Consider the following 70,506-nt stretch of genomic DNA (forward strand, 5'->3'; position numbering starts at 1 on the left):
ACATGCATCCATGCGCTTGATAGCAAATCTCCCATGTGGATCTCTAATTTAATAGAGCCTATGGACCTCTGTTCACCTTGATTAAATCCTTGTATCAACAGACGAAAGGTTGACTCCAGATCCTTCATATATTAAGATTCTATTTATCTTCTTCTCTAGCACATGACCCACCATATACAAAGGACGATTGTGTAGTACTTCACCAAATAGAAGATCGTTATCTGTAAATGTGATTTTAGTACCACAGACATGTGCTTCTTGGGAAGAAAGTTCAATAGATTTTTCAGAAGATGAAAGAGACATCATTTCTGAGATTTCCCTTGTTTCTTTTTCTTCTTCCCCAGGAGACACTTTTGGTGAGGATTCACTCGTTGTTCCTTCTTTTACAGTAGGAGGCACCTCATTGTTTGTTCTTTATCCACATTGAAACATGATACCTCGACATTGCCTTGAGTAGACTTTGTGTCGAATGAGCTTGGCAAGAATTCCTCTAGAGTCACAAGACGTCGAGGTTTTTGGTAATGATGCACTTCAACCTTTGCCCTTTTGGGGCGCTTGATTGATTTTTGCTTCTCTGATTTCTTCACCATTTTTCATCTAACTGGTTGCTCGGACAATTCTTTTTGTAAGCTTGACTTGTTGCGTTTTCACCTAGTTACAAGAATCTAACTCTCATCACCATCTATGTCAACGTCCTGATCTACTGGCTCTTCTTCATGCTTTTCAGAGATATATATTTGGATCGGATCCAGTGACCCAAACGTGATAGAGGTCTGGTTAGAACTAGCCTTCTCATCATCAAGGATAATTTTATTTTCGTTAGCCAATCGCATCACTCTATCCTTAAAGACAAAACATTTTTCAAGAGGATGGCTCACAAGTCTGTGATACTTGCAATAATTTGGGTCATCATTTTTTCCAGCTTCATCGGGTCGCTTCATCTCTGGCAAGTCAATGAGCTTTAACTCAAGCAATTCATCAAAAATTTCAGAAACGTCAGAATCCAAGAAGGGATACTTTTTTCCTTGCATCTCCCTTAGCGTTGAATCTTGATTAGAACGTGCTTGGAAAGTCGTTCTCACATTTTGTTTTACGCCCTCATTCGTGGTGAACTTTGCGGGTGACACATTTACACTCATGGATTCTTTGTTGTCATTTCTGGGTTGAAACTTGCTCCATCTCTTGGGTTCCTGCTTGTCCCTTCCTTTGCGAGGATCATGGACAATAGTCATATCTTTTCCGGCAGATGACATGCTCAACTCTATATCATGAGCGCGAGTAGCTAAATCCTCGAAACATTTTGGTTTTATTCCTTGCAAGATGTAAAGAAGCTCCCAGTGCATTCCTTGAATATACATTTCGATTCCAGAAGCTTCAGTAAGCCTGTCCTTGCAATTTAGGCTCGTGTTCCTCCATTGATTTATAAAATCTATGACCGGTTCATCCTTCCTTTGGAGAGTATTCGTGATTTCTACCATGCTCACCGTGCGCCTTGTGCTATAGAAGCGATTGAGAAACTCATGTTCTAGTTGCTCCCAACTATCAGTAGAGTTAGGTTCGAGATCCGTGTACCAATCAAATGCATTTCCTTTTAGAGAGAGGACAAACTGTTTGACAAGATAGTCTCCATATGTTCCAGCATTATTATATGTCTCCACAAAGTGTGCGACATGTTGTTTCGAATTTTCTTTTCCCTCAAATTGTTGAAATTTAGGAGGTCGATAACCAGCGGGCATTTTAAAGTTATCAATCCTAGCAGTGTATAGTTTAGCATACATATGGGAAGACTTGGTGGAGACTTCATACTTATCTTTGATAGTGACTTCAATAAACTCCTTCAAACAATCGAGTGGGATCATTCCTTCAGAAGAAACTGGCATCTCTTTAACAAACGGGCTTTCTTAGCAGGATCTTCGATTTCTTGAACTTCAATGCCCTTTCCATGTGCATGGCTCGCATTTCCATCTAAAAGTCCTTCTATCCTGTCCATCAACTTGTCAATTCAGGATTTTTGGTGTTGTACATGCTTTGTCAATCCTTCAACCAATTGTGTCAAATTTGCGAGTTGTTCCTCAGGAGAGGAAGGAACAGTCACCATCATTTTCATGATCATCGGAGATGCAGGATAGTAACATGGATTGTCATGTAAGTTAATTTTTCAGTGGAGTTGTGTTACACGATATACATGGAGATGATTCATAAGTTGAATCACAGTTCTCCCTTGTGGTAGAGTTCTTGGAACCAGATTGCTCAAGTAGAGCCAATGTCTTCTTGATCTTTTCAGCAGCACTACTTCCTCCTTCTAGAGTATTTGTGGAGGAACTTGCTCCTTTTGGAGTCGAAGACCCAAAAATAGGAGTTGACGCAGACGACACTTGAAGCGTTTGTTGTCCTAGTGTAGCAGCCTTGCTTCTCGTAACAGCTCCAAAACTTCCAAATGTAACACCAAGGATGTCTTCAACTTCAGTAGAGAACTTAGAGCTAGTGACCTTAAAGGCGGTTAATGGAGAGTTGTTTTTCATGGAAGTCATCTTGATATTCTTTGACGTTTGAAAAGTTGAGATGAGAGGTAGAGATTGTCCCACTGGGCGTGCCAAAATTTGTAGACAATAAAATTCGCGTCGTGAAAACAATAATCAAGAACGGAAAATTATAACAACAATCGTTTTATTATTTCAAGTGCGAGTGTTACAATCTCTATAATTTCTCTGAATTCGCCTTTTCAAATATAAATTCAAGGGCTTTAAAGCTTGTTCTTGAATCTATGATGAACTTGAACTTGAACTTTATCTTGATCTTGAATTTTATTTGAATTCAAGGGCTTCGAGCTTGTTCTTGAATTCGGTGGTCTTGATCTTGATCGTTCTTGAACTTGAATTCTTAAACTTGTAGCTTTGTAGAGAATTAAATGGCGTTTGTACCACGAAGTTTCTCTAGCTTCTTGTTTAGAATTTTCTGTCCCTTTTCTGAATTATGAGGACCCCTATTTATAGTTTTAGAATAGAGGAATTGCGATTGGAATAGGATTGCGTTCAGCCAATCAGATTTAAGTGACATGACATATGTGTTTTATGGAGCGGACTTGTCATCTTTGACACATGTCATGATTCTATTGGTTTTCTTATTTGACTTGGCATGTCACATCATCTGCACACGTGGCGCCAAGATGGGCTCGAGAATGAGATGGGATTGGGTTTAACAAATTGGGTTCATCCAATGTAGCCCAAATCAATTAATTTAGACTTCAATTAAATCTGTATTTATTGGACTTAAATATTTAAGTCAATTATATCAATCCACAATATTTTTTTGGATTAATATATTTATGAATTCAATATAATCCGAATTATTTTATAAATTTATATTTAATAAATTTTAAATGATTACAGTGATATCCCACATCTCTCACGGCTATAACTACAAGGAGTCACGGCATGTGCTGCATAAGCCAAAGGTTATATGAATATTTTTTTTAAAAATGAGTTCAGTAGAATAATCGAATCTTAATTTTGTTAAGATGTACTTATGAAATTTTACTCACAGTCGAAAAATACTTGTGTTTTATCCGTGTTAATATCTAATAATATTATTTGTTTTATTAAAAAGTGAATTAATTTATGTTACCTTTGATTTACCTTTATTTGTCGACATCATCTAGTTACCCAGCTTTATGAGTGAAAATTTTAGTTTTTGAATTGATTGTCTCAATTTTAGAGTGATTTTTATTTTTTCTCAATTATCACGACTCTTAAAAAAAATTTCTCGTTAATTATTTAATGAAAATTGTGGGTCAGATATTTTTAACTAAACTTGTTCCTTATTCAATTTGTATGAAAATTAAGTTACCGGATATAAATTGTTTAGTATCAACTATCTAGTTCATTTAGCATAAGAAAAAATTGGTTCCATAGGAATAAATTATGTCTAATACGACATAACTTGTGAATTCTAAAACTAAATTTTTGTCTCACTCGACACAAATTCTAGAAGCTAAGTTATGTTTATTATGACATAAAACTCGTAGATTTTGAACTTTTGCATTGATTAGCACAACATTTTAGGGAAAATTACGTGAGATGACAAACTACAATAAGTAATTAATTAATAAGGGTATAGTTTAATTTATTTACTCTCAATGGTTATAGTTTCATTTTTTTGCCATAATTAATAGGATCCACCAATTTGTATACCAATAAAAGACTTATTTATGATTTTCTATATATAATTTTATACAAAATTAATTTTATCTCTCCTATCCGCATTACATCTCTTTCTCCTAAAATCACTCCTCCGCTTTATTTAAATTTCAAATTTAGGAAGATTTCACGTTTTCCTTTCTGTGTTGCTCTCAATTTTCGCAGGTAATCGTCAAAATCAACCCATGATATTATTCTTTTTTTAAAAAAAATTCCTTCATCAATAGCTGTATATGTATTATACTTCTTAGTTTTCATAAAAAAAATTTTAAAAAAATCTTTTTTTTCTTATCAAATTACAAGTTCTTCAAAATTAGAATGGAAGATTCGTCTCCATCCGTAAGAATTACTTGCTTGAATATTGTGTATATACAAGTACTGTATTTATATTTTTATTTATACATACACCATTACTTGTATATGTATATAATAATTACTTTACAATTTGTTACAAATCAAACAATTTATATTCATTTTATTTATATTTGTAGATAATTTTGTTTATACATATACAATTTTTTGTATATTTTTATATTCATTTTATTTAGATTCGTACATAAACTTTTTTTATACATATGCATTTTTTGTATATTCAACTACTTATATATGTATATAAGTAATTACTTTATAAAATTTAGTACAATTATTTGTGCAATAATTTGTTCTAAATCTCATTTTTTTTGTATTTTACGTTATTATATACAAAACTGCTTGAGGAATTTGTGTATATACAAGTACTATATTCATATTTTTATTTTATACATATACAATTACTTGTATGTGTATATAATAATTACTTTATAATTTGGTATAAATTAAACAATTTATATTCAATTTATTTACATTCTTACATAAATTTTATATACATTAAAGAGTTTAGTTTCTCGAAAACAAGTTTGTATAGTCTTTCTGTCGCCATAGAATCCTCTTTTGAAAAAATATTTGATTTTGAATGTTTAGCTTAAATTATGATTTATGTAAATGTTCGTTATCATATTTAGGGATACTGTTATTATTTAATGAAAAAGTAAAATATGCTACAAAATTTTTAAGAAAACATTTTATACAAATTAAAAGCTAAATAACAAACTAAACTATACCGTATTTGATAAATTCATTTTGCCATATATAAATTTTTTCCTAAATTCTATATGAAATAGCCCAACAGTGAAGCACACCTGTAATTGGCGGTTAATAATATTTGAACGGTATCAGTAACTTCTCTGAAAATCCTATATAACCATTTGGAAACCACCGAAACCGTCTGTAAGAGATTTGAGATTTAGAGCCAATTGAACTTCTCTTAGTTAATTCAATTCTTCTGATAAGACTAGTATCAATTAATGGCGTCTCTTGCTTCCCGCTTGCAACACTCTGTCACTCCCAATGCCCTCAGATCCTATCTCGCTGAGTTTCTCTCAACTTTCTTTTTCGTCTTTGCCGCTGCCGGTGCTTCCATGTCCACCAGTATGTTCTTCTTATTTTAGTTAATAAGTTAATTCTACAATTTTCTCTTACTCTACTTTTTAAGTGTGTTGTGTAATGTGATCACAGGGAAAATGGTGCCTGATGCGACATCAGATCCATCTAGCCTGGTGGCAATTGCAGTTGCAAATGCATTTGCTTTGTCCGTTGCAGTGTATATATCAGCCAATATCTCTGGAGGGCACGTGAATCCCGCTGTCACGTTTGGAATGGCCGTAGGAGGCCATATAAGTATTCCCATGTCTATATTCTACTGGATTTCTCAAATGATTGGTTCTGTCACCGCTTGCCTTCTTCTCAAATTCACTAATCAGGTTACTTAATTTGTATACTCGAGTAGTCTTTTTATCATTTTTTTCCTGTCACATTGATTGAGATCTGGCGCAATTCTCAATGATGAGTTGAACTTTTGAAATTGAGTCGGGTCGAATTTTCAATTACTTGTTTGTGTATGCTGGATTAGTGGAAGAACAAAACATTCTGTAATTTACTGAGAATTCCATGATCAGATCAATTTCCTTTTAATTTGCTGATATATAATTAAAGGTACGCTGATTTTCTCTCATTGCAGCAAGTCCCAACACATGGAATTCCCCAAGAGATGACTGGTTTTGGAGCAGCAGTACTCGAAGGCGTGATGACATTTGGTCTAGTGTACACAGTTTATGCAGCTGCTGATCCTAGGAGGTGCGTCCATGCAGCGATTGGGCCGTTGGCAATTGGCCTGATGTTGGGAGCAAACGTCATGGCTTCGGGGCCATTTACTGGGGGATCGATGAACCCTGCTTACTCATTTGGCTCTGCTGTTGTCAAAGGGAGCTTCGGGAATCAAGCAGTGTACTGGATTGGACCTTTCATTGGTGCAGCTATAGCAGGACTTGTGTATGATAATGTGGTCTTCCCTTTACAAGTGACTGAGTCTTTGAGGGGAATAGGTGGTGGAATTGTTGCTGTTTAAGTACTGCATTTTTATTTTTATTTTGCTATTGTTGTGTGTGTATGTATGTATTACTTCTTGTTAGTCTATAAAATAGGATGTTGTTGCCTTCTCTTTATTAGAGCTTAATCATACACTAGTTAGTTGTTTTTGTGAATTAAGGTTCTTCAAATATCCTTCTTTGTTATTTTTTTTTTATTGTCAATTTAAAGATTTGTGTAAATTCCGCCTTCGACCACAACTATCATCCAACATAGGACTCCTCAGAAGGGGACCATAAAACTAATAGGATGAAAGAAGATAAAAGACGGTCCGATGCATTAAAGCTCCCGCTATGCGCTGAATCCTAAAGGTCCCAACTATGTGACCACAATTCCAGTTTATGGGAGGGGAAGCAGTAAATGGGATGGACACAACTAGAAAAAATGGTATGAACATTTGATGTTATTTACACACTATGTGACCACATTTGCAGTCTGATTGCAGTTTTGAATTTAACTCACAATTCAGATAATTAATCAAAGTGTTCAAACTTTTCTCTACCGTTTATAATTCTAAATTCTAAAGATATGAAATAGAATTATTTTTACTCGTGCTAAAAAAACTAATCAAATTCTTGTTTTATTTTTAACAACCAATAACCTTGATATATTAATGCGTAAAAAAATTTAAAGAGTGAACTTTATGCGACTAACAAATAAAACTTATTTAGACCATATCTATCACATTTATCGGATAAAATGAACCAACTTTATGTACTACCAAACTGATTGTAATTGCTTTAACGGTAATGACTTTTGTGACATATTGAGATGCTAAAAGCTTGAAGCAAGTTGCCACAACAATCCATAGCGGCTACATCAATGCTTGCTTCTTCTCGTGTAAATTAGCATATGCAAACAAAATAATGCCATTTTGTGCCATGATTATATTTATGTTATGAGTTTAATATTTAATACAAACAAGTATCATATGCATGAAAATAAAAAAAAAACCATTTATAATTTCTTCAGGTTCAGAAATTTCCAATTAAAACTTTTTGAATTTTTAGCCTTCCTAATTAACCAAATGATTAAAAAAATACGTTATTTTATAAGCTCTATAGAATTAGAATATTGCTTAGCATTAGTTAAAATATCATATCACAATTTTCTAAAAAACATTTATTTCGATTTCACAATTCTTATATATTTCACAAATATTTTTCATTTTATTAGAATAATGTGATGGACAGATAACAAATTCAGAACATATTTTTGAATAAAATGCTTATAATTATTCATAATATTCACATATTATAAAAAAAATTCAAAAAATTAATTAAGAAAAACTGACAACTTAATTGGATCTCTTTTAAGTTTAAAATATTATCAGTATCAATTTTGAAGTACACCTACAATGTGCTCATGCCAAGCAAAGACTTAAATAGTATAATTGTTCATACAATTATTTAAGAAGAAAATAATTTTTGTATATATATCATAATTGTGTGATGATAAAATTTACTCGACAGAAGTAATACATAAATTTAGATAAAATTATTATTAAGTTGTAAATAGACAGATATCTTTTTCATTAGACGAAAAAAAAGAAATTAGGGTCAACATTAGTCAAAGAAGTGACCGTACATAAAATAATATCTCTTCAATATCCTTCTCGTTCGAGCTTTCTTTCACAATTAACAATGGCGCCTAAACTCCTAGCTCTATCCTCCTTATCTTCCATTTGCCCATTTTCTATACCCAATTCCTCCTCTAGTAACCTCAACCTCTACAGATATCACACTACTAAACCCACCCTTATCTTCTGCAAATCCACTGAACCCCAAACTATCTCAGAATCCGAACCCGAGGGCTATGGAGCTGCCGCCCCAACCCGAGGTGACATATATCTACAACGCCAACAGGTCGTCGCTGCATCTTCATCGGTGCTAGCCACAACTAAGAAGAAAAAGAAGAAGGATAATATCTTTAAAATTTCCAAATTGGCTCCTTGCTGTTACGGCTGTGGAGCTCCGTTACACACATCGGAAGTGGATGCTCCAGGTTATGTTGACCAGGAGACATACGAGTTGGTATTAAAATTTTCTAATGAATGCGTTCTATGTATTTGTGATAAGGTCTCTTTAATTTTGGGAGTTTTATCCGGAAAATTTTAAGTTAGTTAAGTATCATATTCACTAAACTTGGTTGCTACTGTTGTTTTCTAGATATGAAATGTATAAGTTTACTGTTGATGCCTTAGCTCATTTAATTTTTTGGTTGGATGACAGAAAAAGAAACATCATCAATTACGTAAAATTCTTTGTGGACGGTGTCGTCTATTGTCTCATGGGCACATGATAACTGCAGTAGGTGGAAATGGAGGTTATTCTGGAGGAAAGCAATTTGTTACAGCAGAAGAGCTTCGAGAAAAGTTGTCTCATGTGCGCCATGAGAAAGCTTTGATTGTTAAATTGGTAAGCAAAAACGAAAAACGACTCCAATTTGTTTGTAATTTCTTAATGATGTTGTAATCTGAGGTGCTGCCGGAGTTTTGCCATTTTGAGTTTTTAAACTGAAGATTGTATAAATGTAGTTTAAAATAATATATTGATTGAATATCTAAGTCAGTTTTCTATATTCTATTTAGACTAATTCATCCCGTACATCAGAGTGAACTAACTCAAATGGTTCACTACGATGACTCTCACTATAGGAATATTACTTGATAATATGCTTTATTTATATGTTCACTGTCCTATTTGAATGGTTATATTTGTCCTGCATTGAATTTGTAGGCCTCCGGCTCATCTTGGGGCTTAGTATCTGCACATTAGGAATCTTAGACAAAGCTGAACAGCCTTGCAACCAAGAGTAATTAATGGATGATAACAATTTAAAGTATCATTTTTCCTGTTAAAAATGAAGTGTTGTTGCCATGAAAAAAATATATTCTTTATGCTAAGTAATACATGTGTGCATTTTGCAATGAAGTCACTCATGAGCAAAGGTTTCATCAATCAACAATATTGGATAAATTAACCTCTTATCTAATGGATTGAAGAAGTGCCATCCAACCTTGTGAAAGCTTGTATTTCAGTCTTAAGGTTGATAGCACTGGTGTTGATTACTATGTTAAAGAAATATGATTGTTGGTTCTCATTTTTCAGTTCATGTCATTGACTACTAAACCTTGTTTATTTGTGTTTCCTGCACTCTTTATACCTTCATGGATCACCGTCTGTAGGTTGATATTGTAGACTTCAATGGAAGTTTTTTGGCTCGTGTCCGAGATCTTGCTGGTGCAAATCCCATAATTTTGGTTATAACTAAGGTAATAATAGCAACTAAGTGATATGCAGTTAAGGCAAAATATGTATATTTCCAAGTAACATATTTTGTACTCTCTATTTCACTTTCTTAAGGTGGATCTTCTTCCAAAAGATACTGATCTTAATTGTGTTGGTGACTGGGTTGTGGAGGCCACAATGAAGAAGAAGCTTAAGTAAGTTTGAGGTGTATTATGTATCCTTTATATTATTGACTCATTTGGTGCAATGGAAGTTATAGCTTCAGCTTTAATTAGTTGGTGTGCTTCTTTTGAGATCCTCATTGTCAATTAGCCATCTCCTACCAGTATTGCCTAAGTGTGATCTTTTTGTAGGTCATGTTCACTTTGTAGTAATTTGATTATTTCTCTCCTGTTTAGTAATATCAGTTAGTGATTGTAGTTAATGTAAATATCATATCCGACTTCTAATCTCGAGAACAAAAGATGACATAAAAAATTGAAATAGTATGCTCCACTTTGCAGTGTTCTGAGTGTTCATTTAACAAGTTCAAAATCATTGGTTGGAATCTCTGGGGTGGTGGCAGAAATCCAAAAGGAGAAAAAGGTCGGTTTCTTCTCTATAAAGATGTAAGATTACAATTGTCCATTTTGGGTAAAACTGCCTTGGTATTATACTCTGGTTGAAAATATGCATTTTGATATATACATATTCATGAGAAAAAGGTTGGTTTCTTGTCTATGAAGATGTAAGATTACACCTGTCCATTTTGGGTAATACTGCCTTGGTGTTGTACGTCTATTGTTTGAAAATATGAATTTTGATATATACATATTCATGCAGTTTCTTCTTAAAGTTATCTTGACACTTACCAACTTTCACTTGAAGTAAAAGGCAATAAATTACCATCACGAGCTCCTTATATGTGAATAGGACGTTCACAGTGCATCTTTTTTTGGATGCTGATCAGTCCATTCTCACAGAATCTCATTAAGCATCTCCAAAGGAAAAATCTCATTTTTGCTAAAACTACATTTCATGGCTTATGCTACTTCATCCATTACTAAATCAGCTGATAATAAATGGATGTGTCTCATGATTCTGTGTGATGGATCTTTTTAGACAGAGACTGGATGAACTTAAGTATCAATGAGATTGTGTCTGGATATGTAGTGATAAAGACAATAAAATCAAATCGATCTCTTCAAGTAAAAGTTAGTCCATCTTGCTAGTAATTTGTATTGAAGGCTTGTTAGTTCTCTCATAAAATTAGATGTCGCGTGATCATTACTCAATTCTTGGATCTAGTCTGTCCAGTATTAGTGAGATCAAAACCTAATTGTTTGTTCTTTCAGCTATTATGTGAACGTTATTGTTTCTATTTGGAAGGATCTTTATTTCTTTGTCAAGGAACTTTGTTCCTGCTGTTACAAACATATTGCAGGCTTTACTCTTGAATTCCATTTGTTCACACTATTTTACAGCTTACTAATCTACTGTTAGTATTTTCCTGCAGGGAAGGGATGTATACATTCTGGTTAGTACTGAAATTTCAATTTGATGATTAGTCACATTTTCTTGTGTTGTGCTGTGTCTTTGTTAATTCTTCAATTTAATACATAGTTGTTTGGAATCAATTTATGCAAATGTCAAGTGCTATTAACTTTTCAGGGCTCAGCAAACGTGGGAAAATCTGCATTCATCAATGCACTGTTAAGTAAGTCATTTATGAGCCTCTGTATTCATCACACTGTTGGTGGATTATTTTGTCCATAGGGTCTAGTTCCTTTAAGTGTTTTTTCTTTGGAGGGTCAAATGCAGTACCCGAGTTGCAATTCATAAACCCATAGATTTGTCTACAATTTCTGTAATTTTGTGCTCTTTTTTTCCCTATGTCACTTCAGACAAGAGTAGGTCTTAGTATCTCTGGTCATAGAGTTTGTCTCAAATTGGAATTTTGTTCTGTGGAATCACTAGAAATATCCTATCAACAACTCTGCCTAACCAACATAACCTAATATGTAGATGTACTTCTTCTGTTACTTCCAACAACATTCTATGAATTTAGCTTATCAATTTCTTCAATTTGATAGATTATTAATGTATAATTTTACCAAGTGATGGTCACTTCAATTTTCCAATGAAGTCTTGCTTTGACCTGGACTAATGTGCTAGCAAAATAATGGCAACTGGGAATTGTAATTTTCAGTTCTTTTAATGCATGCTCGTCCTTTAAATCTGCTCTTTCATTGCTTTGTCCACTCCTCCTTTTGTCTCTGCTATTGGTATCTTACTATGACTGTAATCAGATACAATGTCATATAAGGACCCAGTTGCAGCCTCTGCACGGAAACACAAACCAATACAATCAGCTGTTCCCGGAACGACATTGGGTCCAATCCCAATTGATGCTTTCCTTGGTGGTGAAGTAAGTGTACCTCACTGTAGCAAATGATCATCCAACTTCTTTATGTGATAATCTAAAACAGTGTTTGAATTACTGGGTGCAAGGGAAAGTTAAAAGTGAAGTTCTTGAATCTTAAAAGAGAAAGAGGTCCTATCTAACTTCTATGATACTTGTGGAACTTAATCTGAGGTTGAGAATGTTTTCCCCCTAATGCTTAAATTATTAATTTGACACTGGAAAGCTGCTAGACTAGTTCATTCGACCAAAAGCCAAGCTGCTCAGAACTTTTTTTGAGTCTCAAATGAAGCCCAGGAAACCATATCTACACATGCTGATGACAAAACCTTTATGAATAAAATGATAAAGATTCATAATAGCTAATCAAATTAATCGAAGTCACCACTATTGTCATTAATGTCTGACACACTAATTACTGATTGATTTTACTTTCTTGTCTTTATTTTTATTTTTTTTGTTTAATTTCCAATGTTAAAAGATGAATACCTAATAGATTGATAGCTCTTCCAATGTATGTGGTTTTAACAGATTCTATGCCCTTTATATTATTTAGAAATTGTATGATACCCCTGGAGTTCATCTTCATCATAGGCAAGCTGCAGTTATTCACGCGGAAGATCTCCCTACTCTTGCTCCTCAAAGTCGTCTTCGGGGTCAAGTTTTTCCAGTATGCTCTTTCTCCAACATTTGCTTTAAGAGATCTTGATGTCATCAAACTTGACGTGTATTCACTATTTCTCTCTTTTTCCTGGTTTTCTAATGTAACAGAGTTCTGGGCGAAACTTGGACTCGCAGATAGCTAACCGAATGAGATCAAGTGGCTTGAGTGGATTATCAATATTTTGGGGAGGCCTTGTTCGAATTGACATTTTTAAGGTTTCTCACAAAAAACTTGTCTCCTTTGCATATATAAGCAGTCCCAATCAGTCATTTTAAATTGGTGGACTTTAATATTACTTCAGGTTCTCCCAGAGACTTGTTTGACATTCTATGGACCCAAGGCGTTGCAAATTCATGTAGTGGCTACTGAAGAAGCAGATGAATTCTACCAGGTAATTCCAAACTTGTATTTTATACTAGGTGGTCTTTGACCGTTGACCTTTGACCTTTTTGGGTTGTGGATGACAATGTAAAAAGAAAAAAAGGAAAGCACTGCACTCACAAATACAGAACTGAAAAAAGTATGAAAGTTTTCTTCTGTGTTTATTTTCTTTTTTATAAAGAAGAAGAGTTGAATGAAGGAAAAGTAATAGAATTCATGGCTTCTTGTTTTTTTTTGTTCCAACCCCTTGCTCTTACCTTCATGATAATTTCATTATGGGCATCTATAGTAGGTAGAGTTGCCAATTTTGTATAAATCCCTTTAGAGATCATTATAGAACGGATGTATTTTAGATCTTTTTTCTATACGTACTTTGCACGTGAAACATCTCTCATTATTGCAGAAAGAACTCGGAGTTCTATTGACACCTCCGACAGGAAAAGGAAAGGCAGATGACTGGATGGGACTTGAAACAAAGCGGCAGTTACAAATTAAGTATGAAGATATTGAGAGGTGAGCACATTCATATATCACAAAGTGTGACACTGTGTAGATGCCTGATATGCCTTTTTTTGTTGTTGCTAATTTGTCGGTATAGACCTACCTGCGATGTGGCTATATCTGGTCTTGGATGGTTTTCCGTTGTACCAGTTAATAAATCAGCCGGAGTATCTAATCCAATTTCAGAAGTTACAGCTGGAGAGCTAGCTTTTGTTGTCCATGTTCCGAAGCCAGTAGAGATTTTTGTTCGATCTCCTATGCCTGTGGGCAAAGCAGGAGGACAGTGGTACGACTACAGGGAGTTGACAGAGGAGGAATTAGAAGTGAGACCAAAATGGTTTTTCTGATTGTTACTAGTTTCAGTTTTGAAACCTCAGTGTTACTTATTTTTTTACATTATTAGATCAGCTAAGTATTTGTCATAAAAAAATAGATGCCTAACCTGGGAAATAACGCAGGTTAGCTGCTACAACAGGTATGTACTTGTAATGTAAAAAAAAATAAAAATCATTGCGCTCAAAATCTGTTTGCTTCACTCCGGATATGTATTGCATATGCTGTCTGTGAAACAGGCATGATTAATTTTTTTGAATTTTTAAACAGTTGTCTTGGAGAAATCTATCAGTTTGATGATCATAAGAATATATAACCATGTTTAAATAACTATAATCGATAACAAGTCCATTCCAAACAAATTGGTAAATGGATTATAATTTCAATGCATATAAAATTTATGAATTTCTTAATCTCACAGTTATCATTACCCAAAACTAATGATTATAAAATAATCACTTTAATATTAATCTAGAATTTGTGGATAATGGTAAAGAATCGTATAAAATCAGCATTTTCTTTTTACAAAAGTCCAAGTTGACTTTGAAGGAAACTTGATCACTTAGAAGAATCAAACAAATTCATATAGAAATACTATATGATATAGAAATGATTCAATGTAAGAAAGCGAAAAAGGAGAGACCAAAGACACATGTATTGAAATATCAATTCTTACTTTCTGATTTTTACCTTATTAATTATAGCGAGTTAAGTGTTAATTATAATTGAACTTTTAGAGGAAAAATTACATAATTGGACATATCATATTTACTAATTTTATTTATACTTTCAAATAATTATCAATTATCTCACTCTTTCATTATGTACTAAATTTGGAGTTACATGCATTAAGATATATCACTCTTTAAAAACAGTCTATAATAAAGCCCCACTTCATTTAATTGTCTCCCTAATTTACTACTTTACATCAAATAAAACTATCGACGTTTCTTTGATATCTATTGGAGATGAGTATTGTTGAATTTTGATGGCTCACCGGGTTTTTATAGGTGAAGCAAAGAGCAACACGGATCACATGTTTCTCCGTTGTTTTGGTAAAGCTTTCATTGAAGATGACGGTTCAAGGTGATGAGAAGATGAGTAACACAGTGATGTTGGTCTCTGATCGAAGAGAAGAGAGTGACAAAGGGGAGACTATCTGATGAGGTGTACATATATCTAACAAAATATGCTAATATATATTCTAATATGATAGTAAAATGTATATGTAATAATATTATGTATATGAGATAAGATTATATGTATGTCTGAGAAAAAAATTTGTTGCTCAGGAAAAAGGAAAGGAATTTGAAATTTTAAAGAAGAAATTATGTGAATAAGCAATTGGATTATTTTCTAATGCTAAAAAAAAATTAGAAAGAGTTTGATTCCTTTTTTGAATTATGATTAAAAATTATAATATCGAAAACTAGATATGATGTAGACCACTTATGCTAAACTAGGCTAATAGTGATGACTTAGATTCTCTAAGGAAAAATTACATCAATGAATACATTTTAATAAATAATTACTAATTTTAGTGATATTTTTCATTTATTATCATTTATAGCAATAAATAATAATAATATGATAAATCAGTAGTATGTATTAAAAGTAAATTATGTATACAGTATATATATATTAAACTTGTATTATATGTATTTAGTAAACTGTTTTTTGTAATATGAATTAAAATTGTATCATAAATGTATTAAAACTGATTAAGTGAAAAAAATTATTATTGCTATAAATGATAAATATTTTCTTAATATTGTATATTTACTTCCCAAAAAAATGGCTTGGAAAGCCAACCCCAGGCCCAAAATCAGTCGACCCGACATAATTAAATGCTCTTTTAACAACAAATAGGAGCCCTTAAATTCAAAAATAGAAAATGTGTTGAAAAATCCGTTTTCCCGCCTTAAAGCTCCCCCAATTGGGATTAATTTATCATCCCACATCTTCAAAGTTCAAACAAAAAAGCTTTTTTCTTTCTCTAATTATTCTTCAGTAAACAGTAGGGGTTTTGATCTCCAAAGCCCTATTTTACTTTTCATTTCTAGGGTTTTGATTTTCTCTCTGGGAACTCCTAGCTCTCAGTGACCATGCATGTCAAAGAAATTTGCTTGGAAGGGTTCAAGTCATATGCAACAAGAACAGTCGTCTCGGGTTTCGATCCGTTTTTCAATGCAATAACAGGTTTGAATGGGTCCGGGAAATCCAATATTTTGGACTCTATTTGCTTTGTTTTAGGGATTACGAATTTGCAGCAGGTTAGGGCTTCTAATCTGCAGGAGTTGGTGTACAAGCAAGGCCAAGCTGGAATTACTAAAGCTACTGTGTCCGTTGTGTTTGATAATTCGGACCGCAGTCGAAGTCCTTTGGGATATGAAGATTGTGCCGAGATCACTGTTACCCGTCAGGTGCCTTCCATTTTCTCTTATTCTGGTTGAGAAAATATGTATAATTAGCTAATGGGGTTCATAGTTGTGAAAATCTTCATTTTGAAGTTGAACTTGATGTTTGAATATGCAGCCATTTTAGACTCTACGAATTTGGACGTGGTTACAATTTTGCAGTAAGAATGTCACTAATAAGTTAGTATATGTGGCAGAATTTGCATACAACTGTTGAAAGAGTTCCCTGGACATATCAAAAGCAGTTCTTCAATTGGTGCAAACCAAGGATTGAGCTTGTATCTTTATTGCCGAAAGAATATTGCTACTGGCTTTTATTATTTGGAATTGTTTAGTGAGTTCTCAAATAATTTAAATGTGGCCAACTCAATTACATGACTGGTTTTGGGGCTGTTTACAGGATATTAGGGCTTCTATTGTGCACATTGTTATGTAAACCAGCTCATGCCCCCGTTTCTCTTTCTAATCAGGCTTAACCATGCTTATAGGTGAAAAATCCTACAATGAGTTTACTACATTGCTCCCTCCGTCTATTTTTAGTTGTCCAACATTGACTTGACACACCCTTTAGAAGCCGTAAATAGAATGATAATTTTACCATATTACCATTTGAACATAATAAATGCAATGCTTTCGAAGTGACTATAGTTATTAGTAAGGGTTAATTAGTAACTAAGTGATAAATTATCTCTTGGCTTTCTAATCTCGACAAGTAAAAATGGACATCTAGTTTCAGGATAGTGGACTAGTAAAACATGGATGGAGGGAGCATATTATATCTGTCAGTAGATAGTACTTCCGTGTTAAATAGAAGATAGCAAGATCCGACTTGGAACTGATTGGTTAGATTGGAAGTTAAGGAGAAGTCAAGGATCTTGCTCTTCCCCTTCTCTTTTAATTCCTAATCCATTTGAAATCAATAACCGTTGCATAAAAATGCAGTCAAAGACTGAACTCTTCTTCTACTCATCCTTTATTAATATCTGCTTTTATTCGCAAGACTACTGTGTTAATCAATCAATGATCATATATTTGCAGATTGTAGTTGGTGGAAGGAACAAATATCTGATCAACGGGCACCTTGCACAGCCAAATCGAGTTCAGAATCTTTTTCACTCTGTGCAGCTAAATGTAAACAATCCACACTTTCTTATTATGCAAGGGCGCATAACAAAAGTCTTGAACATGAAACCTCCTGAAATCTTGTCTATGCTTGAAGAAGCCGCTGGTACAAGAATGTACGAGACAAAGAAAGAAGCTGCCCTCAAAACTCTTGAAAAGAAACAAAGTAAAGTTGATGATATTGACAAGCTCTTAGATCAGGAAATTCTTCCTGCTTTGGAGAAGTTGAGGAAAGAGAGGATGCAGTATATGCAATGGGCGAATGGAAATGCAGAATTGGACAGACTTAAACGGTTTTGCATTGCCTATGAGTATGTTCAAGCTGAAAAAGTTATGGCTGATGCCATACAGGGTTTAGAAGGTATGAAGTCTAAGATTACTGAAATTGATAGTAATGTGGGAAAGATGCAGGAAGAGATACAGGAAATGGAAAAGAGAGCATCAGAATTGCAAGCTGAGAAAGATGCAAATATGGGTGGGGAGATGAAGCTTTTGACTGAAAAGGTTGATGCTCTTTCATGTGATGTGGTGAAGGAAACATCCTTCTTAAAAAATCAAGAGGACATTCTAAAAACTGAGAAAAAAAATTGTGTAAAGGTCAGAACTTCATACTTCTCAGCCTTGCCTGTTTATAATTTTCCTTCTTCCCTGTCAGAGATTTCACTGTATTTTTCTGTTACTTCTCTGTTCTTAAGCTCCATTGTTATTATGTCCCTTGGATTTAATAATGATACACTGACATTACAGATTAAGAAAAATCTCGAAGAATTGAAGCAATCAGCAGAAGAAAAGGTAGCTGCTGTAAGTAAGGCTGAAGAAGGAGCATCAGACCTCAAGAAAAGAGCTGAGGAACTTTCTATTAGTCTTGAAGCACATGAAAAGGAGTACCAGGTCAGCATATATGATTTTTTGTGGGGATAACTGCACAATGCCTATTAAATCCTATCACATCTCTATCAGCTCATCCTTTTTCTCTTGTAGGGTGTGTTGGCCGGTAAGAGTAGTGGGAATGAGGAGAAATGCCTTGAAGAACAACTAGCCGATGCCAAAGTAGAAGTTGGAAATGCTGAAACAGAACTGAAACAGTTGCAAACAAAAATAAACCATTGTGAGAAAGAGCTAAAAGAGAAGAAAACCCAGCTATTATCAAAGCGTGAAGAAGCTGCTGCAGTGGAAAATGAGCTTAACAATGGGAAGAAGCAAGTGGAAAAGCTTCAAAAAGCTTTGGAATCTCTTTCATTCAAAGAGGAGCAGATGGATTTATTACAAAGTGTACGTCTCTCTCTGGATGCCCCCAAAATCCAATCTACTCATACAAAAGTCATTTTTAAAATTCGTTGTGTTTTTCTTGTTGTTGATTGATGCTGTCTCTTAAATCAGGATCGTGGCATTGAAGTAGAGGCTATACAAAAGTTAAAAGATGAAATACGCGTTCTTTCCTCTCGTCTGTCCAATATTGACTTCACATATAGTGACCCAGTGAAGAATTTTAATAGATCAAAGGTGAAAGGCGTTGTCGCGAAACTCATTAAAGTGAAGAATAGTTCTGCAATGACTGCGCTAGAGGTTTGTGGATTACATGTATTATGATATTTTTCATTAGTTCTCTAATAGTCTCATCCTGTAAGAGTTTACTATAGCTGATAAATATATTGGTTGTGTCATCATATTATTAAATCTTCTGCAGGTAGCTGCTGGAGGGAAGTTGTTTAATATTGTGGTAGACACAGAAGATACAGGAAAACAACTTCTACAAAAAGGCGGTCTTAGGAAGAGAGTGACTATTATACCCTTAAACAAAATTCAAACTTATCCTGTTCCACCAAGACATCAAAATGCTGCTGCTAGACTAGTTAGTTACTGCAATTTCATGATATGTAATGACCATCAGTTGGTGCTTTTATTAGAACACACGTGTTAATTTTACAGGTTGGGAAGGGCAACGCTGAAGTGGCAATTTCTCTAGTTGGATATGATGAAGAACTCAAAGTATGGCCCTACTCTACCAGTAATTCTTTGTTTCTGAGCTTGTAAATTTGTAACAGAAATTTCTGTGTATGATACCAACTTTGTGATATCTCATTATTGATTGGGCTTCTCTGGTTTCTGACTTGAAAGTTTTTGGATCCATCTGTTTTGTGTTGTGTTAATTACAGAGTGCAATGGAGTACGTATTTGGTTCAACATTTGTTTGCAAAACTGTTGATGCGGCACGAGAGGTAAGCTGTCAAATGTAATGTTTATAATATTGATAACTTTATATTAGTATGACATTTCTCATTGTCCTTGTTTCGATCTGGTTAAGATACCAGACGGCAGAAAATTATGTTCTTCAACTAAAGAAAGACTACCTAAGCTTTGTGTCTGTTTGAATTTCAGGGAATTAGTGATGTTATACATGTTTTGATTAATTGAATTAAGCAGGAAAATATGGAGAAACTTCATCATATTTTCAGAATACCAGAGGAACTAAATATTTAGGGGTCGTTTGATAGGGTGTATAAGGATAATCCTAAAAAAGTATATTAGTAATGCTTGCATTAATTATGCATTGTTTGGTTTGGTGTATTAAAAATAGCATGCATTGCATAATTTCTTAAAAAGTAGTATTTATTTACAAAGATACCCTCCACAAATATGGTGGGAAAGATGTAAAATTTTTTAGGGGCAGTTGTGTCTTTAACCATGCTAATGTATGCATTAAATCCCCTTGCACTACTAATCCCATGGATTTTCATGTAACAACAATACATTCGTCAATTCAAAATAGAGTATTAGTTATAGATGCGCTAAAAATGTCACAATTTAGAACCGTGACCGACGCTAAGGGGAGGAATTCCAAAGCAAGCCTCAACTAGAATTCTACCCTGCAATCGGGCAGAGTTTTCTCTGATTTTGGGTCTATCCTAAAATTACCTGTAAATCAATAACGTAGTCAATCAGTCTCATCAATAATCCACCTTATTCATCAATAGACTATTGACTATTCGAAGAGTAAAAATACTAATTCCAACTCCAAAACATAAGAAGTCTCATACTAGATACAAGTTTACAATACAAACGAATACTCATAACTTATAGTAAATGGAATGACTATGGAGCAACTCTAAGAATTCCAACAAATGTTTATAACATCTAATAAGCCTGTTGTCCACGCGAATAAGTGCGGGTCTCACCAAGAATTATCAACTTTAAAGCTCCAGTTAAAGAAATCATTACCCATGTCACTTGCATTCTCTGTAAAATAAAATGAGTAGTGAGACACTAGCACAAATAGTAATATACACTAAACCACAACCATTTTAACGAGGGACTAGTCAAAAAACATGCTAGTATAATAATCAAAATGATGAAATCACTGTCCTTTTAGAAATGTAACAATATTCAATCTATGTAAGCAAAATCAATGAGAACTTTTAGAAATAAACTCAGAAAAACACTTTCATATCAATCTTATGTCTAGGAGGTTTCCAAGGATGAATCATGTAATCAGTGTGACCTTCTCTTTAAAAAGTAGCCAATAACGGTGAACTCCTCATAAAGGAGTTAAATATTCATATTGGTAGATCCCTACTCGAGGATATCAGTAATGTTATGCTAGTTCTGCCTTCCCACTAGCAAGGGCTTTATCGGTAACTTGTAACTACAAGGTGCACCAGATCTAACAAACCTGTATTGTGGTCTTAAAGTAACGATTTGTATAATGTGCCAAAATGTCTTTTATCTTGTGGTTTTAAACATGTCATATGAAATATTGAAGTTAAAGAGTTGCCAAGCTTGGGAAGAGACATTCTTTTTGGAACAAACTAAAAGAGAAAAGTGAGACAAATAAATTAAAATAGAGGGAGTATGATTTTTGAACTCGATTGAAGTTTTTGGGACTTCCATGTTGGAGGTATCAGGTTTGAAACCCCTGGCCAGCGAAAGCAAGGGGTTTGCCTTCTGGGTCGAACTTGGCGCACCAGGCTTGCCTAGTGTGGGTTACCTCTCCTATGTGGTTTGCGAGCTATTGCATAGGAGGCGGGCGTTTTACCATGTGCACACCCAAAGGATAGTGGCTGCGGGTTTCCCTTGTCATAAAAAAAAATAAAATTATATCAACAACAACAATATACCCAGTGTGATCCCACACATGGGGTATGCGGAGGGTGGGATGTACTCAGACCTTAAAGAGGTAAAGACGTTTTCGATAGACCCTCGGCTCAAGAAAAACATTAAAAAATGTTTGACAAATACAATAAGCAAAGCTATGGTGAACTTATATCATCCATCACAGACAAATATAATTACGCGCACACGGCATACCACATATATCTATAAACGTGTGAAATTACATATTTCCTTAATCCTTGCCTTTTTCACTGAAGCTTGCAATTTGGTTGCTTACCGCACTCAAAAGTTCATTAGACACTCAGTTTTTTTTTCCTTTGATAATAATGCTTGACATAGTGCATGTAATACGAGACTCCTTTAAAGAGCTCTGCTTGCACATTATAACTTAATTTAGGGAAAAAAATGTCAGAAAAAGTTTTCTCTTCTGTAGTTTTCTTATCACATGCTATCACAGTCTCTAAAATTTTCATATAGTAGCAAAGCCTCCATAATCTTGGTAGAGATTTGATTAGCTTTTGGTTTACTGATGAGTGTCCACTTAAGTATGAAAATATTTACACCATCTATACTATGTATTTAGTAGTAAAACATTACTTGCCTTGTAAGTGGCAGGTAATTACCATATGGACATAATTTTAAAACTCCTGTACTAGCAGTATTTCTTGTGTATTATTAATTTACACAATGTTAATGCCCGGAGAATATTTTTATTTTCAGTTCATGGTTCTGTGGTTGTTAATTTTCTTTTACTATCTTCTTGTTGGCTGATTAGGCTTGTGGGTTTGGCTTTGTTAGTAGGGATAAGGTTTTTGTCAAATCTTTGTTGAAAACACTAAATTTTGATTCTTAACCGGTTTTGCCTCTTTTACGTAAGAATCCTATTTACTGGTTCTGCTGTTAGTGTTGTGGAACATTACAGAGAAGTAGACTGTATCACATAGTATCACCATAAATTTAGATGAACGAAGGCTGAGATCTCAGTGTCTATGTGATTTTTCATCGAAACATAAACATCATCCACACACTATTAACATATTTTGCAACTCCTGAATGTATTTATCTATTCATATTGTATTTGTTGAGTTATGTATTTGGTCAAACTATTCCTGGTAGCATAGCTGGGATTGTGAGCTGATAATCTGGAAACAAAATGAAAAAATAATGATGCACTAGCATATTAAAATTTTGGGCACTATACAATTGTATACAATGAGAGAAAAAGCCCAAGTTAGTCCCTCATATTTGGCGTTGGAATCAAAGTTGTCCCTATTCTTTCACATGGAGTACTAGTAGTCCTTGTTTGCGAAGTAGGTGCATTTTAGTCTCTTCCCTAGCTAACAGTTAAGTTTTGATGGAAGAGCAACTCACAGTCTGATCTCTGTGACATCTTATTTTGATAACTTTCTCTCTACAGTAATTCTAGTTCATATGCTACTCACAGTTCAACAAAATTTTATTTTTGCATCTTTTCTTCAATCCACTCCAAAATGCCAATTCACACATTCTTGGTTTTAAAGACGAAGAACTGTCTGAAATGCCATCAACAGCTCATAACTAAATATTGCTAGTCTTTTAGTACATCATGGTGTGCGTAATCATGATTTGGGAATTCAAATTCTCTGTGAGTACTTCCAAATTTTTATTTCTTAAGAACAAAGTGTCAAATGTTAGTTCTGTCAATTATATATAGGCTTATGATGATAAAGTGCAGGGAAACGTGAAAACAGAGGTGCCAATCTGATGGAATTATGAATTTGTTCTTCACTACAGAGAAGAAAAGAGTGATCATCACCTAATCTAAAGCTTAAAAAAGTATAATTATTATACTAATTATGTGATTATAACCAAAGAAGAAGAGATTATTAGTTCTTTATTCTTTCCCCATCATTTTATTTTATCCATGATTTTCAGCGCAGAAAGAACAACATACCCAGTGTGATCATTTCAATGCAGAAATACAAGAAAAAAACAATTGAACTTTAAATTTAAATTTTTGAAGTTGTGTATATGATAGTCTTCATTTCTTTCTTTTTCTTGAAGTCCAAATTACTGTAGTTCTGCAGGATTTTTTTAATTACTTTTTTAAAACTTTGACCTTGATATTATTTATGAAATCTTTTACTTGATTAAAAAAACCATTACCTGAGCTGCTCAACGGCGAGAAATTGATGGTTGATTAGGGAGAAGCTAAAGAGTACCAGTTCCACAAACAAGGCGGAGTGTTAGTACTTCATGTTAAAGAATAAGGATTTATTTGAGTCTTATCCCAAATATGGGTTATTTTGGGTAGTTTTCTCTATAAATGACTTTACTAGCTTTATGCAATGAGTTGCACGAAACTTCTCTTTTTCCACTTTCTTGTTTCATATCCCCTGCTATCTGATCTGTATTTTATGAAATGAATTATAGGTTGCTTTTAGCCGAGAGGTTGGAATAACCAGCGTGACACTTGAAGGTGATATTTTTCAGCCTAGCGGACTTTTAACTGGCGGAAGTCGAAGGTAAGTGATCATCTGCTGCTTCAAATGAGTTTTTCATTCTTTTTTCTGGAAATTACTTTTGGAATATCTCTATTGTTTTGAGGGCTGTAGTACTACACATTTAATCATGACACGTGAAATTTAAAAGCATTAATAACTTTTTCCAGGGGTGGTGGTGATTTATTGAGACAACTTCATTCTTTGGCAGAGGCCCAATCAAAACTTTCTATTCATCAAAATCGTCTCTCTGAAATTGATGCCAAGGTATGTCATGCATACTTTTGACAGCTGGGGAAAGGGATAAATCACAATTTAGGTGAATTTTCAGGATATGATGTTGGGTAGTAACCATGTAGGTCATTAGTTTCTATAAATAAAATAAACCTGGGGGCCTAACACAACTCCAGAAGCTAGCATCAAGTGAGGATAACAGTTCATTCATCAACAATTGTGGACCTCTTAACACACTCGTGGCACACTTGGCTTGTTTAACATGGACAACATAATATGAGGGCCCACATTGGGTTAACCAAGAAAAGACAGAGAATGAATTTTGCTTTGGCATCATGTGAGGAAATGGACCTTGGACCTAATGCAACTCCATGAGATAAGGATTGCCCAAGACCATCTAAGGAGACCCTAAGATGTGCTTGGGTTAATGAATCTCGATGCATGGATATATTGCTAATTCTAAGGTTTAATCATGGTCAAACAAGAGAAAGTTCTAAGGAATGTTTAAAGTTCTCTTCGGATAATCTTGCTTCATTGTTAGTCAATGACCATCTTTTTTAATTAGCGATTGCTTCAATCCCCTTAATTAAGAACTAGCTGGACAGTGCATGACAAAGTAAGTTCCAATTATTGTATCATTTAGCGATTCTTTTGAGTGATCAGTATGGCAATGCAGAATTGAATTTGCTATACAAGCTTGAGCTCCATCATCTGACCCTTCTTTTTTTAAAACTTTTATTCAGGATAAGTTGGTCTATTTTTGGCTCACCTGTGGACTTAACTTTTGTTGTTTCTGGTGTTCAGATTAATCAGCTCATTCCCCTTCAAAGAAAATTCAAAGATCTTAAGGCTCAGTTGGAACTTGCATCTTATGATCTATCTTTGTCCCAGAGCAGGGCCGAACAAAATGAGCATCACAAGGTTGTCCACCTTATCCTATTCAGTATCATTTTCTAATAGATGGACAGTGGCCTTTCCTTTTCCTTGGCATTTTGTCAATTCTTGTATCGTCTTCTCTATTTCCTCTTTAAAAATATTCGTAATAATGCTTGTAACATCTCCTAACATTTGTTATTTTGCCTGTAGCTTGGTGAACTTGTAAAAAAGATAGAGCAGGAGCTTGGAGAAGCAAAATCAGGTGTTGAAGAGAAAAAACTTGTCTACGAAAGCTGTCTGGCGAAAGTGTCATGTCTTGAAAAGTCAATTCATGACCATGCTGGTAATAGGGAGAGCAGACTGAAAGATCTAGAAAATAAGGTTAAGACTATAAAACGTCAGATGCAGTCTTCACTGAAGGACCTAAAGGTTGGTTTTTGGCGATTATATCACTTGTGAAAGTGATATGCAGTTATGCACTAGGGAGCGAATTGCTAGATTGATTTCTTTCATGAGTGTCCATATTAAAACAATATCATCACTTCTTGGTTTCCCTTATCCTCTAAGTAGTCTTACTGGCTGTTTGACCATGAATATTTTTAGTTTTTCTCGGAGTTGGATTCCGGAAGTTATGTTTGGCAATAAAATTTGAAATACACCAGAAAGTTGTTTTCACTCCAAATCACTTATAAAAATTCAAAAACAACTTAATTTGTATTCATGGCTAAACGCTACTCCAATTTCCAAATACCATTTCACTTTGAAAACTAAAACTACTTTTTTCTAATTTCACAATTTTAGTGGCCAAATGGGCACGCGGAAATTATAACTGATAAAGAAAAATACTTGAAAGCTAATGATTGGAAAGTTATTGTCCTCAAAGTCAAGTAACCAACCTCTCAATGTCACAATCTTTGGTTTGTCAGTTTATTGCTACTTCATGACTACAAAAACTTTAATCACTTGTAGAAATAAAAGTTCTCGTAGCACTTGAGCATGCTTCTGCTTCTTACAACAACATGCCTCAAACCCAATCTAGTTGGGTTTGGCTATATAACTCCTTGTTACTGGCGTTGCTCCATTCACCAGCTTGTTTAGTGAGAGAATAATAGAAAAGTGAAAAGAAGATAATTCGTGCTATTGTATATCTGAAAATCTTGAAATGTCATACTAAGTTGAAATAGTGCAGTGGGGACAATATATATCATTCATGTAACCAACTGTCCAGTGGTATCTCCTGAATGTGTCTCCCATTAGATGTATTTTTTATTTCAGGTTATTAGTTCTGAAGGCCTTTTGATTTGCCTATTGTGATTTGTTATCTACAGTATTGCAATGGTTTTCATCTAAATAACAGAAGAAAAGGACAATGTCTAAGATTTAAGATTTTACCAATTTGGGAATTTAGCCGAGTGGACGAGCTAGGACTGATACTACTTTAATTTCACATTGTTAACACTTATGCCATACATAGTTTGGCTGCTGCAAATTAAGATTTTCTGTATCTGTTAATCCATAATGATATGATTGTTAATTCTTCAAGGGGCATGACAATGAAAAGGAGAGACTTATAATGGAGATGGAAGCTGTCAAACAGGAACATGCATCCCTTGAGAGTCAGTTAGTTTCTCTGAACAAACAGATTGATGATCTTGCATCTGAAGTGGATTCCCAAAAGGCAAAGGTGATCTTTGCAGACAGCATATACATAACAGAAGAGTTTCTTTTATTGCTAAACTAAAATGATAGACATTAATATTTATTTGTTTTCCTTGTTAACTTTCTTCGCGAGTTTTCTTGACTTTCTCTTGCAGCTTGTTTCTTTGAAACATGATGCTGGCCTTGCGCAGTCAGAACTTAACACAGCTCGTTTGAAGATCAAGGAATGTGATTCTCAAATCTCAAGCATTCTCAAGGAGCAGCAGCAACTTCAGAATAAAATTAGTGAAACCAATCTTGAGAAGAAGAAAATGGAAAATGAGGTTTACTAACTGTTAAATCTTGTTGCTTGTTCTTCTTCTTCTTCTTCTTTTTCTTCTTGATGTCTTTTACGGGAAACTAACTTCTTTCATCCTAACCTCGTCAAAGGTGAAGCGCATGGAGATGGAACAAAAAGATTGTTCCTTGAAAGTTGAGAAGTTAATAGAAAAACATTCTTGGATTGCATCTGAGAAGCAACTGTTTGGAAGAAGTGGTACTGATTATGATTTTGGATCTCGTGATCCTCGCGATGCAAGAGAGAATTTTGAAAAGCTTCAAGCTGATCAGTCAGGGTGAGAACCTAAAGCTTATTTTAAATGTTTATACAATGATGCAGAACATTCTGTTTCTTCCCAAACAACAACAGTTAGTATGTGGACTTTATCTAATCACACTGCTATGTTTACCTCTCCTTATACCTTCCCATTTTATGTTGAAGGCTTGAGAAGAGAGTGAATAAGAAGGTTATGTCGATGTTTGAAAAAGCTGAGGATGAGTACAATGACTTAATGTCAAAGAAGAATATTATTGAGGTCAGTATAATAGTGTAACTATATGTTTTCCCTTTATTATTTTTTTACTTTTGTTGTGTTGTTGCAGAATGACAAATCAAAAATTAAAAAGGTGATTGAAGAGCTTGATGAGAAGAAGAAGGAAACGCTTAAAGTTACTTGGGAAAAAGTTAACAGGTAGCATATTTGTGCACTCTGTGATGATAACCTGTCATAAGATCTGCAAATTTGACATATATTTGTATTGAGTGTTAGAAGAATAGACATTATTCTTCAGATTCTACAAAATCTCACTTTGATATTTCATACTTCTTCAGAGATTTTGGATCCATATTTTCTACTTTATTACCTGGCACAATGGCAAAGTTGGATCCACCTGAAGGAGGCAGCTTCTTAGATGGCTTGGAGGTTCGTGTTGCATTTGGATCAGTTTGGAAACAATCACTATCTGAGCTTAGTGGTGGGCAGAGATCTCTACTTGCACTCTCTCTCATTCTGGCTTTGCTTCTTTTCAAGCCTGCCCCACTTTATATCCTGGACGAGGTATTGAAAATTTCTTGAAGTAATATGCTCTGACATTTATCATATCGAGAAAGAGTATTTGATCATCAAACAATTGATTATTTATTAGAGGCTAAGTAATGTCAGTGATAAGCTCCTGATTCCTGAAGTGTGTACTGCAAGTTACTATTTTGGCAGAGGGCTTCATGTAGTTTTATAACAGTGGCCAGTCGCTATTACCATACAACTAATGAAGGAATTCATGTGTAAGAAATATCTTTTGATGCTGTGATAGAAGCATATTTTGAAAAAACAAGTGTTTGAGCCAATCCGATGTTCATTCGTTTTCCTCTTGTATACTTTTAATTGAAGTAGCCATAGAGCAGAAGAAGCTAAGATCTTACAACTCATAAGTCATTTCTCTCACCCATGTGGTCTATAGGCTGAGATAATATTTGATGTTCATCAAACTAGAGATTCATAGTTCCTTTGGAACACCCAAAGTACTTTATACTGCTCTATGAACAATATGATTCTGTCGAACTTCAAAATATTCCAATTATTTAAATTCATTCTCTCAGACATGGTTGGTGAGGATTCATATGACAGACCTTAACTTGTTCGGGATTGAGACACAGTTGTTGCTACAGGAAAAAACATATTTAATTTGACATTGTTATATTTTATTTGACATCGTTTTCTGTTATTACACAAAAGTTAAATTAGCATTTCCTTCTTCGTGCCTGTTACATGGTGTGGCATAAAGGGATGGAGGTAGTATTTAAGGCTATAGGCTGCGGAAAAATTGAAGTTTCCTTCAATGTCCATCTGTGTGTCTTATTCAATTGAAATTTTAAGAAATGTTGTGTGTACTGAATTTTAAATAAGCATAATCAAATATTGATCTATTGATAGTTAGGCTTACTGAATAATTTGTCATCTCAAAATTGTCTTCTTGTGAACTACAAAAAAGCACCTTAACGTATTGAATAATTTGTTTATTTTCTCTGTTATGTGTTTGGACATTTCCCATGCAACCCGACATTGCTGATGGTAATTGGTGCATATGAAATGCTTACTGAACCTTGTGACCAATTCTTACTCACCTTCCCACTGTTTGCTAGTAATTTGCATCTTTATTGGTTGTCAGGTTGATGCAGCTCTTGACTTAAGTCATACACAGAACATTGGAAGAATGATCAAGAGTCATTTTCCACATTCTCAGGTTCGCTAGTTTATCATGATTGAATTTTAACAATGCTATGTTATCTCTTGAACAATACTTTTGGTGTGGAGAGCAACAAATAACACCAGTGACATACTTTTCTAGAAAATTTAATTGTTGGTAATGCTCATAACATGATTATCTAGTGGTTAACAATTAAAGAGTACTCCAACATAAATAGTTGTCAGATGGACAATGTTAACTATTTAGTAGCTTTTTTTTTTAACTTCTGTTATTTTGGATTCTGCAGTTTATTGTTGTATCGTTGAAAGAGGGTATGTTTAACAATGCAAATGTTCTCTTCCGGACAAAATTTGTGGATGGTGTCTCAACAGTGCAGAGAACAGTTGCAGCTAAAAACAAATGATTTCACGATACGGTAAGACTGTAATTTTGTTTGCAGTAACTTCAAATTTGCATGTTATGTTTCTGTTCAAAGTTCTCCATTTGATGTCTAAATGCTCCTATTTGCTATTCACCTACATGTTTCTGCACTTCTATTTTTTTTTTGCAGATACTTGGGGGCATGTGTATATTCTTATTTCCCTCCAATATGTAGAAATTCTTATCCCTAATGCATTCTAATCATCTTGTTTGTATGATGTACTCTCCCCTATAGGCTCTCTTATCTGTGTTTTAACCTTGTCTAACACCGTGCCATTTCTGCTTTAAGTTAGCATCTGTGACTAATTTTGGCTTATTTCTGTATCATTTATTTTTGCTGGTGGCATTTGGTTATGGCAAGTATTTTTTAGCTTTATCATAAGATGATTTGGATCTCATCTCAAAAGACAGGTTCTTGAAATCCATGTAGTCAAAGAAAAATAGGAAATAATGGTAAAAAGTTCACATATGTGATAATAATGAAAGTAGTTGAGTATTAAATTTTATACGTGTATGCCATAGGTTCTATATTTTTTTACATGCAAAGAAAATTACGGAAAAAGATTAAAAATATCCCTATTATTTGATTAGTGGTTTAGAGTTATTTCATATTTTGGTCCTAAATTGCACACCTTGCTACTTTTATTTGAATATCACACACTATCTTTACTCTATCTGTCTTCTATTATTTATTCATATTATTAAAATTATTTGTCAAAATTAATAAAAATCAAGATATAATTATATTTTTCTTTTAAATTAATTCTTGATAAAAGTATAAAAATTATTAACGAAATTTAACAAATCTTTCATCCTTAATCTTGATATTAATAAATAAAAGACATAAATATATTGCAGTTTGAAAAAAAATTAAGGAATCAATTCATTTAAAAGAAAAATATAGACATAATATGAAACATATGGAATAGTAAATTGTTATAACGTGTGAAAATCCTAAAATCACATGATTATGATTCTCCCATTCCCAACTTCCAACATGCTTTGCTCCATTCAATCATAAGTACTGCTAGTATTTTAATTTATTACTCTCATCTTTCTTAAAAATGAATTCTTTTTAACATGTTTGTTCCACGAAAAGTTACATTCCACTTTATTTTATACAAAAAAAATAAATTGTCAATGATCAAAAAATAAAAAGTTACGTGGCAGCGCATGGCTCTAACCTTTAAAGGGGTTAGGAATTAGCATGACGAATAGTGGGTAAATAGGACATATACAATTTAGAAATATTTTTGAGACGTTGACTCAGAAATTGAAATTTATAAAAATAAATAATCTTTTTAAATTAATGAGTTTTAAATTAGTAGTCTAAAGATATTCTTAACAATATTTTAATGAATTTTTAAAATTAAAATAAAATTACTGATTTCAATTAAACTTGCAACTAACGTTTCTAAGTTTTGAGTATACATGCAAATATGTAATATAGTTTTACAAGCTGGTCAAACTAATCGGATAATGACCCATTGATTTTATGCTTAGAAGTTAGAAAGAGATGTGTATGTATTATTAATTGTTTAATGGTTGACTTGACCCAATTAATTATTTAATTAAGTATCCATAACCCATTAAGAACCCAAAAGGTTAATGACATTGAATGCAACCATATCTGATTTTTGATGTATACACATCATACTCGTAAGTCGTATTCCTATTAACTAACTAACAATATTTTGGACTTTTACTTATAGTTTTTGTCTATATTAATTTTCCACGTCACTACAAATAATAATTTTAAACAATTTATTAATATATATAATCAAGACTAATTAATTGTTTTTTTGTATTTTACTTTTACTGTTAGTCCTTTAAGGATTTGAACTTTTGATTGAACTCACTTGCAAATATATAAAGACAGTCGAATTTACGTACTTTCATTATTCTTTACAATATTTTATTTTTCTTAATAAGTTTCAAAATAGCTTCTTAAGAAAAACTAGTTTTCTTATTCTTTCAAGACCGTGTAAAACGAACAATTAATATACGATAAATAGGATAGTTAAGAATGTGTAAAACGAATATTTAATATACGATAAATAGGATAGTCAAGAACGTGTAAAATGAATAATTAATATATGATAAATAGGATAGTTAAAAATGTGCAAAACGAACAATTAATATACGATAAATAGAATAGTTAAAAACGTATAAAACGAATAATTAATATACGATAAATAGGATAGTTAAGAACGTATAAAACGAACAAATAGTATAGGACATTTAAGTCAATAATGGATCAGGCATCCGCATGTGGTGGTGGGGAGGCAAAAAATAATAGAAAAGACATATAATAGGAAGATTCAATTCAAGTACGTAAGTTTCTTCCTAAAATTTCTACATTTGAAGTGATTGTCGTAAATTATCATAAAATTGTACTTCATTCATTTCACTAGTCATATTTGTCTTTTACTTATTTTAAAAGAAAATTAATTTGACTAAGTAATTAGTCCTTATTTATTCAAAAATTGAATGTCGTAAATATGAGCTACGATTAAATTAGAAAACGTTATATATCGTATACATTTATGTAATAATAATAATATCAATAAATGAAACTTGTTGAGAAATAATTAGACTACTAATCTATATAGTATGAAAGAGCAAGAAAACAAAGGGGGGCCTCCCCTGGTCTGGAAATGTTACAAATTTTGGGTTATTTGACTTTATGATATATATATCACCATTTTTATAACATAAAAAATAGTAAAATGGACGGTTTTGAACTATATTTTCTTTCAAAATGGAAGTCAGCGGCTTGACCTTTTCTTTGTGTCAATAAAATTAAAATTGTTACATTTAATTTTTAGTGTTGAGAGCCAGTTGGGCCGTCCTGCAGATACGCCGGCAAACAAAATCTGTTAGAGAAATATTAGGAAACATAATAATTACTCTATATATGTCCCAAATGCTACAAACGTGGTAATTAAAAAGAAACAAAATGTAATTATACTACTTATTCCCGCTGTCATATTTTATATGAGTTAGTTTAAATTTAACACGAAATTTAAGAAGAAAAAGAATGACTTTTGAAATTTGTGATTTATAATAGATGATAAGAATTTTTATTTTAATCCTCATCCCCATATTACGCTTCTTAATGGTGTATAAAGCGGTAGTTGTTGAAATATAAAATCGGACAAAGTTGAGATCAAATCCCACACAAAATATGTTGAGAATATTACTCTTAGGTGTAATCAGAACAATGTTGTTTGATTGATTTTTTTGGGTTTTAAAACGCTATTGCGCGAGAAAATAACTAATTGTGATCATTGTTTTGATTATTGACGACAATCTTTTGATTCATAATTTACTTATTTTAGATCATAAGTTATCACCTTAAATAACTTTTTTCTAATTATATCAGATAAATTGAGATGGTGGAAATACTCTACATAATGATTGACTTTTTTTTATTGGTTAATTTAATGATTGACTTAATTAGCTTCCAATTGAAGGGGGTTGCTCCATCTGTATAAAAAGATCCTCAATCATTTTTTGACAGTATATTTGCAAGAAACATATACTTGTATCTGACTCTTTTTTTAAAAAAAATTGGAGTGCACCGTCATATCTTTACATTTGATAAAAATAACAAGAATCTCTTTATTTATGATTCCTTCCCTTCTGTCTTTTCTATTTTTTTTTTAAAATAAAAAATATTTCTCAGGGTCCATTTATCAACTGTTAACTGAAATTTGACTTTTTTTTAGTAGAAATCAAATTACTATATAAACCCACACTAAGTCAATTTGTTTCATGCATTTTATATTAACATACACACAATTAAGTGAGAGAGAAATAAATTAAAATGAGAAGTTATCAGGCGATGCTTAACAATGGTGAAACCCTACCGATTATCGGTATGGGTACTTATTCAGGCGAAAACGATAGAGAAACAACTGAGAAAGCCATTAGAGCCGCGATCAAGGTAAGTAAATGATCGAACTTTTGAAAAACGAGTTACATGCAGTTATCTTTTTTTTTTTAAGTAGGTAAATATTTTTAATATTGTCAGTGTGCAAAACTTAAACTGGTACATTTTATTCCATGTAGATGGGGTATAGACATTTTGATACGGCAAAAATATATGGTTCTGAGTTGGCTTTGGGAAATGCATTAAGACGAGCAATTCATGATGGATTGATTGAAAGGGAAGATATTCATGTTACTTCTAAACTTTGGTCAAGTGATCATCATGATCCTGTTGATGCAATTCAACAAACTCTACAGTAAGCACGTTTGTGCTGACATACATAATGATTTTTTTTATTAGTCAAGAGAGTGACACATCTCTATATTATTGAAAATAATTTAACTTTAAAGTTTTCATTCGCGCAGGAGGCTAGGAATGGAATATATAGACATGTATTTAGTGCATTGGCCAGTGGCTTTGAAGGCATGGGTAGATTATCCAGTTCCAGCAGAAGAAGACTTTGAGGAATTGGACATGGAAAATACTTGGTCTGGTATGGAGAGGTGCTTAGAGATGGGTTTGTGTAAGTCTATTGGAGTAAGCAACTTCTCATCTAGAAAGATTGAAGAACTCATAAACTTTGCTTGTGTCACTCCTGTTGTCAATCAGGTATACATATATACTATATATTTTGCAATCTAATATATGTTTGTGACTATTGATTTTAGGTTTCTAACACTAAACTTACTATACGTTTGAAATGATAGGTTCAAAAATATTTCGACATGTCGATTTACAGTATAAAATATATACTTTCTTTCTATGCTGTCTATCTCAATTTAATTTATCTTTATGGTCTGTTTTAAAAGGAGTGCTCCTATCTATACTTGGTAAATTTTCAAAATTTCAATAATTCTACCTGATAAATTTAAAAATCTCTCTTTAATTTTTAAACTTTATTTCAAATCAAAGTAAGACACTTAGATCGGAGTGATATATATATATGTATATATATTTTTTGTTTGGGTCAACGAAAGCCGACCCCTTTTTGTCATATGCATCAATTAAACTCGTATTCATATGTACGTACGATATGGTGACTAATGACCAAATAAAGACGTATATCTCTTCTTAATTAGCGTTGACAATTAAGGATTATTTAATAATTTTATTCTATTATCAGCCTATGACTAATATTGATTGATCATATATTAAATTTGTTTTTATTTTTTAGGTTGAAATGCATCCAATGTGGAGACAAAGTAAGTTAAGATCAATATGTGGGGATTATGGAATTCATGTAAGTGCATATTCACCTCTTGGTGGTCCGGGAAATGCTTGGGGAACTACTGCTGTGGTTGATCATCCAATTATACAATCCATTGCTCACAAACATAACGCAACTCCAGCTCAGGTATACAATATTAATTATAATCCTTTTTATATATATAACATCGCGATATATTTAAATAAACCACTGACACTTTTATTTATTAGATCGCGTTACGATGGGGGTTGTATCAAGGATCAAGCGTTATAGTAAAGAGTTTCAATCCACGTAGAATGAAGGAGAATATTGGAGCTCTTGATTTAACATTGGACGATTGGGATTTATTTGAGATTGAGAAAATGGAAGAAAGAAAGATTATGAGGGCTGAATATCTAATTAATGATACTACAAGTCCATACAAGACCATTGAGGAACTTTGGGATGATGAGATATAATTAATTCTACATTTCTTATTGGAATTGTGGCTTAATTAGTAAATCTAAAAAATTAAAATAACATCAATATGAATTTTAATGTACTTGTTAGTTTCTTTTATTACTATTTTATTAATATATGAACAGAAAGGATGTCTATCCATTGGTCTGCTGATCACAATTATTGGGGAAAAAAAAAGGAAAATCAGAAGTACTCTATGATAATCGTTATAAATTTTTTTAAAAATAACTAAGATAATAGACATAATAAGATTTCATAGCCATTCGTGTGTGATTAATCATTAAACCAACTGAACCAAACATGACAACCAGACAAATATAATATTATATTCGATTTGTTTTGATTTTAATTTTGATTAATAACATATCCAAATCAAACCATAAACACTTATTTGTTTCAATAATGTTGACTTTGGAGTGAATTGGTAATGTATTATAATTAGAATAAGATACTTCCTCCGTTTAAAAAAAAATTGATCTAGTTTGACTTAGAACGTAGTTTAAGAAAAGAAATAAGACTTTTTAATCTTGACTCTTGTGATTTTAAATTAAAGTTAGTCAAATTTATCAAAATACTTTTTAATCTTGTGGTCTTAAACATGTCACGTGAAAAGATAAAGTTAAGAGTGTTGCAAAAAAAAAAAATCATTCTTTTTTTTAAAAAAATAAAAAAATTTATTATTTTTTAATCAAAGAAAATAATAGAATAGCTATGGTACTGGCGAAATATACTTGTACACAACCGTACAAGATTCTGTGGAAATTACGAAGAGGATACTATTGACAGCGTTTCACTAGTCATGTGGATGTGTTAGGAAGTAGGGCTTACTATTTATGTCTCAAAATCTTATAATCACATGTCTATGATTTTAGAAGCAAGTATATTTCCTCTCTATTAAGCTAGCGTTTTCATAGATTTTCAAATATTCTTGGCAAATATTATTTGAGTGAAAATTTGGGTGAAATTTCATCATGTATTTGGCCATAAAATTTGGGAAATATATTTCACCTTTTTAGAAAAATATAATTTATACACACAAGTTTTAAAAACTATCAAAACTAACTAAAAGTTTGTATTACAAGTCAATTGAATGTTAGTTACAACAATAACAAATAATGTCCATGACAATGAAGCAATGTGATAATTTGGAGTGAGTGCAATAAGAATTATTCCATACATCGTGAAATAGATAAAGTACATGACTTTGTTACCTAAAGCCAATTTTTAATAATTTTTATCAACAATCATATCATTATTTATTAATATTCACTAAATATTTCATCACTATTTTGATGTTCACGTAAAAAATGATATAATACAACGCAAGCAACTACTAGAGAAGGTGTTTTTGTAAAAGATAAAAGATTGGGGTAAAATTTTAATTTTTAAAATATCCCAAATAATGATATTTGGTCCAAATACTAGAAAAAATTAGTATTTGGAAATTTGGGATATTTGCCAAAAATATTTGCCAAATAATGACAAATTGTATGGACAAACATTATTTGCCAAATTTTTCCCAAATATTATTTGAAAAATTTATGGCCAAACGGACCCTAAAAGAGATATGATCTTAATTTGTGTAATATATTTATCATTTGATTTTTTTGATTTTATTCGTGAAATCATATTAAATATGTTGTTATTATTATGGTTCATATTTTGATGAGTAACTCTTATTTTATTTATTAAATATAACTACTAAAATTTGTCCCTCAAATATGAGGACTGAAATCGATGGGCATGGACCATGGTTGGTACTTCTAGGGAAACCAATAATCATTTTATTTGTCCTTTTTCTCTATCACCGGAACAGAAATCTCACTTTTAACTCTCGATCAAAAATTTTTATTTTTATTTTTATACTGATTAACTCTTGATTTTGAAAAAGAATTTAAATTAAACTTATAACCATATCTTCAAATCAAGCTATCTATAAAATGAACCTTCAAATATTTTTTTACTATATGCCACATATACAATTTAAGCCCTAACACTTATTTTTCAAACACGTCTTAAAAAAATAAAACACATAAAAAAATGAAATAGTTGAATAAATAAATAAAAAGGGTTCCAATACATTGATATTAAGCGAGCGCAGTTGATTTGGAAGTTGAAGTAAATTAGTATTGGCATTGATCAAAGTGCTTTTGTTTACCGCGATTAATACAATACTCATTATCTAGCGCATCATTATTTTAAGAGCGTGTACCATTTATTAATTTTAAAGAAAATGTATAAGTACCCCTTTAATTTATGCCTAAAAGTTTAGAGACACGCTTATATTATAATAAGGTCTTATTATTTCTTAATCTTATTTTATAAATAATTTTCTACCTCTTCTCGACCTACGTGACACTATCTTGTAGGTTCAGCACGTGTTGATATTTTTTCTCAAGTTAATGCCACGTAAATCGAAAAGAGTTAAAAAATTATTTATAAAATAAGTTTAGTGGGTAATAAAAACTTAATATAATATAAATATGTCACTGAGATTTCAAATATAAGTCAAAAAATACTTATACTTGTCCTCTTAATTTTATACAATTATCTTACAAATTTAAATACATCAAAAATAATTTTTTAATTTTTATACGAGATAAATATCAATTTATATATACATTACCTTCTTTAGATTTTACGTGTGAAACTATATTATTATATTAATCATTGACTTAAACTTAAAACAAATTTTAATTAATGGTAGCCCGTCCATACCCCAAAGGTTAAACATATCTACAACACATGATGAGTATCTCTCTAGAAGTAGCTAGAGTTTTATAGGATCGAGTAGTTTACTTCCTTCAGATTGTAAATAGATATAACAAATTATTTTCTCTGAAAATTACAATTTCATTTGATTCATTTTATTTTTTTACTTCTCAAAAAAAAAAAAATTACCAACTAAAAACATGTAATTTGACAGAGTAAAAATACAAAAGAATAATTAATTACTTCACTGTATCCATTTTATTTGTCTTTTTTTAATTCTCGCCCCCTTAAAATACATTAATTAAAAAAGATAGTTGACTATACTATTTGTTCATTCTTTGATATAATTTAATTTTCTTTATATATATATATATATATATATATATATATATATATATATTGTAATAAAATCATTTTAAATTAAAAATTTTATAAGTAAGAACGACAACAAAATTAACTAAATATAGAGAATATAATATGATTTTTCATTCTGCACGTTACTTAAAAAATCATAATAAAAAGATCATTTTACTAATTCGCCCTTTAAAAACCTTCTTGTAGATTTATAAACAAAATAAAACACTTAAAAAAAATTAATTGCAAGGCTAATTAGAAAAAAAATTAATTAATATTTTCTTATTCAGTTAGTGAGGTGAACAACTAATATGAAATAACTATTTTTATTACAATGATCAACTAATATGAGTTGAAATGAATATCCTCTGTATCTCATATTATTTGTTCGTTTTTTTACACACCCCTCAAGAAAAATAATAAAAATACATTTACTAATTTATCCTTGATTTTTTCACTACACTTTATTGTGTTTTTGAAAGTATTTACGCTTTCAAAAGGAATAAATTTTACCAGCAAAATTTTGAAAGTATTGATTTCTTAAAACGGATAAGTGATTTAAGATATCTTTTTAATAATGTAGAGTTGTGAATAAATAATATGAGATACAAAAAGCACGATAATTAATTTAGATCAATTATTTTTTTAGAAAACACATTACTTAAAAAAAGAAAAAGAAAAAAAAGGGTGAGGTGGAGTCGGGGAAGGGAGATTAAGACCATTCACGGCCAATGTTCATGTTTAGAGTCAACTCAAGCTTTGTTTATTCAACATTTAATTATTAGATCAACTAGTATTACTATTAATTTGTCAAACCTTATACTAATATCTAGCCTGCTCTTGTTTCACTGTTAGGGCACAATTATTAGGAGAAAATAATTTCTTACGATCTCTTATAAATTGAAATTAAATTTATTTTAAAAAAATTATTCATAAAAATGAAATTTATTATAAAAAATTATAATTTTTTTATAAAATACATAAAATTAAAAATATTTTTTTTAAAAAAACTACGAAATTAAATCTCAAAACAAAATAAGGGGTCTCTCTATATTTCCAGTTTTGAGCCATTTGACTTTCTTAGTGCATCATTTTTATAATTTAAAATGGGCGGTCGTCAACCATATTTTTAAAAAATAATTCGAGTTGCAAGTCAGCGGCTTGACACTTCCTCTTCAATACAAATAACTTTTTTTGTACATTTATTAATTTAATTAAGCAAAATTAGTGCCAGTTGTGCCGTCCTCCAGATATTTAGACAAATAAAATCTGCATAATGTATCACATCTGTAAGCTATTGACTTTTTTTTTTTGGTGGAACGCAAACTATATAAACCCACTCTTAATTCATTTTATGTATCAAACACACAAATCAATTAAAGTGAGAGCAAAAAAAAGAAAGATGAGAAATTATCAGACAATACTAAACAATGGTGAAACCTTACCAATTATGGGTATGGGTACTTATTCGGGCGAAAACGATAGAGAAACAACTGAGACAGCCATTAGAACAGCCATCAAGGTAAGTGTTCAAATTGAATTATCGCAATATGAAATAGTGAATGAAATTAGTCTAATCGTACGTTTTATATGTGTATGTATATATAGATGGGGTACAGACATTTTGATACCGCAAAAATATACGGATCTGAGGTGGCTGTGGGAAATGCATTGAGACGAGCGATTCATGATGGATTGGTTGAAAGGGAAGATATTCATATCACTTCTAAACTTTGGTCAAGTGATCATCATGATCCTGTGGATGCACTTCAACAAACTCTACGGTAAGCGCGCTTGTGCTGACATACATGATGTTTTTTTTTCATTTTTAAATGACAAATTTTATATATTTGAAATAATTTAATTTTAAACTTTTCGTTGTTTACAGGAGGCTAGGAATGGAATACATCGACATGTATTTAGTGCATTGGCCAGTGGCTTTGAAGGCATGGGTAGATTATCCAATTCCCGCAGAAGAAGACTTTGAGGAATTGGATATGGAAAATACTTGGTCTGGTATGGAGAGGTGTTTAGAGATGGGTTTGTGTAGATCCATTGGAGTCAGCAATTTTTCTTCAACAAAAATACAACACCTTTTAGATTTTGCTTGTGTCACTCCGGTTGTCAATCAGGTAGAGCGCACAATATTATTAAACTGTTACATACAAATCATTTAGTTTTTGTTTGTACTATTTTCTGATGATGTGTTTGACTATATATAGGTGGAAATGCATCCAATGTGGAGGCAACGTAAGTTGAGATCCATATGTAGGGAATATGGAATTCATGTAAGTGCATATTCACCTCTTGGTGGTCCTGGAAATGCTTGGGGGACTACGAATGTCGTTGATCATCCAATTATAAAGTCCATTGCCCAAAAGCATAATGCAACTCCAGCTCAAGTAAGAAATTAAACGCGCATCACAAACAAGTTTTTTGAACGAGTAGAACGAAAATAACTAATGTGGATGAATATTTCAGGTTGCTTTAAGATGGGGATTGTGTCAAGGATCAAGTGTTATAGTGAAGAGCTTTAATATGGGAAGAATGAAAGAGAATATGGGAGCTCTTAATTTGAAATTAGATGAATGGGATTTAATTGACATAAATAAAATGGAGGAAAGGAAGATTATGAGGGGAGAATGGTTATCTAATCATACGACAAGCCCTTACAGAACCATCCAGGAACTTTGGGATGACGAGATTTAATTATATCTCTTGTTTTGGAAGTTGCCTTTAAATTTGGCCAGCTCTGAAAATCTGTATAAAGATACAACGTAAATGTACTTCATAGCTAGTTGCATAAAAGATCCTATACAATACACCAATGTACATGTTGACTTCATTTTGATTTATTTGTCTACTTTTAACTTTGATACAATGTTTAAGAAAGTAATTTTTTTTTGAATTTTTCTGTCTTAAATTAAATATATGAATAATATATCAAAATATCCTTTAACTTAGAATCTTTATCATGCCAAGTAAAAAATTAAAATTAAATTATAAAAAATAAACATTATCTTTAGAAGACGGACTAAAAAAAAAATTAAAACTGGGGAGTATTACTGAAAAAACAAATGGGGAGTATTAACAAATGATATATTGTAGGCCTAACTAATAAGGTCACAACTGGTAGCATAACTGCTTAGAGAAGACAACTTTTTTCAATTAACAATGCCCTTTTTAGACAAAAATAAATTTATCTGTCTCAAAAATTATTTTAAAATTATGCTTTGAAAGAAATATACCTGACACTAAGTTCTTTCGAAAGATAGTCGTTCCTCAGTGGGGGTTAATAAGGATGAACATTTCATCCTTATATAAAAAGTGCTCTATGAATAGACTATAAGTTTGGATGTAACCCGAAGATAGACTCACATCTGAGATAACATGTGCCTCGAAGGGTATAAAAATAGCTAAAAATAAAAAGGCATAAATACATGTTACAAATTGAAATGTCTTTTTTTAATTCTGATCCTGAGATTAGGCCTGGCATTTCTTGAGTTAGGATGATATTTTCAGAAATTGATCTTCCATTTAATGAAACTAATTTAGTTGGGAGAGATGATCTTGTTCATGTAGGGAATAAACCTGCTATTCAAAATCTTTGATATAATCTTACCGAAGAAGTTGATGAGGCTAATTGGCTTGAATTCACTAAAATTTTGAGGTTGCTTGACTTTAGGAATCAGAATCAAACGTGAGTTAAATATAGATCTAAGTATTTAATTATCCGAGAGAATTCCAGGATCATATCATTAAAGTCATTGACAAAACGTCTCAACATTTCTTATAAAAGGTGTCATTAACCCTATCTCAGAATTCAGGTATTGAATAATACCACCTTTACCTCTTGTATAGTAGGGTCCTTATAAGGCACTTCATTGGTGTTGTTGTTGTCCCTTTCTATCCAATTTCTTTCATCTTTCTTTATTTTTATTAATTTCATAATCAATCTATTCTTTTAGGAGGCCGTGACTGAGTGAAAGAATCTAGTGTTGAAGTCCCTATCGTTGTGCCACTTAATACTGAATTTTTGTTTTCAAAAAGCTTCTTCAACTTTATAGTGTTTGATCAATGTTGCATTGACTTGATTAAGCTTCAGTTTACTGTCTTTGTATTATTCTGGTGACACTGCTCTTCTAACGCATCCACCAACTTCACTTTTTTTAGTGTTATTTAAAAATATCTCCTATACAATTTCTGGACCATCAAGACAATTGTTTAGTAGTGCTTTTGAGTTTCAAGGGGAATTTCCATCCATGAATAGTTACAACTCCTATAGCAATATTTCTCACATCATTTCGCTCTTGGTATATACTACAGTGACCGTGATTCTTTCCATCACTGGTGTTGATGGAACATCGAATATAATAGTGCAATCAAGAAATTCACGACAAAGGATCCATATCTTATTAGAGTAATTAGCATATGCATACTGATATCCTATGGCCACTTCTATATTTGTCAATTTTAATGTTTCTACATAGATGTTCTTGGGGAGTCATAAAAGAAATATTATGTTGTCTGGATTAATAATCTCTCAAAGGAGTTCATTCCTCTAATATTCCAACAAATTGCACTGACGATAAAAATCAATTTTGGACTTTAGCTTTTGAGTTGAGTGTCCTGTAATATTTTGATTTCTACCCCTCGATGGTGCCCTTCCCTCCATTGTAAGAGGTGTCATATCTTAGTAAAAGATTGACCCTATCTGTTATCTGCAAGTTTATTTTTCGATTGGAAACTCGTGAAGAAGGCTTCTGATAAGCTATCAGTGTAACATCATCTGACTCAGTGGCCGAGTCATAATTAAATCTGTTTTTCTTATATCATTCTCATATATTTTGTTTCACTGGTCGATTTTATTTTTTATTTTATTTTCCTTATATTTTTCTATTGATGAGTCGGTCCTCTAATTCTGATTCACTACTTATTATGCTTTCTCGTCTTCCTCTATGTTGTCATTTATTTTTCTATTCTTTTTTGGCCATTCTCTTTCTAATGTTGTTTTGCTATATTTTCTTCTTGTTATCCACTCTATATTTATCAACCTTACTAATATTCTATTCCATCTTGTCCCCTTTCTTTTGATCATTATTAACTTGTTTCTTGATATTGGTCGTGTTCCCCTTTTTGCTGGTTAGGTCTTACCTTATTTAACAAACATGAAGAAAATAATACTAGAGAAAACTAAATATTCTACAATCATGTATGACGGAGTTTATAATACTTGCAAATGAAGATATTTAAATAATGCAATAATACAAAAACTAGAATAAAGATGAGTTAATTATCCACCTCAAACTTCATTTGATATAATATGTATGAATTTAAAAAAAATAGTTTATTTGTCTAACGTAATCTAAAATAATTCCCTCTTGTCTTATTTTTCAAATCTGTCCAATAATAATTGATAGTTCATAACTTCTAATTGGATTTGTTGGATCTTGATAAAATTGTTAAGTCTTTCATATGATTATGCTTCGCCACTCTTATTGATAGATGCCTTGAAATAAATTTCTCACTCATCTTACCATCCTAACTATGTTGTCTTCTATATGTGTTGTTAATTATATGCACATGTTAATTTAGAGTCAACTCAAGTTTTTGTTTACTCAACATTTTATTAGTTAGTGTAATTATTATTTTATTAGTATTAATAAATCAAATTTGTTATCAAATTTTAAAATATTAGACTCCTCTTTGGGTTCATCTGTTAGGCAATAGAACAAGGTGTAATTATACTGCTGAATCAGTGTAGATTATGTCGCAGTGAGCTTGAATCTCCTTAAAAAGAGCGAGATATCTGTGCCTCAATCTAAAAATTTAATTTTTTTATTTTATTTTCAATTGTCATCTTACAATTTTATTATCTTGTAAGTTTTTTTCAATAACACAAAGAGGGATCTCCCTATATTTCTAAGTTTTGAGCCATTTGACTTTATTAGTGCATTATTTTAAAATTTTGAAATGGGCGGTCGTCAACCATATTTTTTTAAGAAAAATGTCAAGATGGAAGTCAGCGGCTTGACACTTTCTCTTCGATCCAAATAAATAAATTGTAGTCTAGTATTAAAGATCCTCAATCATTTTTTTATTGGTTTAATTTAATGATTGACTTAGTTAGCTTCCAATTGAAGGGGTTTGCTCCATCTGTATTAAAAGATCCTCAATCATTTTTTGACAAGATATTTGCAAGACACATACACTTGTATAGGACTTCTTTTTTTAAAAAATAAAATAAAATTGGAGTCCACCGTCATATCTTTACATTTGATAAAAATAACAAGAATCTCCTTCATTATGATCCCTTCCCTTCTGTCTTTTTTTAATTTTAAAAATAAAAATATTTATCGGGTCCAATTATCAACTGTCAAGAAATTTCGACTTTTTACTAGAAATCAAATTACTATACCCTATCTAAGTCAAGTGGTTTCATGCATTTTATATTAACACAAACAATTAAGTGAGAGAGAAGTACATTATTAGATAGTGGATACTCGTGCTAACACGGGCTCAATATTGATACTATTATTTCTTTCGTCATAATTTATATAAATTAGTTTGATTCGACACAAAATTTAAGAAAGAAAATAATATTTTTGAAACTTATGATCTAAAATGAGTTATAGATATTTGTATATTTACAAATACGATAATATAGAATTATTTTATTTTTTTGAATCGACTAAAAATAAAAATGAATCATATAAACTGAGACACATAAACTAACTTTTTATTTACATAAATATTAAAATGGGTGAAGAAATTGACGTATTAACTTGACTTAGTACGAAATGATAGAGTAGGAACAAATACATGTTTCGTTTATCAATATTAACTATGTTCACAAATTCAAATCAAATAATCACATCACGTTATATAAAAATAAAAATAAAAATAAAAGCAAACTATTGCATAAAGCCTTAAACAGTAAGAAGCAGTGTTTTTCAAAAAAGGGGTCGTGAGGCGAGATGTTTTATACAGTATAGGGCGAGGCGTAGTTTTATATATATATTCAATTTTATAGTTTTATTACTAATAAAATAAGCAAAAGTAAATCTTTCAATAATTTATGATTTTAATTTGAGATAAGTAATAATAATCAATAATGAAGAAAAAAATATTATGATTACTATTTGAGAAATATCGTTACACCAATAATAGAAATATGATTTAAAGTAAAAAATAATTTGAAAAATAAATTAAAAACGCCCCAGTGTACGTTTTTACACCCAGGACTTATGTTTTTATTCTTGGGACCTACGCCTCAAACTTTAGGTCTTACCCTTATGGATCAACGTCTTTCATTTACGCCCCGGAGTATTTTTGATACCCCTGCCCCAAGACTAACTGGAACTTGCCCCAAAAACGTTTTCTAAAACACCGGTAAGAAGTGTGTGTCCTTCAGATTGTAAATAGATAACACCAGGGGCAGACCCACGTTGGGTCCAGGGTGTTCACCCGAACACACAGAAAAAAATACACGATACATATAAAATAAATTATCTATATTTTTGTAGATGCATATATTTTGAACCTTTTTAATAACAAATAAAAATAGATGGCTCAATGGTAAGACCCCTGGATATTAAGCTACATGCCCCAGGTTTTGAATCCTTGCAACAACATTTATTTATTTTTCCTTTATAGTTTCAGTTTATTTTTGTTTTAAAAAATCAGTTCTGTTTTTTAAGCATTTTTTATTTTAAAAACGTGCCAAAAATGTGGTTTTAAACTCAAAAAAATTCACCCATTTCGAAAGACTTATTTACACATTTATATTTTTATTTTTCGAACCTCCTAAATGAAAATCCTGAGTCCGCCACTAGATATAACAAATTATTCTCTGAAAAATACAATTTCATTTGATTGATTTTTTTTTTACTTCTTAAAGAAACAGAGTAATTTTCCCAGATAGTCACCCATGTTTGGGAAATTACCTAGGAATATCACTTATGTTTGTTTTAGGACTACAATATCACCCAACTTTATTTATTTTTCTCAAACTATACTTGACACAAAAAATACATTCTCTCTCCTATTAGAATATCATGTCACATTATTTATTTTTTTATTATTGAAAAAAATATGTTTTAAACCTATTTCAATATTAGATTACATTATTTTTTTCAAAAAAAATATTGTTTTCTATTTATGTTTTTTGAAAATATTCTCTTTAAGATATATAAAAAAGTTATTTATTTGTAGTTGGAATTACAATAAAGTGGACTAGATAGACAGTATATTATGATTTTTCATTCTGCATGGTACTTAAGAATCATAAATAAAAAGATTATTTATTAATTCGCCCCTCAAAAATCTTTGGGTGCTTTAACCATTCGGATTTTATAGCAAATGTAACCACTTTTAATAAAAATTTAAATCAAGGGGAATATAGAAAAAAATTAACTATTATTTTCTTAATTTAGTGATGTAAAGAATTAATATGAGATTAGTGTTTTTAATATAATGATCAATTAATGTAAGACGGAATAACTATCTACTATGTCACATACGACTTGTCCCATTTCTCGCTCCAAAAACATAATAAAGGTATATTTACTAATTTACCTTCAATTTTTTTCAATACACTTTATTGTGTTTTTAAAAGTATTTAAACTTTCAAAAAAGGACTTAATTTTAGAAGTAAAATTTTAAAAAATTATCTTTATCTTGATTTCTTAAAATTGATAAGTGATTTAAGATTCTTTTTAATAATGTAGAGTTGTGAACAAATAATATGAGATAGAAAAAGTACGATAACTATTTTTAAATCAATTGTTTTTTAGTAAACACAATAATTAAAAAAGAAAAAGCAAAAAAAGGGTGGGTGAGGGAAGGGAGTTTAAGGGCATTGCCTATGTTCATGTTTAGAGTCAACTCAAGCTTTTGTTTATTCAATATTTAATTAAGTACTATTTTATTAACTAATATTAATTTGTCAAACCTTTTACTAATATTTAGCCTGCTCTTTGGGTTCAGCTGCCCTCGTTTCACTGTTTAGGCACAATTATTCGGAGAAAATAATTTCTTACCATCTCTTATAAATTGAAAATTAAAAAAATGTCTTTTTTTAAATAAAAAATTTGTTATAGATAAAACTGAATTTTTCTTTTAAAAAAACATTACAAATAAATTCGTATGGGCGGTCGTCAACCATATTTTTTTTAAAAAAATTCGAGATGCAAGTCAGCGGCTTGACACTTCCTCTTCAATACAAATAAATAAAATTTGTACATTTAATTAAGCAATTAGTGCCAGTTGTGCCGTCCTCCAGATATTCAGACAAATAAAATCTGCTGATATCACATCTGTAAGCTATTGACTTTTTTTTTTTAGTGGAACGCAAACTATATAAACCCACTCTTAATTCAATTTATGTATCAAACACACAAATCAATTAAAGTGAGAGCAAAAAAAAGAAAGATGAGAAATTATCAGACAATACTAAACAATGGTGAAACCTTACCAATTATGGGTATGGGTACTTATTCAGGCGAAAACGATAGAGAAACAACTGAGACAGCCATTAGAACTGCCATCAAGGTAAGTTTTCAAATTGAATTATCGCAATTTGAAATAGTGAATGAAATTAGTCTAATAGTAGGTTTTATATGTGTATGTATGTATAGATGGGGTACAGACATTTTGATACCGCAAAAATATACGGTTCTGAGGTGGCTGTGGGAAATGCATTGAGACGAGCGATTCATGATGGATTGGTTGAAAGGGAAGATATTCATATCACTTCTAAACTTTGGTCAAGTGATCATCATGATCCTGTTAATGCACTTCAACAAACTCTACGGTAAACGCGCTTGTTCTGACATACATTTTATTTTTCATTTTTGAATGACAAATTTATATATTTGAAATAATTTAATTTTAAACTTTTCGTTTATAGGAGGCTAGGAATGGAATACATTGACATGTATTTAGTGCATTGGCCAGTGGCTTTGAAGGCATCGGTAGATTATCCAATTCCTGCAGAAGAAGACTTTGAGGAATTGGATATGGAAAATACTTGGTCTGATATGGAGAGGTGTTTAGAGATGGGTTTGTGTAGATCCATCGGAGTAAGCAATTTTTCATCAACAAAAATACAACATCTTTTAGATTTTGCTTGTGTCACTCCGGTTGTCAATCAGGTAGAGCGCACAATATTATTAAACTGTTACATACAAATCATTTAATTTTTGTTTGTACTATTTTCTGATGATGTGTTTGACTATATATAGGTGGAAATGCATCCAATGTGGAGGCAACGTAAATTGAGATCCATATGTAGGGAATATGGAATTCATGTAAGTGCATATTCACCTCTTGGTGGTCCGGGAAATGCTTGGGGGACTACGAATGTCGTTGATCATCCAATCATAAAATCCATTGCACACAAGCATAATGCAACTCCAGCTCAAGTAAGAAATTAAACGCGAATCACAAACAAGTTTTTTGAATGAGTAGAACGAAAATAACTAATGTGGATGAATATTTCAGGTTGCTTTAAGATGGGGATTGTGTCAAGGATCAAGTGTTATAGCGAAGAGCTTTAATATGGGAAGAATGAAAGAGAATATGGGAGCTCTTAATTTGAAATTAGATGAATGGGATTTAATTGACATAAATAAAATGGAGGAAAGGAAGATTATGAGGGGAGAATGGTTATCTAATCATACGACAAGCCCATACAGAAACATCCAAGAACTTTGGGATGACGAAATTTAATTATATCTTTTTTTGGAAGTGGTCTTTAAATTTGGCCAGCTCTGAAAATCTGTATAAAGATACAATGTAAATGTACTTCATAGCTAGTTCCATAAAAGATCCTGTACAATACACTAATGTATACACTCAATTTATTTTAATTTGTTTATCTAATTTTAACATTTTGTTGACATAAAATTTAAGAATATAAAAAAAAAATTTAATCTTGCAATCTTAAATTAAATATATATATATAAAATGTATCAAAATATTATCTAATCTTATGATTTTATCCATTTTATGTGAAAACTGAAATTAAATGTTGTTAAATTAAAAAAAAACATTCTTTTTTAAACAACTAAGAAAGAAAGTAATCGAAAAAAAGTTATGATATACAGTTGGCCATTGCTTAGAGAAAGCTTCTGATTAATTTTCTAGTGGTTGACTTGATATATTTGCTAATTAGCACTAATCGATCCATAACCCAAAGGTTAAGGGCCATACAGTTCAAGCATATCTGGATCTATGATATTTAATATTTTATTCAACAAACGAGGATAACTATAAATGATAATAGATCGGAAAAATATAAATAAATAGATTAATAAATTGAAATGATATTGTGATTATTTTTCTTCTATATCGATTATATAAAATAAATTATCGTAGAGAATATGTTCAGCATTTTGTGTAACTAATGAAATTCAGGGGAAAAAAATTAAGGGTATTTACTCCCTCGTTTAATAAAAAATAATCTAATTAAACTTAAAACAAAGTTAAAAAAAAAAGTTTAATTTTGTAATTCTAAATTAAAATATTATCAAATATACCAAAATGTCCTTTGATTCCGTGACTTTAAACATGTCATGTAAAAAGTTAAATTTTTACCAAAAAAAGAGAGTAGTTCTTTTTGAAACACCAAAAAAGGAGAGTAGTTCTTTTTCAAACAATCTAAAAGGAAACTAAGAAGGCACAAGATGACGTTGGCTCAAACCTCTTACCAATAGAGCAGGATTGCCTTAACTGAATGAATTACACAAAAGACCATGTAGCAGAGACAACTTTTGCTTTTAAATCGAATCGTAACCGATGACTCAAAAGTAATATTACTAATGGGATAAAATACAAATTCATTTACGAAGGTATTTTTAATTTAACCAATAAACAGACCAATAACTGCTAAGCCAATATCAAACCTACCAATATCTTATCGGTTAGGTTAGCAGTTTAGTACATGTAAACCAACAACCGATAAATCGGACCACTAAACACAACCGATAAGCACCCGTAGCTCATGCAAAACAGAGCTTTAGATATCTACAAAGGCGGTTGACGGACATAATAGTCTGCTGAGTACCTTAATCATCGAGATACGGCTAGCAGTAATCTAGTCTTTGGTTATCTCCACACTGTTACCCGTAGAAACATGTGATGTACCTTGCTCGATACACTGGAAAGCAGTAGAAAGAGTAAACAATTGTTTTCACTTATCTTATCCAAAAGAATCAGAGCAGTGACAATCAACAAAAATAACTACAGGGAAAGAAGAATACATTGGCAAATTACCTGTAAAAGATGATTGTGCAGCCAATCCAATGTTTGTGGAAACGTCGTTGCTGATATGTTTACCACTGTTAAACCCTGTCAATAAAGAATGCAGCACCCAATCGTTAACATAATACTTACAACAAATTAATAATCTAACTAGAACCACAAAATTATGGGAGGTAGTCTGTAAAAGTCAAATCGATCAAGTATGAAAAAGTGAATGAATAATAGTTATTTTTCTTTTAAAATAATACATCAAGTAAAAGATCACTTACTAGACAACTTCAATACTTATGTCCAACTACAATTGTAGGGTGCTTTGTATTAATTGTAACTTGTGAGTTGTGACTTCAACTTATCACAAGTTAAAATACCTTTTCTGGTGCATGCCTTCAAATATATGCAAGTCAAGTAGTATCGAGAACTCTAGAAAAGAATTGACTCTCCCATAACTTGACAAATTTACATGAACTGCCTAGCAAGTCCCTCGCACCACAAGAAAATATACTCCCCCCCCCCCCTCCCCCTCTTTTAGCACCTACCATACGATAAACAGAAAGACCAGCCAATAGCGAACTAAAACCTATTGACTTGGATGCCATGCTCAATTTAGGGGTCCCCTTCTTTCCTCTACCTCTATTTCATTCATGTGGATGAAGAACGTAATTGAAAGAAACGGACACTACTTTCAAACTCCAGATACAAGCTGGTTAGCTGCAAGAACACACTATTGAAATAGCATTGTGCATCACTAGCTGCATTTAGGGGAATGTAGGACATCATGCATCCAACGTTTTCAAATTAAATACGTATCACATCTACAATGACGGCATTTTATGGGTTGATAATAATACACTGTTTGATTATCAAGCCATTTTTATTATGTATATAGACATAGATTATAGGGCCTTCATCGTACAGTTGTGCTCATTGAATTTGCTTACCACCAGAAAAATACGAAAGAGAAAAGGATCCAATACCAAGAAGACTTATAAATAGTCTGGAGGAATTTCTGACTTTTGAGCTTCATTAGATAGTATGGTAGGTTTAATGCAGATTAGGCTCTTACTGGTAGGTTGATTAGTCTTGATTTCTCTTCATATATTCTCTTTTATGGGTCCTCGGACAGTTATATCTACATAGAAGGATTTCCAAATTTTATGTTGACGTTGGGAAAGATAGCAAACACCATACCTGTGAGGTAAAGGAACAGAGATAGTCCTGTATAGTCTTCAAGTTAGATATCATATTATCTTTGTCCTGAAAAGAAATTCAAGAGAGGATTATGAGCTAAAAAGACAAGATAAGAAAATAAAAAATAGTCAGATGCCAGTACACTGTATCATATGTGTGCTTAGCAATATCACACACATAAACATACAGAAAGAACTGAAGCCAGATAAAGAGACAGCAAAGGGTGACAATTTTCTTAATTTCTAGTAGATTAATGAGCTTTATGATATAAGTTCGAACTTCTTTGAATAGTAAAATATCACAGTTCTCTTTACTTCTCTTCTGGCACTTGAATCCATGCTACTGACAAAATTGAACTGCCATCCCTTTTCCCTTTTTTTTAGTTTGGGCGGGGGTTAGTGGTGGTTATGGGTATAAATGAAAAGGGAACTGTCACATCCCTAACTGATGACTAGAAGACAAAATGGTACTTCAATGAAGTATGAAAATAACTGCACTTGGATGTATAAAAATACAAAAAAGAAAAGATGAAAGGATCATTAAGTTGGTGATCTTCATAGGTAATTTTAAACATAGTATGCATATGTTGTTTTCAAACTCAAAATATTTAATATTCTCTTTTGCTATAACTGGAGGAACTGATGCTTTAGAAAAAAGTAGGGAAAAACATAGACACTGATTAGTATTCAAATTGGTTTTTCAACTTTGCAAATAGAAGAGAAACAGATTTTGAACAGTTTATATGCTATAGTAAACAGATCATTTTTGACAAGACATTGCACCCTCTTTCTTACACATTCTTTTTGAATTATCTACTTTTAATTATTGGAAAAGGTCTCCACCACTGTACCAGAAAGTTGAGGTCAGCTGGCCCTATCGTTGAGGTCAGCTGGCCCTATCTACACATGTGCATAGATTAATCCAAAAAAATCAATCTCCTAGTAATTTAAACCAACATAAAAGAAGAGCATATGTGGATAATAGTTGCTAAATATCCAAGCAAAACCTTCTACTGATAAGAACATGTATCACAAGCTTTGCAGAGATCATGTGCTACTATATCAAAAGCCACCCACTGGAATTATAATTATGTTAAACATTCATGTACAGATAATGATAAATAAGAGAACTCAAGAACTTGTGGAACCTGGGCAGGATATTTCTCACTGCATGTACGAGTCGCTACCCACTCTTCTAGCAATGCCTGCATGAAAGACAACTTTGTCAAGAAGGTAAGCTTAACATGGGACTAAATATGTAAACAGTTTTACTGCCTTAATCCTGCTTTAGACAATGAATAACAGTTGAGGATGATAATATGGACTCAATTTCATTGCATATTGTATCAACAGCAGGAAGGAGACAATTATATTTTTGTGGGTAGTTTGTACACATAGCTCAGTTGCAGGTAACTTTGATTTGTTTAATCAATGTGTAGTTTTGAAAATAAAGGATGCTGTATAGTGATAAAACCTATAAATGATTTGGAATGTTCAAAATGAAAATTGCACTGCAGAAGAGGGGAGGAGGGGAGGGAGTAAGACAATATCACGGAACATCCCACTATTGTTGCATACTATTGAGGTTCTCATAAATTATTGCAAACAGTAGTGAACTCAAGAAGTAAAAAACTCCACATATATAAATGGTTGACTATTTCCATTTTGCTCTTTTGCTCTTCTGAAAATGGATAAATCTAGCTTTAGTGGTTCTCTCTAATTAACCCCATCTCTTCCTGTTATCGACTTACAGCCAATAATAAATCAAACAATTTAACTTTAAGAATGTAAAAACTGAGAAGTTCAACGAGGAGCACTTCACTACTTCAGTCGATGAATAAATCACATGAATCTACAGTTTACATTAATATAATCAGCTAGTACATATATCCCAACCTCATTGGCCCATTGCCTTTTCCTTTCAAAGCTATCCATGGAATCTAGCTTAGTAGCCCTGGTGGACTAGTGTGAATGCATGTATAAGATAACCAACATGAAAAGCATATCTTTTACTTCACCATTTAACAGGAAAAAAAAAACCAGTGTGATCCCATGAGTGGGGTCTAGGAAGGGTAGAGTGTTCACAGACCTTACCCCTACCATACGAGAGGTTGTGTCCGATAAACCCTCAGCTCAAGAAAAACATTAAACAAACTAAAATGTTGAACTATTTCATGAAGCTAGTTTAACGTAAATTGAGACATCAGCTTACAGTAAATAAAGGAGGAAAGGATAGTTGGGAGAATTACTAGAGACGTGAGTGAGGAAGGATGTAGAAGGGAAAATTTGACGCTCAAAATAGGAGGTGGAACTGGGTACATTGAAGGGAAGATAATAACTTAAATCTCTTGACTTCAAACAGACAATGCGCAGATTAGTAAGAAAACAATAGCTGTTCCAAACAGGTACATATAGATAAACTATATTTTACTTTGCCATCTCAAAGACAAAGCTTAGAGAATTTGGATCAGCTGTTTATCTTGATTTATTTTAGAGAAAGAAGATATAATGAAAAAAAAACTGGAGATTATATAGGATGAATAGACATTTAAGGTAACCACCTTATGGTCAAATTCGGCCATCCGTAGAACTATAGGTACAATTATCGGTTGAGCACCAGATTTTTCTCTTTTATGAGAAGGATTTTGGCCTGCCCCTGAATCTTTAACTTTTTCACCTGCATTACCAGACAGGCAGTGAGGAAGCATCAAAGGAGAGAAAAAAGAAAGAAAGAACCCACACCCCTCCCCCCAAAAAGCAGCTTGAGTAGCTTTTAGTGGAGATGGAAAAACTAGCAGAAACGCAAAGGCACTTACCCCTATTTTCAGAGATTTCATTAACAACGTCCAAGGATTTCAGAGCAGTTGTAAGGTTGTTTAACTCGGAAGATTTCCCTGGTTCTGAATTCATATTGCAGTCACTCTGACTGTTGTCTCTAACATTAGAATTGCTTTTCTGATGTAATACATTCTGTTCTTCCACCTTCAGAGATTCTGGCCCTGCTTGGTTTGCTGGAGAAGCTGGTGGCAATTTATTCTCTTCATCCATTAGGTAAATACTAGGATCTAGGTGTATCCCCTGCCATTAACATACCATCCAACTGAGATCACTCAATGTTCAACATTATTTTTAAATTGAACTGAATGCAAAGCCAAAAGGATTTTCGACATTCACCAACAATTGATAAAAAAGTTGATGTGATACAAAACTGTGTTGGAACCTCTAATTACTACTGCAGCAACAAGGATGAATATACTCTTCTTTCTTTTTCTTTTTTTGGAGAAAGGCAACATGACAAGGTGGACTATGCTATGCATGCTCACGTGTCAATACATATTATTTCTTTTCGCATAAAATGCTTCCTGAACAGCACCACACTCTCTCTGATTATCTTTCTTTTCAAGAAAAAATAAGGTAATATCATTATATTTAAGGCATAACGGGGATATTGTGTTAGAAAATTATATTCAAGTGTGCTAAGAGCTCCATGGTCTCTACCTAAAGGAGCCACTGAAGTCTATCATATGATCAATTTCATTCACACATTCAGACTTAGACCAATAAGACAAAAAGGTATAAAAAAGATATTACGCTGATACACCAATGAGTACAGCCTTTCAGTACATTAGTTTCCTTACCTGCATATAGAAGCCCCCTATGAGATTGAAATATGAAATATGTTTTCTATTGATTAGAATTTCTGAGTGGTTATGCAGAAGGATATCCAGCTGAACCATATTTCTCCAAACATTATATCCTCACCAAAGAAACCAGAGAATACCAATTTATGTGGTCAAAAACCTTCTTTGTGACCCACTTACAGAGCAGACCGGGCTTTTCATTTGATTCTCCCATCAAGACATTCATTCCACATCCATCATGTCCAGGGGTTCATAATCCTTTGCTTAATTATTGTTTCAACATGTTCTTCTTCAAAGGGTCTTTTTGCAACCACTCATTCTCTTCCTAAGAGACATTAAGAATCTCCTTCTCACACATCGCTCTCCTGCCTGCTCTTTCATATTTAACTCTTGATAGAACCTCAGCAATCTTCTGTCTAATCTTATCTGCTTCCCCCACAATTGTCCTTTCTATCATGAGCTTATAATTTGTGCTGGTGTTACTGGCATCAGTCATTTGATAGATAAGCTTTGCTTTTTGTCACCACTTAACAGCCAGGAACAAGTTTTTACTTATCCCTCTCTCCGATACAATCCCCCTCTGCATTTTCTAACTTTTCCACATCACCTTAAAGGTCTATTATTTGGTTTCATCATCAGTTAGACTGTATGACTCAGCTTTTTTTTTCAGTGCTTTCTAGCTTGCTCTAATTTCCGTCTCCCTCATTTCTTGGCATTTTTCAATTGACTGGCTTAAATCCTTTAGTAACTCTTTGAGAAGCTTCAGCTTTCAGGTGATTCTAAAATCAACACTGCCTTTTTGTATTGTAAGATGCCACCAATCTTTAACCAAATCCATAAAATCATCTTTCTATTGTAGCGGGAAGTAGTGCAGGAAAGTATTAGATTCTTCTTTGTTGTTAAGTAGATCCCTTGTAAAGTTTATTCCTTCCTTTGGTGGTGCGGTAAGTTTGGATTTACAAGGAAATCTTGAAACTCACAGTATATAATTGTAAAGGTGTGTGGTAAAAACACTTCCTTTAATATCAGCATCTTTAACCAAATCCATAAATCATATTCCTATTGTACCGGGAAGTAGACCAGGAACGTACTAGATTCTCTTTTCTTGTTAAGTAGATCGCTTGCAAAGTTTATTCCTTCCTTTAGTGGTGCAGGAAGTTTGAATCTAAAGGAAATCTTGAAACTCACAAGTATAGAATTGTTTAGGTATGCGCTAAAGTACTTCCTTTATTACCAGCATGTATATGCAAGCAAAAAATTGGTGCTCATAAGTTCCTACCGAGTTTTATAGGTAAGACATGGGAAAGTTTGTAGGTTTTTCGCCCAAAGGGTAGCACGAGTTTCCCTTATCATAAAAAAAAAATATGTAGGTTTTCACAAATTCTCGTGTTCACCAATCAAAATCTAAGCATTTCAAAGTTAAAAAATGAACCATTAATGCGCACTCTAGCAAGATTGGTTTATCATCCAATACTGGGTTCACCCAAGTTACTGTTTTCCTGAATAAATCATCCAGTTCCAGTGTTTTGGGAAACGAGAAACGGAAAAAAGCGACGAGTGCTACTTTTGTGCGAAGCGCTTTTTTTTTAAAAAAATAAAGCGATATTTGTATAAAATAAGAAAAAATATTAAATAACTGAATAGAGGTAATATATTCTAAGATTAAAAGAAAATAGATAGTCAATAATACTCATAAGTCATAACATATAAAGTAAAAAATCAAAAACATAATCAAATCACAAAGAATCAAACTCATATTCTTCAACAAGATCCTCAAACTCTTCAAAATGCAGCAATAAAAATATTAAAAAACACACAGCACCAACCAAAAAAAACAGTAGCAGATTGCAGCAGCTTCGTAGAGAAAAAGAGAAGAAGAAGAAGGAAAAAAAACTTACAGCAGCTTGGCAGCAACCAACCAAAAGTAGAAAAAAAAAATCGCAGAAGAGTCTGAAGAAGAGAAGAAGAAGAGAACTTACATAAGAAGAGAAGCAGTCGCAGCTGTGAGTGAAGTCGCGAAAGACGGAACGAGTATGTGAAGTTGCGTATCTTTCAGAAATTCTAAAAAAAGAAAAAAAACTTACAATTTTTTTTAAAAACCCTAAATGGCGCCTTTTCATAAAAAGCGCGCTTTATCGTGCTTTCGCTTTTCTGGCGCTTCTACAGTGGAAGCGAGCGTCTTTTCAATATCGCCTCGCCTCGCTTCAAAGCGCGCTTTTTACTACACTGTTCAGTTCCATAGAGAAAAGGAATATTTCTATCCTGAATGCAGCTGGTCTATCTTCAACTCTTATTCTTGTGAACTTACTGCCTAAAAGTGCAGGATTAGTTAGGTCCAACTCTGAGATGAGATTGGATAAATCTTTGATGGAACTATGTATCCCATGTATTATTGGACTTCTTAACTTCAAACCTAACAATCCGATCTAATCACCCATTATTGCACAATCCTCTCAGTGCCTCCAATTCCTACTACATATCCCTTCTTTCATCAAAGGAATGTGGTCCATACTCCCCCGTGTAAATACTTGTGCATAATCAGATGAAGTGATGGACTGAATAATGAAGATGGAACGATCATCTTTCAAACTTTCCTTGGCATACTTTGCTCTTTTGTACAATCAAAACCCCACTTTGGCCCATGTGCTCCCAGTTATAAAAAGCGAGGAAAAGCGCAAGGAGAGGCAAAGCGCAACCCCTGCGCTTTTATTTCCTGAAGCGAGGCGACATTGAAAATACGCTCGCTTCTACTATAGAAGCGAGAAGCGCAAGAAAAGCGAAAGCGTGAAACAGCCCGCTTAATTTGAAAAAGCGCTAATTAGGGTTTTCTAAAAAAAATTGTAAGTTCTTTTTTAAATTTCTGAAATCCTTACGCGACTTCACATACCACTTTCGCGACTTCAAATTTATTTTTTGGACTGCTACGAGGCTGCGACTGCTGCTGTAAGTTCTCTTCTTCTCTTCTTCTTTGCGACTGCTCCGCGACTTTCTTTTCAAGTTTTGGTTGCTGCCAGGCTGCCACTGCTGTAAGTTCTCTTCTTTTTCTCTTCTTCTTTGTGAGGCTGCTGCGACTGATTCTTTAGAGATTTAATTATGTTTTTGCTTTATACTTTATGACTTATGAGGATTATTGTCTATCTATTTACTTTTACTCTAAGAATATATTACCTCTATTCAGTTATTTAATATTTCTTTATTTTTATACTAAATATCGCTTTACTTTAAAAAATCACGCGCTTCGCTTCTTGCTTCTGTGAAGCGGGCCTCATCGCTTTTTTCCGCTTCTCGCTTCCCAAAACACTGGTACTTACATCAGTCACCCATCTGCTGCCTCACACTTGCCTAGTTACCTTGTTAGTGTACTTTCCATTTACTTATCTTGGAGCTTTTGAGGAAATAATACATGTCAAAATTTTATCTTCAATGCGGACTATTTCCCTTTTATTTACCCCCTTCACCTTTAGCAAATAATTTCAATCTTCATTTGAGTACAGAACATTGACCTCCTATTGTCGTTCCAATCTCCTTTGTTCCCATAATTTATAGGAAACTCCAACTATTTGAGTTCTTCCTAACCTTTTTGGTTTGAGATAAAACTACTCTTATGACCTCTTTTTTATACCTATGAAAAGAAACCCCAAAGCTTTCTGAGACTCAGAATATTCTTTCTTACCCACCTTGACATTTGATTTCTTCCAACTGATTTCTTGTCACATGCAGCTGATAATTTTTTGACTGCACAGTGTACCAAGGTAGAAACTCTTCTGACAGCTATAAAGCAGATTCACCAATGATTTCTCTGGGACTTCCTCAATCTCTCTTCCCTCCCCTCCTAATATCAAATGTAGATGCACCAGAATAACTTGGGTGGAGATTTATCCTTCTCCCAGATTCACTCTCCTTCTGGATGTCAAATAAGGTAATTGTGCACTTCCACATCATTTCCTTCCTGATCATAAGTTACAGAGTGATTGCCACTTTTTCTATTATTGACGATGCATAACCACATAAATGAGCTCAAACTGTGTTATCTGACAAGAAGCCCTCATTTTTTATGGAGCAAATGAAAATCCAAACTAGTTAGTAAGAAGAATAAGATAGACCTTTTGATAAAGCTTTTTGTATATAAAGAACAAGAACAAGTTAGACTTAGAATCAGAAGAGAGCACTCACAAGTCACATCGATATCAGATGCATATATAAACTCATCGAGGAGGTTTAGGACTACTAAGTTTTTTTGGCAAATCTAAAATGCTAATCTAGAAAATTAGTTCCAATACATCCATAATTTTCTCAAGTGATTGGATGTACAATTATTTAATATATAAATATATGTGTGTGTGTGTGTGTGTGTGTGTGTTTGGCAAATCTGAAATGCTAATCTAGGAAAAGTAAAGTATACATCCATAATTTTCTCAAGTGATTGGATGTACAACTATATATATTAGGAGATAAATCTGTTTTATAGATACAACGCACACCCGCTGGGAGCTTTGGAAATAGTCCATCTTTCCTCCACAAAATTCCTTTTTAAAGAATAATTAGTTCTAACAGAGGTGGGGCTCAATGTAAAAACTAAAGACTTCTAATCTTGGGAACTCATTTCTGCCAGTGGCAATGGTTTCTTCTTCTTATTTTTTATTATTAGTTTTATAAGGACCAGTAGCAATGCTTCTTTCCGATCAAGATGTCAAGATAGGATTATGGAGAAAGATAGGGAGGTGGTCACACAAGTGTCTATAACATCTAAGCATGACAAAACAAGTAACGGAAAAGACTCATTATGTAGTTTATAGAGGACAAATACCTCAATTATAATTGGTTTTCCATCTTTCATAGCTTTCTTCAAGTCACCAGCCAAACCTACAAAAAAATGAGATGCTGATCAAATTTCTTGGCATGCTCCAAAACAATTGTTTACAACAAGAATTACCTTTCCTTACTATTCTGCATTCTCTGCAGAATTCGGTAATTAGCTCATCTGATGAACTGAAATCACGTGCCCATACAGGAGAAGATGCCAAAGGTGCACTGAAAAAATTACAAGGTATACAAGTATTTAAGCTCTACATGATATCACACTTCTCAGATAACCTTTAGTTAAGCATGAACAACATGACTACACAGTTTTCTGGAAGTAACAGGTAACCAAAATAACTAAATCTGCATTGACAGTTGCATACTCTGTTGATGTCCGTAGCAATTCATACACCATGGCAGTCTGAAAAAAAACACATACAATTGATTAGCAAGCAAGGATAAACAGACAGCTTGCTCAAAGGAAAAGATAGGAGCAGACCGAAAAAATGCAGAGGGATTAAAGAAGAACCTGCAAGACATTTGGCAAGTTCAGCCTCTGTGCAAGTTGGGTAGCAATGGTAGATTTTCCAACACAAGCAGTACCACAAACAAGAATTACCAAAGGCACTCGCATATGGTGAAATCTAAGAACATAAAGATAGGCAAAAACAGAGGGAAAGCAACATCAAATAATAAATTAGGTCGTTTCAATCATTCCCTTCCTCTTGCTCCCTCCTCTACAAAAATGAATATACAAGAAAATGATCCTCAATAGGAAAAGATAAGGGAAAATAGACAAAGAAAATATTGCCAACCTCGTAATCATTTTATAACGGTTTATATACTCTTCTCCAAAACCTCTTCGCTCCATAAGCTGCATGGCATCCAAACAATTTAGCTACTTTCAGAACTTTGAACAACTTCTAACAGAAAAGAAAATCAAGTCACATACTATAAGGTCAACTTGCACAGAAACTAGTATGAGATGTTTGTACAGAAATTAAATATTTCTTTGGAAAAATCTCTTCATGTATGACTTTTGTGGTTGAGGCAATAGGTTTTGCACAGATGTATTATGGCAGTGTTTGTTTTTACAAACAATCGATCGATGAACGACCTATACTAACCTAAACCAAAGGGTTGGTTCCTGACAGCATAACATGCTTATCAATTTTGCATCTTAACTCTCCTACACGGGTAATTCAATATGAAACACAAACATCTTTGTTTCAAGATGTAGAGCCAATGGAATAAGCAAAAATATTTACAGTTAAGTATCTTGGGTAGTTAAGTATTCATGGGAAAATAAATGAACCTCTGAAAAGAATTGGAACCGAACATAACCGAGAATAAGACAAGTGGTACCTTGAACAAGTTTGCCTCCAAATCTGACTGTGAGCTGCATTAAGAAATATTGTTTAATTACTATGGAGCAAATCGGGTAAAACTCAATGAGAATAAGATACAAATTTTGATTTCATACACATCGAGTAGGCTGTTGTCAACAAGAAGCTTTTTAAGCTCAAGTGCAATTTTAATAGCCACGTGATTTGGAATCTGTAAACGAGAAGCAGTGCACATTAACTCCACATTCATACCAAAAGCTATAGATCTGGTAGTAGGTCATCCTTTTGAAATAAGGAAACCTGGGACACTAACAAAGTAACAAGTGACAGCATAATAACAATACATATTGCCCAATTCAAGGAAAGCAGAGTTGTGATGTTAGAATTTGCATAGGAACAGTGTTAGTAAGCGACAACTTTAGTCATCAACTATAAGAAGCAGCAGAACTTAAGGTGATACCCAGAGATATACTCCCTCCGTTCATTTTTACTTGTCCACTATATTAGTTCACTTTTAGCACAGAAAAAAAAATATTTTTTGGTGGTTTATCCAAAATAATATACATCAACTATAACGGATATTGTGGTAAAATACTCATATTAATCATTGTTTATGAAGGGGCGTGCAAAATCCAAGGTATACTAGTAAAAGTGAACCAGGTAGTACATGTTTGTATTTTTACAGGGCAACTGATAAGCTGCTCAAGCGAATACCTTTTCTTGTTCTTTTTTCTCCCATACAATTCCAATTTGATACTAAATTTTATTTTTTTTCAAACATAGAAAACAAAATCTGATACCTTTGTCAAAAAATAAAAAAAAATCTGATTCAATTCATGATATGATAACTTGTGATTATGAATTTGCATGTGATTCATAATCTGCGAAGGAAGGAAGGATCGATGCTAAACCTTAGTGACGGTGAGCATCCTGCTGAGCAAAAATCTAGAGAGAACATAGTAGTGATCGGCATTGTCACCCAGCCATACTTTCACCTAAAACACAAGCAAGCAAGCAAACCGAACACAAAATTAAACTTAAAAAAAAAGGCTGAAACAAAACTGCAGCAAAGGAGGAATATAAACCTTAACGAAATCGTATTTGGAAGAAGCGTTTCGGGTAGAAAAACGACGAGCTGAATGATTAGCTGCGGCAGCATCTTCTTGTGCATAATCTTCTTCTTCATTGGTACTAGGGCTTTCTATAACAACCGCCTTATCCTTCTTCATATTTCACTGATAAAATACCTCGGGTACTGTGCCCGCCGGGAAGACGATGCCGGTAAATATCGACGGAGAATGTAGATAATCAACTTTACGAACAACTTGTGCTTCTGCTTTGCACACAAAACTTTCTTCGCTTTTATTGAACTGTGCCTGTCGGGTGGATTCCTTTTGGCTTTAGCGATTGAGAAAAAATATATTTTAGGGCATATATTTATAATTTATTCTGTTTCACTTAATATATAATACTAATTTTCATGTAATTAATAGGAAATATTTCATGCTATGTGTCATCTTAACCAAAGTATACTTCGAAAGGCAAGAAACTAATAAAGGATTCATGGGCTACCATGCGCTATTCTACTACATACGAAGCTGCTTTAGACCTTTTGAGCATGTGCAATATTTTAATTTCATCTCAATTAATATTGATGATCTTTAATTTTGAATGTACAAATACTTAAACTATCGTAAAATTAAATAATAGACGCTTATATCCTAAATAATGAATCATGTGAGATGCATGCATCCTGCCTATCAAATCATATGAAATGCATACGTTCTACATATCAAATTGTGTGAAATTTGTCAAAAAGAATGTGTTTACTCGTTCAATTTTATGATAATTTAAGTTTCTATTTGTGCACATTAAAAGTTGAACGATTTAACAACATAATGTTAATTAAGACCAAAATTTAAAGGCATGTTTATGTATTACGTCTTTTGCTTATTATAATCACTAACTATTTTGCATGTGTGAGGTATATCGTCACACATGAGATGAAGAAAAACGTTTGACTGCAAGTCGTCGATCTTCTTCGAAACTACTAATTCGAGCAACATATTTATAATGTGACTCAATTCGTTTACCTCTTCCTCTTGTGTCGTGTGCTTGTAAACAAATCAAATAGAGATCAATCGTACAAAATTTTGTATTCAAGGACCATCACTGATTTAATGAAGTTCATCAACTTTTTTGTATCTGTACTTCAGTTCTTCTATGGTGTATCGACAATTGCATCTATGGAGCATAAATGTGATGAACAAATTTTGGATGAGTTGATCGTGGCGGAACCAAATATTATAGGTAAGTTGATCATAGAGAGTGCCCCAATTGTAATAGTCTAAAACGGAGTATGAGTAGATGAGTAGTTCCATTTCAATACCAAATGGATCATTTATATGCATGAGCATGAAAAATTACGTCTTACATGTTGCAAGATTGTTGGTTCCTTTTGCTTTTGCATCTTATATCAAAATAGGTCTGAAAGAGAACTCTCAAATAGAAGGTTACTAGCCTTTTTTATTTTCAAGTTTTCGATCCATAAATTTAGTTACCAAAGGACTGAAGGTCTTGAAACCCCAAAAAAGAAAATCGTTTCGACATAGATGCCATTGATGTAGAAAATTATTCTGGTCCTGGTCTCCTCCACAAATGACATGCTTGCTGGTATGGTTCATATCAAATATGCTTTCATACAATTGTGGAAGGCAGTAGTCATGGCATAAAAGGTGCCAAAATTCTTTATAACATTATAGATAGGAAAACCCCTTTCAAGAGTTTTTGGGGTTCCAATACAGAAATACCATTAAGCTTGACAAAGATACAGCAAGATGGCTTTAGCTGAATGCTCCTAAGGTTACAGCATCGAGCTCTATACATTAACTTAGGCCTCTTTCTCTATCTCTACCCTGAGAAAGTGCTGATCTTCGATCCTTCAGTTCCTACGTTACATACTTAAGCGACTACAAATACAGGATAATGAGCAACGTGTCGCACTGACCTCTTTCATGTGTTAAGAGTTCTCATATGCATAAATGAGGAGGTAAAATCTAGTAGAGTTGTCAGAATGCATGATGAGAAAGCCAGTCTATACACCAGGCAGTGACTTCCAGTCACACGTCTTCTTGAATAATTTATTGTCTGAATGCATGATGAGGAAGCCAGTCTATGCACCAGGCAGTGACTTCCAGTCGCACGTCTTCTTGAATAACTTACTGCCTCTTTTTCGCATGCCAGTTCCCACAAGACCAGCTGAAAGAAGAGATTTTGTGTCTGGTCTCCACCGAAAATCTTTTAGCATGGAGAATAAGGTAGAAAGTGCTGGACTGATTTCACTATCCTTTATATTGCCACATGATATCACCTTGAGGCTCTGGATCTCCTTCCACGAAAGGAGTGCAGATTCGAGGCCTTCAGTTGTGAGCAGTGAACAGCTTTCTAGGCAAAGAGACTTCACTCTCCTGTTGAAAATAACACCAAAACGAAGCTGTGACACCCAAAATCCAACATAATGTTATTTAGTCGATTAGAGGCCCTTTATTCAAGTAAACGAAAAAAGGCAGCCTGGTGCAAAAAGCAGCCAACGTTCACGCAAGGGGTGTGATGTAGACAACCTACTCTCCTAATGCAAGCATTAGTTGCTACTTCCACGGCTCGAATCCGTGAACTATATATAGGTCACACAGAGACAACTTTACTGTTGCTCCAAGTGAAAGCAAACAAGATATGATGCTAAATTGCCAGTCAGAACTGAAGCAAGTTCAAAGTACACATATCATTGATAAATCAAGCATCAATAATGAATCGAAACATAACTGTCATGCCATCAACATTATGTGGTTTCTTTAATGCAAGATGGAAGGGTATACTCTTCGAGAAAAGGTAAGGCTTTTTTTATTGTTAACACTAATAACTGAAACACCAAGAGGGTGCATGATTACAAAAGCATATACAAACTGGCCTTAAAGATCAATCTATCCTCAACACAGATAGCTAAGGAAATCTATCACACTTATTGATCAAAGGGCATACTATGACCAAAATAAAATGCACTATTACAAGCAAACTATCCCTTCATTTGGCCGTCCATTATACACATGGGGTGGGAGTTACAGCAACACTACAAAGTCATTTTTAATAAAAATAAGGAACTACATTTCAAGGTCATAAAGCCATAAGTTCATGTACTTCAAATGCATAACAAAATGCTAATCCAGCACGAATTTTCCAGCAACAACAAGCAAAGTAAACGAGAACAGAATAATATAACCAATACCTTAGACCAGTGGATAGACTGAACATTTCATTATCCAGTCCCCAACAGTTGTGGAAAGTAACCTCTCTAACTTCTTGACATAGTAGAAACAATGTTCTCAAACTCTCCTTATTTCTTAATTGGCATTTCTCGAAATGTAATCTTTCAAGTGTTGGGCAAGATCCTACATCTTCATCAAACCATCCACAATGATCAATACTCTTACAAGACATAAACCTCAAGGTGTTCAAATTTTCACAATAGGAAAGAGCAGACAACCAACCACCCTCCATCCTATGATCACGAAGAATCAACTCTTCGAGCATTTGACAACATTGTGCTATTGCCTTAATCCCTTCATAGCTCCCTTCACAACCACTCAGCTCCAGTTTCACCAATCTCTTACATCCCTGAGCTAAAATAGTCAATCCAATATCAGTAACCGAAGATTTATAAAACCCATCAATATTTCCAATCAATCTCAATATCTGCAAGTTCTGACAGGCTGCGATACCACGAAGAACCTGATCATTACATCTGTGCAATTCCAGCACTTGCAAAGTTGGACATTCCTCAGCTACCCCCAACAATCCCAATTCACTAGCATTTACCACCAACAATCTACGCAAATTAGGACACCCACCTGCAAGTATTCTCAACCCATTATCAATCTCATCAGAAGGCAACACAAATCGTTCCTTAAGAAACCAATCTTTCGCATCAGCATTACAATCCACATGAGAAGAAAGCAACCGGTTAGAGCAAAAAACACCAGCATTCCCCGGTGAAATCAGAGACCCATTAACCAAATCAACATGGATAAGATTGGGAAACCGAACAAACAACCGACCCGAAACAAGGAAATCCCAATCAAGAAGCTTAATCGACCGAACGAGACGACCTTGGAGATTAAGCCAGCGTTTAGATACAAGAGAATTAGAATTTCTTTGTGAATCAGGGAGTTTAGAGAGAATGGAAAGAAGTATTTCATCAGAAAGAAGAGAAATTGGATCGGATACAAGTGAGGGAAGAGTGAAATCTAGGGATTTGCGAAGTTTTGGAGAAGGGGATGAAGATGGGGTTTGCTTATTAGACCTTGATTGAAGATGCATAGTGAAAAGGACATGATTGAGTGCTTTCTTGTTCTTGAGCAACAAATCATTCCAGCTAGGAGATGGCGGCCCTTTCAATGGTGACCTGAAATTTGATTTCTCAGGTGAAAACGCCATTATTTTCTTAGCAGCAGCCGACAAGAAACACCATGAAAGCTCTGGTTGTTTCACTCAAAATCAATCTTGCATAATTTTGTTGTGAGCTGAGAATACTATTTCTTCCTCCTCCCTTTGTATTTTGGTGCAAAGTAGTTTAGGAAAATTTCGATATTTGAGTCTAACGGACTTGTAAGGAGTGGGACCGGGTTTAGGCATCCAAGAATTTGAATTTGGGTAGGTAGGGCCCACTACAGGAATTTTGGGGATTTTTTCCGTTTGAAAATGGGCCACTTTTACAAGTTTGTTCGTATTGTCTTTTGCCAATGTGCTAAAGTCCAACATATAAATGGGATGGGATGGGATGAGCTACCACCCACCCTTTCAATCGTTATTCTAATTTGAAAGCATGGAGTATTAGAAATCTCAATAATTTGAGCGTTAGTTATGTTTATTGTGAAAGTTTTTTAAATTAATTTTTAGAATTTGTAAACACATTATTTTTTTATTTGATACATATCAAATAATATTTACGTTATGTGTCAGATATATAATTATAAATCAGCTTCATATTGATTTAGTTTGAAATAATTGATGTTATATATAAACAATAATATTTTGTACTAGATATATTGTACACAAACAAAGTTGTAATGTATATGATAAAGCTGGAGTGATGTATCCGAATGTTAAGAGAAAAAGGAGGAAACAGGGGATTTTTTTAATTAATTCAAATGGTAGAAATTTTCAAAGACTATGCTATTTTAAGTCATATAATTACGTAATATTCCAATTTGAAATGTAATGGTAACTAGTAGTTTTCATCGTTTTAATTTATTTATTTAGTTTTGATTCATTGAATTTAGATAATTTTAAAAAACAAATTATATGATCTTCAATTAAAGATGTAAAATTTATCAAAAAGTCTCTTCAATTATGTATTAAATATGCCCAAAGAAAAAGAGTTAGTTGACTAAAGGTAAAATTGCCCAATTATGAATACTTCACGCATAAAATTGATCTATTTTTCAAGAATTAATTGATTTTTCTGGATAAATTTTTTTTTTCGGTTTTTTTTAACCCTCAAAAGAGACATTTTATTCATCTCCAAAAAGATGGGGGTATTTATTACATTTGAATTGAGGAATTGATCAAAATGGGTTGCAGTGGAGTGAGGAATCAAAAGAGACATTTTTTTTCTAGTTATGTTTGATATTAAAATAAAATTCATAAGAATAAATTTATTTTTTAATTAAATTATATTAATTTAATAGGATAGTGTAACGACCTGTTTAGTCGTTTTGAGCAGCAGATTTTATTTCTGGAAAAACTGGTTAAGTCGACGGATCCCACGACGAACCGTCATGAGCACGACAGACCGTCGTGGGGGTCTCGTTCCAAAACACTTAGAATTCTGAAATTTGGGTACTGAAATCGACTCTCTGAACTTCGTGACGACATGGCAGGACGGACCATCGTGGGCACGACGGACCGTCACAGACCCTGTGATGAAATTGAGTCTCTGAACTCTGTGACGACTCAGCAGGACGGACCGTCGCAGGCACGACGACCCGTCACAGACTGCGTAATCCCAGGCTGGGTCGGATGTCTGTTAAATGTTTTAAGGGGCGTTTTGGACTATTCCTGCTTATAATTATAAAGTTAGTGGTTGAATATTAATAACCCAATTTCTTGAGGGTTAAAGGAGATAACCTTAAATTAATTAATGGGTTAATTCATCATCTTTTATACTTAATTATATGCTAATTAGGGTAAAAGAAAAAGGGGTTTAAATAAGAAAAACAGAAAGAACAGAGAGAGGGAGAACGATTGATCGAGAGAGAGGAAAAATGAAGCTTTGGGAAATTGCTTGCTTGATCACGAATCTTCGATGGAGGTAGGTTATGATTTTATGTTATTCGTAGTAAACTCTTAATAGCGAATGATATGTATTGGGTAGTGTTGTAAACCCTTCTATATGCTTAATTGTATGCTTGCATGAATGTGATTATATAATTGTGATAAAGTAAGCATGGTGAAGCTATTGAATCCTAAATCTTGAAAGAAACCCTAATCTACTTTGTTAATGATGATGCCTTTGTATAAAAGAAGACTTGATGAACGAAAGTAGTGAGATTAGGGGATCGGGTGCCACGTTCCGGTACTAGGATAATATATGGATCGGAGTGTCACATTCCGACACCAGGATAGTATATGGATCGGGTGCCACGTTCCGGTACCAGGATAGTAGATGAGGATCGGAGTGTCACGTTCCGACAGCAGGATAGTATATGGATCGGGTGCCACGTTCCGGTACCAGGATAGTATATGAGGATCGGAGTGTCACGTTCCGACACCAGGATAGTATATGGATCGGGTGCCACGTTTCGGTACCATGATAGTATATGAGGATCGGAGTGTCACGTTCCGACACCAGGATAGAATATGGATCGGGTGTCACGTTCCGGCACCAGGATTAGTAAAGAGAATGAATCTTGAAATATGTTAATATACTCAATTTAATGAACCTAATTCCCAAATGAGTATGATGGGGAGGCGTGAGTCCTCATTGATGTGCTTGGTGTTGTGACCAAGGGTTATGGTAATTGTAAATGTCGCATGTTGAGTATTGTAGTTGATTTTATGATATTATCTGATATATACTGTTTTCTATTTTGAGTTGGCCGATGATATCTACTCAGTACCTGTGTTTTGTACTGACCCCTACTTGTATGTTTCTTCCTTTGTTATTGTGGAGTACAGCAAACGTACCGTCGTCTTCAACTCAACCGCAACTTTAGCCAGTCTTCATTACACCGGATTTCAGGGTGAGCTAACGCTTCTAGCTTGGACTGGATCTTCTTGTTCATGTCTTGATGCCTTGAAGTTTCGGCATGGACTAGCTTTTTATTTATTCTAAGCTTTCTAGATACTTTTAGAATTAGTAATTTGAGGATAGATGTTCTTGTGATGATGACTTCCAGATTTTGGGGATAATGATAAGTTTTGAGTTTTAGAAGTTATTATTGAGTTTTAAGTCTT

At 33.0% G+C, this 70,506-nt stretch overlaps 8 protein-coding genes across 10 annotated transcripts; 6 read left to right on the forward strand and 2 right to left on the reverse strand.

Moving 5' to 3' along the window:
* Positions 1–5,454: 5,454 nt before the first annotated feature.
* Positions 5,455–6,792, forward strand: LOC101261595 (probable aquaporin TIP5-1). Its single transcript, XM_004235118.5, has 3 exons — positions 5,455–5,663; positions 5,751–5,995; positions 6,253–6,792. Exons 1-3 carry the CDS (start codon positions 5,540–5,542, stop codon positions 6,637–6,639), a joined length of 756 nt encoding a protein of 251 aa, XP_004235166.1. The 5' UTR covers positions 5,455–5,539; the 3' UTR covers positions 6,640–6,792.
* Positions 6,793–8,126: 1,334 nt separating this feature from the next.
* Positions 8,127–14,457, forward strand: LOC778272 (putative nitric oxide synthase). 2 transcript variants are annotated; one of them, XM_004235117.5, is made up of 13 exons: positions 8,127–8,692; positions 8,891–9,076; positions 9,847–9,933; positions 10,025–10,104; positions 10,414–10,495; positions 11,406–11,426; positions 11,561–11,606; positions 12,199–12,317; positions 12,868–12,981; positions 13,083–13,190; positions 13,277–13,366; positions 13,760–13,869; positions 13,955–14,457. In XM_004235117.5, exons 1-13 carry the CDS (start codon positions 8,303–8,305, stop codon positions 14,202–14,204), a joined length of 1,683 nt encoding a protein of 560 aa, XP_004235165.1. In that variant the 5' UTR covers positions 8,127–8,302; the 3' UTR covers positions 14,205–14,457. The 2 variants fall into 2 exon arrangements, with proteins under 2 accessions (XP_004235165.1, XP_069151206.1); XM_069295105.1 differs by lacking the exon at positions 11,406–11,426 and having other exon boundaries at positions 8,170–8,692; positions 10,414–10,499; positions 11,544–11,606.
* A 1,618-nt stretch (positions 14,458–16,075) lies between these two features.
* Positions 16,076–30,413, forward strand: LOC101261897 (structural maintenance of chromosomes protein 2-1). The gene is made up of 21 exons (XM_010319861.4): positions 16,076–16,613; positions 17,646–18,326; positions 18,477–18,620; positions 18,711–19,001; positions 19,110–19,295; positions 19,417–19,581; positions 19,659–19,718; positions 19,886–19,948; positions 24,252–24,343; positions 24,490–24,586; positions 25,358–25,474; positions 25,640–25,858; positions 26,973–27,113; positions 27,244–27,411; positions 27,518–27,702; positions 27,849–27,942; positions 28,010–28,098; positions 28,239–28,464; positions 29,573–29,647; positions 29,898–30,026; positions 30,162–30,413. The coding sequence occupies exons 1-20, from the start codon at positions 16,296–16,298 to the stop codon at positions 30,012–30,014; spliced, it is 3,528 nt and encodes a 1,175-aa protein (XP_010318163.2). The 5' UTR covers positions 16,076–16,295; the 3' UTR covers positions 30,015–30,026; positions 30,162–30,413.
* A 3,384-nt stretch (positions 30,414–33,797) lies between these two features.
* LOC101262192 (NADPH-dependent aldo-keto reductase, chloroplastic-like) lies at positions 33,798–35,850 on the forward strand. Its single transcript, XM_004235120.5, has 5 exons — positions 33,798–33,980; positions 34,106–34,281; positions 34,391–34,634; positions 35,200–35,379; positions 35,463–35,850. Exons 1-5 carry the CDS (start codon positions 33,861–33,863, stop codon positions 35,688–35,690), a joined length of 948 nt encoding a protein of 315 aa, XP_004235168.1. The 5' UTR covers positions 33,798–33,860; the 3' UTR covers positions 35,691–35,850.
* Positions 35,851–40,086: 4,236 nt separating this feature from the next.
* Positions 40,087–41,638, forward strand: LOC101262496 (NADPH-dependent aldo-keto reductase, chloroplastic-like). Its single transcript, XM_004235121.5, has 5 exons — positions 40,087–40,279; positions 40,366–40,541; positions 40,646–40,889; positions 40,980–41,159; positions 41,239–41,638. The coding sequence occupies exons 1-5, from the start codon at positions 40,112–40,114 to the stop codon at positions 41,464–41,466; spliced, it is 996 nt and encodes a 331-aa protein (XP_004235169.2). The 5' UTR covers positions 40,087–40,111; the 3' UTR covers positions 41,467–41,638.
* A 6,525-nt stretch (positions 41,639–48,163) lies between these two features.
* Positions 48,164–49,628, forward strand: LOC101262792 (NADPH-dependent aldo-keto reductase, chloroplastic-like). The gene is made up of 5 exons (XM_004235122.5): positions 48,164–48,309; positions 48,396–48,571; positions 48,668–48,911; positions 49,002–49,181; positions 49,261–49,628. The coding sequence occupies exons 1-5, from the start codon at positions 48,190–48,192 to the stop codon at positions 49,486–49,488; spliced, it is 948 nt and encodes a 315-aa protein (XP_004235170.1). The 5' UTR covers positions 48,164–48,189; the 3' UTR covers positions 49,489–49,628.
* A 901-nt stretch (positions 49,629–50,529) lies between these two features.
* LOC101263091 (P-loop NTPase domain-containing protein LPA1 homolog 2-like) lies at positions 50,530–63,490 on the reverse strand. Its single transcript, XM_004235123.5, has 15 exons — positions 63,081–63,490; positions 62,907–62,990; positions 62,133–62,206; positions 62,015–62,048; positions 61,465–61,523; positions 61,179–61,293; positions 61,033–61,070; positions 60,783–60,880; positions 60,657–60,712; positions 55,025–55,286; positions 54,770–54,885; positions 53,357–53,413; positions 52,210–52,275; positions 51,034–51,108; positions 50,530–50,917 (listed from the first exon to the last, which is right to left on the reverse strand). Exons 1-15 carry the CDS (start codon positions 63,222–63,224, stop codon positions 50,855–50,857), a joined length of 1,341 nt encoding a protein of 446 aa, XP_004235171.2. The 5' UTR covers positions 63,225–63,490; the 3' UTR covers positions 50,530–50,854.
* A 1,223-nt stretch (positions 63,491–64,713) lies between these two features.
* On the reverse strand, positions 64,714–67,647 carry LOC101265808 (F-box protein At5g51370-like). Of its 2 annotated transcripts, none has more exons than XM_004235373.5 (2): positions 66,278–67,647; positions 64,714–65,462 (listed from the first exon to the last, which is right to left on the reverse strand). In XM_004235373.5, exons 1-2 carry the CDS (start codon positions 67,483–67,485, stop codon positions 65,168–65,170), a joined length of 1,503 nt encoding a protein of 500 aa, XP_004235421.2. In that variant the 5' UTR covers positions 67,486–67,647; the 3' UTR covers positions 64,714–65,167. The 2 variants fall into 2 exon arrangements, with proteins under 2 accessions (XP_004235421.2, XP_010318165.1); XM_010319863.4 differs by having other exon boundaries at positions 64,714–65,488; positions 66,278–67,620.
* Positions 67,648–70,506: the final 2,859 nt, after the last annotated feature.

This window comes from Solanum lycopersicum, chromosome 3 (genome assembly GCF_036512215.1).
Source record: "Solanum lycopersicum chromosome 3, SLM_r2.1".
Lineage (NCBI taxonomy): Eukaryota > Viridiplantae > Streptophyta > Magnoliopsida > Solanales > Solanaceae > Solanum > Solanum lycopersicum.

Coding starts and splice junctions, on each gene's coding strand:
- LOC101261595 (XM_004235118.5), top strand. CDS start 5,540: ATGGCGTCTCTTGCTTCCCGCTTGCAACACTCTGTCACTCCCAATGCC. Junction 5,664..5,750: donor CGGTGCTTCCATGTCCACCA/GTATGTTCTTCT, acceptor ATGTGATCACAG/GGAAAATGGTGCCTGATGCG. Junction 5,996..6,252: donor TTCTCAAATTCACTAATCAG/GTTACTTAATTT, acceptor CTCTCATTGCAG/CAAGTCCCAACACATGGAAT.
- LOC778272 (XM_004235117.5), top strand. CDS start 8,303: ATGGCGCCTAAACTCCTAGCTCTATCCTCCTTATCTTCCATTTGCCCA. Junction 8,693..8,890: donor ACCAGGAGACATACGAGTTG/GTATTAAAATTT, acceptor GTTGGATGACAG/AAAAAGAAACATCATCAATT. Junction 12,982..13,082: donor TTCGGGGTCAAGTTTTTCCA/GTATGCTCTTTC, acceptor CTAATGTAACAG/AGTTCTGGGCGAAACTTGGA.
- LOC101261897 (XM_010319861.4), top strand. CDS start 16,296: ATGCATGTCAAAGAAATTTGCTTGGAAGGGTTCAAGTCATATGCAACA. Junction 25,859..26,972: donor CTTCACTGAAGGACCTAAAG/GTTGGTTTTTGG, acceptor TAATTCTTCAAG/GGGCATGACAATGAAAAGGA. Junction 27,943..28,009: donor CAAAGAAGAATATTATTGAG/GTCAGTATAATA, acceptor GTGTTGTTGCAG/AATGACAAATCAAAAATTAA.
- LOC101262192 (XM_004235120.5), top strand. CDS start 33,861: ATGAGAAGTTATCAGGCGATGCTTAACAATGGTGAAACCCTACCGATT. Junction 33,981..34,105: donor CCATTAGAGCCGCGATCAAG/GTAAGTAAATGA, acceptor TATTCCATGTAG/ATGGGGTATAGACATTTTGA. Junction 35,380..35,462: donor ATAACGCAACTCCAGCTCAG/GTATACAATATT, acceptor TTTATTTATTAG/ATCGCGTTACGATGGGGGTT.
- LOC101262496 (XM_004235121.5), top strand. CDS start 40,112: ATGTATCAAACACACAAATCAATTAAAGTGAGAGCAAAAAAAAGAAAG. Junction 40,280..40,365: donor CCATTAGAACAGCCATCAAG/GTAAGTGTTCAA, acceptor ATGTATATATAG/ATGGGGTACAGACATTTTGA. Junction 40,890..40,979: donor TCACTCCGGTTGTCAATCAG/GTAGAGCGCACA, acceptor GACTATATATAG/GTGGAAATGCATCCAATGTG.
- LOC101262792 (XM_004235122.5), top strand. CDS start 48,190: ATGAGAAATTATCAGACAATACTAAACAATGGTGAAACCTTACCAATT. Junction 48,572..48,667: donor GCACTTCAACAAACTCTACG/GTAAACGCGCTT, acceptor TTTCGTTTATAG/GAGGCTAGGAATGGAATACA. Junction 48,912..49,001: donor TCACTCCGGTTGTCAATCAG/GTAGAGCGCACA, acceptor GACTATATATAG/GTGGAAATGCATCCAATGTG.
- LOC101263091 (XM_004235123.5), bottom strand. CDS start 63,224: ATGAAGAAGGATAAGGCGGTTGTTATAGAAAGCCCTAGTACCAATGAA. Junction 60,713..60,782: donor ATGCAGAATAGTAAGGAAAG/GTAATTCTTGTT, acceptor ATTTTTTTGTAG/GTTTGGCTGGTGACTTGAAG. Junction 50,918..51,033: donor TGCACAATCATCTTTTACAG/GTAATTTGCCAA, acceptor ACTGCTTTCCAG/TGTATCGAGCAAGGTACATC.
- LOC101265808 (XM_004235373.5), bottom strand. CDS start 67,485: ATGGCGTTTTCACCTGAGAAATCAAATTTCAGGTCACCATTGAAAGGG. Junction 65,463..66,277: donor AGTCTATCCACTGGTCTAAG/GTATTGGTTATA, acceptor TATTTTCAACAG/GAGAGTGAAGTCTCTTTGCC.